This window comes from Saimiri boliviensis, chromosome 15 (genome assembly GCF_048565385.1).
Source record: "Saimiri boliviensis isolate mSaiBol1 chromosome 15, mSaiBol1.pri, whole genome shotgun sequence".
Taxonomy (NCBI): Eukaryota; Metazoa; Chordata; class Mammalia; order Primates; family Cebidae; genus Saimiri; species Saimiri boliviensis.
In genome coordinates, this window is record NC_133463.1 from 51021679 (window position 1) to 51093767 (window position 72089).

General features: G+C 40.5%; 1 protein-coding gene and 2 pseudogenes across 1 annotated transcript; 1 reads left to right on the plus strand and 2 right to left on the minus strand.

Annotated features, from left to right (window-relative positions):
• Window positions 1–3588: 3588 nt before the first annotated feature.
• On the minus strand, window positions 3589–38089 carry YWHAZ (tyrosine 3-monooxygenase/tryptophan 5-monooxygenase activation protein zeta). Its single transcript, XM_039464346.2, has 6 exons — window positions 37891–38089; window positions 34523–34827; window positions 10136–10259; window positions 9052–9215; window positions 8872–8967; window positions 3589–6034 (listed from the first exon to the last, which is right to left on the minus strand). The coding sequence occupies exons 2-6, from the start codon at window positions 34814–34816 to the stop codon at window positions 5975–5977; spliced, it is 738 nt and encodes a 245-aa protein (XP_039320280.1). The 5' UTR covers window positions 34817–34827; window positions 37891–38089; the 3' UTR covers window positions 3589–5974.
• Window positions 23162–23508, plus strand: LOC101048713 (protein S100-A11 pseudogene; annotated as a pseudogene).
• LOC141581467 (elongin-C pseudogene) lies at window positions 26181–34508 on the minus strand (annotated as a pseudogene).
• Window positions 38090–72089: the final 34000 nt, after the last annotated feature.

Here is a 72089-nt window from a genome sequence, read left to right on the forward strand (position 1 = left end):
AAAAGTTTAAATTCTTCATGGTTAGTGTTTTGCTTTAAAGGCCCTTGAAAGAAAACAAACAAATCAAGCAGGGGGCGGAAATACGTTTTCTTAGTTTGAGCTGGGTTTTAGTTTTAAATTAAATTACCTGCCAGACTGTTTAATTACCTAGAGACATTATTCAGTATCCTATTTTTAAAAATTTGGTTTCTATTCTTTCTTTCATCTTCTTAATATTCATCAGCACATTTTGTTTAGTTTCAGATGGCTCTGTCGTTCATTTTGGTAAGCCAATGCTTCAGTTCCTTGTTTGCAGACCCACCTTGTCATTTCTTTCACTGTGAGCTGACTCTTAACGTGTGGGGATGAAAGTGTCTAGCCCTATGTATTAGTCACAAAGCAGTAATCCAAACCTCTAACTGTACCCATTAAAGTTCCTCTCCTCCCTTTTGTGGTCCAGGGGATAAAGGATTTGTGGTCAGATTCATCTCTACATCTTCAAGTAGTCCACTCCTCCCTCACCCACTGGCTGTGCTGGCTCCGACGGGGTTGCAGTGAGGTGGGGGCAGAAAAGGTCTCCTTTGTTTGGAACTGAAAAAAGTGTGCATTGGTTTCCTTTGACCCCGACAGGCATTTAAGCACCTCTCAAATTAGTCCCTTAGAGATTCTTTGAAGACCTGTTGCTGATGCTCTCCTGAGAGCCATCTCCACCAACTGCTGGTTGTCTGGTTTCTGCCAGTTCATCCACAGAGACTGCTTCAAAAGCCCAGCTCTTCTGAAGATAGCTATAGGCTGTCTTGATCCTGGCCTGCTGGGAACATGTCCACATCCTTGGTCTCCACAAACCTTGAGGGAATAGGCTATTTCTAATGGCAGTCACTTTTCCCTACTATACCATCAGCACAGCTGGCTAGCTAGTATCTCCTGACATAACACTTCCCCAGAGCCTGGCATCACCTGCTGGGCTGCACAGGTTACATTCCAGAAGAGTTTGTTAAGGGCTTCCCAGTGTAGAGGGGGCAGATGATGGGGAGAAATGCCTGGCACTTGAAACCTTTCTCCAAAGAAAATCTCTCATTTCCAATTATCTAGGTTCTTCAACTTTAACCCTTTAAATAAAGATGCTGTAACAAGGGACCAAAGTCTCCAACAATTACTTTCTGGACTCCTCTGTTGTAAATCCTGAGAAAGAAAAAAAAAAAAAAAAATAGGCAACAACTATATTTGATATATACTGTTTACATAAATAAAGAGCATAAGTAAATTCTGTACTTCCAATTCTGTTGTCAGTAGACTTTTCCTACAAAAAACCAATTCGGTTAAATACAAAACCTTTGAAGAATCCCAAAGGCACATGAGCAAAAGTACTGAAAATCTTAAGATTTGGCCATATGTTGAGTGTAATAGGAGAGAGCCTCACTGATACGGACAGAATCAGTATGGACTGAATACAACTCATTTCCTCTAAAGCAACAGTCACCAACATTTTTGACACCAGAGACCAGTTTGGTGGAAGACAATTTTTCCACGGACAGGGGTGGGGTTTTCTTTCAGGATGATTCAAGTACATTACATTTATTGTGCACTTTTCTATTATTACATTGAAATATGTAATGAAATAATTATACAACTGAGTAACTATCCACTTAAGTGGGAGCCCTGAGCTTGTTTTCCTGCAACTAGAGAGTCCCATCTGGGGGCGATGGGAGTGACAGAGACAGATCAGGCATTAGATTCTTAGAAGTGTGCAACCTAGATCCCTTGCATGCACAGTTCACAATAAGGTTCGCGCTCCTATGAGAATCTAATGTCGCTGCTGATCTGACAGGAGGTGGAGCTCAGGCAGTAATATGAACGATGGGGACTGGCTATAAATTGAGTAAGCTTCACTTGCTCACCCTCTGCTCATGGTACTATCTTTCGTTAGTCATGTTTGTCTTAGCTGTCTTTTCAATTTCTGTCAATTTTTAGTAAAACATGTAGTTCTCACTCAGAGTTTATATATTTCTTTTCTAGTTAGTGCTTTCTGTGTCCATTTTAAGACAGCTTTCCTTACACTTAATGGTCAGCAAGTTATCCACTCTATAGTTTGCTCATTCACTTCAAGTTGACTTCAATATATGGCCTAAGAAAAATACAAATGGCATTCACTAAAAAAATTGTGTATATGTGTGCGTTTCCCTCAACAGAGCAAAAGTTATGTTCCCAAACCGAACCAGTTATCAATGCGAAAATTTTTCCATAAATAACCTCTATAATTTCTTATTTGGGGTGGGGTGGGGGACATGATCTGCTAAGCAGATTCAAACTTTTTGTTTTACAAGTTTTTTTTGGCGGGGGGTGGGGGGGCAAGTGTGGTGACTCATCCCTGTAATCCCAGCTACTTGGGAGGCTGAGGCAGGACTTCATGAGGCCGAGTTCAAGATTAGCCTGGGCAACATAGTGAGACCCCTCTTAGGAAAAAAAAAAAACCTTTTTGGGGGGGCTTAAAATATAATCTTGCATTTTCCCCATCTGTGCTCTTCCCCTACAGACATGATCTGTATGGAAAACTGTGCATTATTAATAACCGTGGGAGTTTGGGCTAAGAAAATGGATATTCCTGGGCTCCAACCTAAAAAAAAAAAAATTACAATTTTTAAACTGAGTGCTGAGAATAGGCATTTAAAACAAGGTCCATGGCCAGACGCGGTGGCTCACGCCTGTAATCCTAGCACTTTGGGAGGCTGAGGTGGGTGGACCATGAGGTCAGGAGTTCAAGATCAACCTGGCCAACATAGTGAAACCCCATCTCTACTAAAAATACAAAAATTAGCCAGGCATGGTGGCATGCACCTGTAGTCTCAGCTACTCAGGAGGCTGAGGCAGGAGATTCACTTGAACCTGGGAGGCGGAGGTTGCAGTGAGCAGAGATAGAGCCACTGCACTCCAGCCTGGGTGACAGCAAGACTCTGTCTTGAAAAAAAAAAAAAAAAAAAAAAAAAAGCTAGAATCAATCAAGATTTTGAGTGCTACAAGTCACATAAAATTAATGTAGTTTCACATTTTAAAAAGAATCCAAACCTATTTTCCAAGTGCCCAGTCTCAGCCACCACTTTAATATTGCACAATTTCGTATTATTTCCTATAAATGACAGAATACAATTTTGTCAAATTTATTTCTTGATCTTTCCCTAGAGGAATGTGTGAGACCATCACTGAGCATACAGCACCAGATAGTTTTCAAAGTTTCACTCTCCGTTTAAAGTCTGACTACAAATAATCTAAGAGAGCAGCTTCCAAATTGGCCTTGACTCATTTTAAAATATCAATCAAGCCATGACAAGACTGGTGACTATTTTGCAGGAAAAACAAATTGAGCCCCTAAAATTAAGCCACTGGACATATATTCTTACTCCCCTCACCCCCTATTCTGACTTTTAGAGCATGAAATAACAGCTATTAACTGGAAAAACATTATTCAAATTCTAAGACTAAAAAATCTCAGGTTGGAAATTTTCCTTCATCTACTGGGAATACTATGTAGAAAATATTAAATAGTTAATACCAGTGTTCTTATTCCAGAATCAACCTCTTTTAGATGACTGATGCACAGTAAATATGCACATATGCAGTTTCAGGTTTTATTTACTTGAATAAGATAGCATCTCTTCAGTCTAATTTCCCTTAGATATAAAATATGATTAAATTATATATATATATATATATGAGAGACTATTTTACCTCCTTGGCTTAGGGGGTCAGGAGAAATCAGTAAGTGAAGTAACAGAGCTGTGAGGGAAGAAGGGAAGAGGATTGTTGCCCTAGATGTGGAAAGTATCTTTTCTCCTGGAAATAAAGACCCCAAGGTCTCCATTGCACTTTTATTTGAATGTAATATTTGGGACAATTATCCAAAAGGGCCAGTATTTCCCAATTTAATCTGAGGTCATAATAAAACAAGCAACAAAACAGTGTTTGGGATTTCAGTTTCTCACCCTTATCATCAAGACTCACTGCCTCCCATCATCAATATTTATTGAGCATTTACAGTGTACTAGGCACAATAGAACATACAGAAAACATTGTCCCTGCTCTTGAGGAGCTTACATTCTAAAAGAAAAAATACACCTCTTTTAAAATGGCATTTTTGTTTGGTGTTTTCTGCAAAGTACTAAGGAAATATTTTGTAAAGTGAGCTTTGGGTATAACTTAGCCCCATCATTATTTAGAGAATAGAGGAAGAGAAAAAGGAAGGATTTTAAAGGCAGACAATGACATTCGGGATAGGTAGAGTTTTACAGGGAGATAAACACAATCTCATCAACTAAGGAGAGATTTGCTGCAGTAAATAGGATGAGGGAAATAGTTTGTGGGATGCAAGCAAAGGAAGCAGGGTATCTTAGACATTGAGTGGAGCCAGAAAGATCATGCGGCCTTTTTCCAAGTACACGGCCACCAAATTGGAATGGTTGGTATCAAGACAGAAGGCTAAAAAAGGAAGGTAATCTTGTGACAAATAGAAAGAATAAAGGATCAAAGTCGAAGGCAGGCTAGAAGAGTATCAAGAAATTCTTAAACCAAAAAGTGATTTGGAAGCACAAAACTTAATAGTTAATGCTACCCGATGTCATGATGGGCCAAGAACATTGTGGCTTCCTAAGTTAGAAAATGCCATATACCAAAATCTTATATGGAACATATTACTTATGGAACATATTACTTTTTTTTCCAATCAATCTCCCCCTCTCCCAGAAAAAAATAGGAACTCATTTTTTTCAGGGTGGGGAGGAAGAGAGGGGATCATGGGACACAGATGGAAACAGTAGTTATAGTAGTAGCATTTTTGTTGTTGTTACGATAAACTTTGTGTTTAAACTTGGTAAAAGCCCATTAGCTGCCAAGAGGGAATAAGGAATAAATTTCAAAAAATGTACAATTTCCTTTAGAGAAGTTTCAGAACTGAAAGACTAATTTACATGAAAATCTGTAGAGAAAGTAGTTGAAAAGTCCATTCATAAAACTTTTATTCCACTTACATGAATTTAATACACATGTTCTTAACAATTATGCTTGGATTGTTCATGAAAATTTCATAAGACATTAAACAAAGCTAGCCATCATCTCAAGTTATTTCCCTGTTAACTATTTTTACAGCACATGCATGTTAGGCAAGTATCAAAAGAAAAAAAAAAATCACAAAAGCAAAAAACCTAAAAAAAAGTTAAATACATGGGTTTTTGTTTTACTGCTGTGCTTGATATACACAAAGTAATGAATACCAAGCAATTCATTTTTACTGCATCTTTACTTTTACATTTGTTCTTAGGTTGCCTAAAACATTTAAATACAAATAAAATGAGTGTAGCAAAAATAATGAAAGCTAACAGCAGGTAACTTTACAAATAATGGAATGTGAACCGTTTCTGCCCTTATCCAGAGTAAAATGGGTCACAACTTTGTCTAAAGGAACACTTCTGCAGCTGTAGTCAAAGGTGTGAACATTGAGACTGAGTATTCCACAGATAGACATGGTTTAACATGTGGTATCCATGGGATATCTGTTTCTACCACAGCTTTGTAAGTGCTCCAAACCTTAAAGTACCCACGATTACTATACCTGTGACTGGAACCAATGATCCCTTTTATCCCCCACCAGGACAAACCAATATGTAGGCAGTTTTCTTTGCTTAGACATGGAAGCAGTTTTAACACTGGCCCTTGTGAAGCCACAATGTACCAAAAGTACTATGCCAAACATTTATAACTTGTATAAAAATTCCACATCCCCATATTGGCCACCTCAAGATGAGAACAGATTAATTCCCTAAATGTTAACTGGCTCTACTCCCCTAATATTAAACATAAAAACCACACGGGAAATATAGAAATTCAAATAGAAGTAACATAAACCTGTCATAAATCGTAAACAAAAAACTATTTGTGGGACAGCATGGATGACAAATGGTCTACTGTGTAAATTTTAGAATGAGGCAGACAAAAGTTGGAAGGCCGGTTAATTTTCCCCTCCTTCTCCTGCTTCAGCTTCATCTCCTTGGGTATCCGATGTCCACAACTGGTAAAAGAAGGAAAGATTTTTCAGCATGTTTCGGTGGCGTGGGGTGGGGGACAGTTTTCATACATGTGCTAAGATACCAGAACTTTTTAGTTGGAAAGCATTCTTAAAAAGACAGCACCATCACTTAGCTTCAAGGTACAAAAACATCTCAATACACAAATTTACTTTCTTTGTAACCACTGTATAAGCAGGATAAGTACACCACAGAGTTGCCTTCAAGTAATGATCAGATACAGGAAACTTTTGGTTATCCTTAGAAGGTGAGGAGAAAGTAGAAGAAATCATAAAGTATTTTTTAAATACTAAGCATCGATAGGTATCAGAACCTAAAGAGCCCCAATACAAGAGATGGATGTCCAAGGTGAGTGCAGCTATACCAGAAGCATCTAATTTGGCCCATGCTGAAGGAGCTAGGGTTGCCTACTCTCCCCTGGTAGATCTTAGACTGACCCTCACTCCAAACAGAATCCTATACTCCATGAAATTCAAGGACAAGCCTCAGATCTGATCTAAACTACCAATCTAGCTTTTCTCAGCTTAGAAAAACATCTTTGTGTATTTATTAGGTTGGTACAAAAGTAGTCGCGGCTCTTGCCATTACTTTAAATGCAAAAACCTGCAATTACTTTTGCACTAACTTAATACATAGACTAAAACCAGAACCAAATCTTTTAAGAGGTAAAAATGAAAGTTGTCCCATAAATGGTAGGGTTGTGGACTCTAAATATTCCAACTGCCCCAATGTTAAAAATTTTTAAGTCTTGGCCACATGTGGTGACTCACACCTGTAATCCCAGCACTTTGGGAGGCTGAGACAGGTGGATCACCTGAGGTCGGGAGTTCGAGACCAGCCTGACCAACAAGGAGAAACCCCATGTCTACTAAAAAAACACAAAATTAGCTGGGCGTGTTGGCGCATGCCTGTAATCTCAGCTACTCGGGAAGCTGAAGCAGGAGGATCGCTTGAGCCTGGGAGGTAGAGGTCATGGTGAGCCATGATCGCGCCATTGCACTCCAGCCTGGGCAACAAGAGCAAACTTCTGTCTCAAAAAAAAAAAAAAAAAAAAAGTAAGTCTTAACCACTCTGTAGTGATTTTTCAGAGGCAATTATAAAAGAATTCAAGACAATCTTTAATATGACTCACACTAAAAACTAAATAACCCACCTAGTTATTATTTTTCTATTCCCCAAATTATCCATTAGCTTTATTTATCTGCTAAGCAAATGTATCTCTGGCCTGGAGACTAGTTCCAAAGACATACAGCTAACCAAATGACCTCTTGGAAACTGTGTGTTCCTGTTAAACAAGGGATTTTGTAAATGCAAAATAAAAGTGTTTCTAATGTCTCCTTCCTGTTCTAAACTTTCAAGGATTCTTGAATTTTCCATATAAACATGCAAAAATTTGATACAAAATATTTCTCTATTTCTAGAGTAATGTGTTGACAGTCTTGGTCAACCAAATTCAGACTGAAATATTAAGTTTTGGGATAATTTCTTTTCTTGACAGATAAATCAGCCAATCAACCTATAATGGTGATAGCTGACACTAACAAGGCTCAGAGAAGACACAGAAGTAGTGACAGAGTCAGAATGGAAACCCTTGTTTTCTTATTGCAAGATATGCTCTTCATGCTATACTGATACCAAAATTGAGTTGGAAGCACATAGTAGATCATGGCCTCTCACAAAGTGATGCAAACAAAACACAGTAACAAGGTCTCAGGTCATCACTTCAAACTAAAAAAGAAAAATCCTTAATACTAAAATTAGTAACAATTAAAGTGCTTCTTACGTTTGATATAAAGATTCTTTCATTCTTTACTATAGCTTATTATCTTGACTCAAGTAATCAGAAAAGTTTATTGATAGCCCCAAATTGTGCTAGTAAATAATTTTAGGTTTAAATGAGAATACAGTATTATTCAAAAAACTCTTCAAGCTTTTCAGCACTGTAATATAGAACTAACTGGTTTATAGAAAATGGCAGTGGAATAGAATAAAGTTGGAAGAGAAATGTATAAACTGAGGTTACACAGTCCCCAAGAGAAATGGCCCTAAAAGTCTAACAAGAAACAGTAATACTAGATTATGATCTGCAATTCCTACCTCTTTGCCTGACACGCAGCAAACACTTGATAATTTTTTCATCTAAGCCTCAAAATTTCAAATCTAATATTTATCTGAAGGAGAAGAATGAGAAGACCTAAGGAACTAACGAGACATATAAACCAATTGCATTGTGGACTGAATTTGAATTACAATTCAAATTTAAAAAAGAGAGACATTAGAATTCAAGTATTCTTTACATATTTAAACATTATTAGGGAATTCTTGTTGATGTTTTTGGGTGTGATGGTGATACTGTGTTTCTTTTTATATACATCTGCAGTATCCCAAGGACAATCATGACCCTTCATATTAAATCATTTTAAATCAGAAAGTAGGCAAAACAGACTTCCACTTGGATTCTGTAGATACCCAAAATTTTACAACTCAAGTTTATCTTTACAAGTATGTAGGCAACTTGATGGGCAAGAAAATAATTTTTAAAGGAATTAAAACAAGCTTTGATACTAACATTCAAATTTTAACAAGACAGGTAAACTCATCAATGTGTGTATTCTTCAGTTCTTGGTCTAATACTTCAGATTTTGTAGTTTTCCTTCATATGGTTTTAAAAGTAGCTAAGACATATTTATGTGAGCCTATGAATTATGTTAAGAAAAAATTTTAAAAAGATGTATTTAATTTTAAATATATATATATTCCTCAGAGTAAAACATAACCTCTTCAACCACATTCATCACTAATGATGCTGTTATGTACTTACTGTTAAGTTGTCTCTCAGTAATTGCATTATTAGCGTGCTGTCTTTGTATGACTCTTCACTTAATGTATCAAGTTCAGCAATGGCTTCATCAAAAGCCTATGATTTAAAAATAGTACATTATATTTCAGTGCTCAAATAATAAAGACTGCTAAATTTCTACATAACAGGTAAAATACATACTGTCTTTGCAAGAGAGCAGGCTTTCTCTGGGGAGTTCAGAATCTCATAATAGAACACAGAGAAGTTAAGGGCCAGACCCAGTCTGATAGGATGTGTTGGTTGCATTTCCTTTTTGCTGATTTCAAAAGCTTCTTGGTATGCTTGTTGTGACTGATCCACAATCCCTGGATAAGACATACCAAAACGTATTGAGACAAAGTATGTATTATATCTTCACCCTTCAAACCAAATCTTTTAATATCTCATGTATCCTCTGAAATACTAACCTGTAACAGCTTAATATTTGTTAATTTAACAAGGCCCTTAATTTTTCTTTTAAAGGGAGGTTTCTCCTAGTACACATTAGCCATTGGTCAATGTCAAGATACAACTTTATAATCTCACTGTTATATTTTAAAAAATTAACTAGTTTACACTGCTCCTCAGTTACAGTGTGACCTGTATTTCTTCTTTCTTGAGATAGGGTCTCTGTCACTCAGGCTGGAGTGCAGCGGCACAATCAGGGTTCACTGTAGCCTTGACCTCCCAGACCCAAGCGATCCTCCCACCTCAGCCTCCAAATTAGCTGAAACCAAAGGCTAGCACCATCATGCCCAGCTAATTTTCAAAATGTTTTTTGTAGAAAGAGATGTTGCTCAGGTTGGTCACTATTTCTTAAAATCTTGAGAAAACATCCCTGTACACAAAATTGGCTTTTCAGAAAGCAAGTATTTTAGAATGCCAGTATTAGGCAGTAGACATATATTCTCAGAATACAAAAAAAGAGCACTGCTACTTTTTATTCAACACTCTAAGCCAGGCGTCCCCAAACTTTTTACACAGGGGGCCAGTTCACTGTCCCTCAGACCGTTGGAGGGCGGCCACATACTGTGCTCCTCTCACTGACCACCAATGAAAGAGATGTCCCTTCCTGAAGTGCGGTGGGGGGCCAGATAAATGGCCTCAGGGAGCCACATGCGGCCCACAGGCCGTAGTTTGGGGATGCCTGCTCTAAGCAATTAAAAACAACAAGAAATTATTTACCCTCCAGAGACTCTTCCTCACTTTTACACAAGTTCAATCAACAGGTTTAAAAACAGCATACCTTTCTTGTCATCACCAGCGGCAACCTCAGCCAAATAACGGTAGTAATCTCCTTTCATTTTCAAATAGAAGACTTTGCTCTCTGCTTGTGAAGCATTGGGGATCAAGAACTTTTCCAAGAGAGACTTAGGAAGAAAAGAAACAGATACCGTAAGAATAAAATATTTATAAAACTGAAAGAACTTGCATTTCTTAAAGGACATACTACGGCCTAAGTTATAAAACTGTCAATAATACAACTGTGAATGCAGTGGGCACATGAATTTGTGGTTTAAAGCACAATGCTTCAGGCAGTAATACTTTTAAGTTTGAAGTTAATGTTGAGTGTATTATTTGAGGACAATACAATTGGGTATCAGTCCCTGACAATGCTATCTATCTACATACTGATTTCCATGAATGTGAAGCATGACCATTCATTTTTAGGAACATTAATGAGCTGGCAAACTTTCCATTAATGAGCTGGCAAACTTTCCATCTGAAGTTTCATGTGGTAATGACATTAAAACAGAAAGAACCTAAGTGATGAACTTTTTGAGACTCTGGAGAAATGACTAAAGCAGAAACCAATAATGTAACAAACACTAAAGGAGTCTATGCCAGACAAAGAGGAACAAAATAAACTTCATTTACAAGAACACAATTCAAGCAAACCTCAACAGATTAAAAAAAAAAACAACTGTTCCAAAGTTTCATTTTTCCTAACTAAATTAAGACAGTGGTAGAAGTGAGACTTTCAGATCTTAAAGAGCAGACCTTTAATCTCACTGAAGTCCTTTTTAGCTAGTAAGATACATGATTACAGATCATCCCAGACAACAGATAAAATTAAAATATCCTATAAAATTCTGTCTAAAACTATTACTACAATCTGAGTCATTTGATCAGGATTTTAAAAATTACGCTGTTTAAATGATTTTAAAGTAAAAAAAAATTAGATCACCATGTTGGGATGGGAAGAAGTCTCAATAAATGTGTAATTTTTTTTCAGTCAAGGGAGAGAAAAATAATTCCAACAGAATTAGGTAAATGTTAAACTGAAAAACTGCCAATGACCCATTCTCACTACCCCACTTTCTTTAAAGTTCAATTACAATCTGGGACTCAAAGTGAAGTCAATTTTCAGCTGGGCTAAATTCCAAATAAGTCCATTCTTACAAGAAAAAAGCTATCAGTTTATATACCACCTACTTATATGCAAAATGTAATTTGAAAAATACTTTTAAACAGTAAGTTTACCCATTATGTTCCAATGGTGGGTAAGTGAAGAGTTTTAACCCAACTTCTTCTCCGTATTTTTTTTAAACAACTTAAGCTACAGACAATTTAGATGAAGTGGCAGTAGGGCCAAATTATACTGTACTGTAAGAGGTTAAAGGTAAAAACCTGAAATGATGTTTCCTGTCACTATTAACTGGTATTCAAAAATACTGGCCTAAGGCTGGGCGCAGTTGCTCATGCCTATAATTCCAGCACTTTGGGAGGCTTAGGCAGCAGGATTACTTGAGGTGAGGAGTTTGAGACCGGATTCGTCAACATGGTAAAACCCTGTTGCTACTAAGAATTAGCCAGGCATGTTGGTGCATGCCTGTAATCCCAGCTACTTGGGAGGCTGAGGCAGGAGAATCACTTGCGCCCAAAAGGCAGAGGCTGCAGTGAGCTGAGGCTGCATCACTGCACTCCAGCCTGGATGACACAGCAAAACTCTTGTCTCAAAATAAATAAATAAAACTACTGGCCTGAAATCAGAAGAGCATTTTGGTTAGGATAGCAAACTCTGTATTATACACCACATCCATACTTTCACATTCAGAGTTATTAGCTGCAAAAGTGTTTTGTTGTCCCTTGAGCACAATGCTTTTTACCCTCTATGGTTGCTCTGTGGAGATCTGCCTCAAACAGTGGAAGATAGTTGCATTTAAAATAGTTAACTGAGTTTTTCCACTTAAAAACAATGGTCTTAAGAAATAAATAACCAGGGTTTTTTTTTTTTTTTTTTTTTTTTAAGTTTCACATTGTTATACAAAATGTATTATTCACTCAACTATGGGAGATGATACAAGCATAGTGGCTTTGGGATGAGTCTGGGTTTGAATTACAGCACTATACACCATGTGACCTACTTAATCTCAATGATTCAGTTATCTCACCTGTAAGGCAGAAACCTCTAAGATTGCTGAGAAAAAATACAGCACTTAGGAGTAAGCACAATATGCTGGTACTTCATAATCTAGCTGTAGAGATAAGACTATCATTCCTTCCATTACAGTACACTTTAAAACAAGTATTGCAGGGCACGGTGGCTCACTCCTATAATCCCAACACTTTGGGAGGCAGAGGCAGGAAGATCACTTCTTGAGACCAGGAGTTTGAGACGAGCTCAGTGAACATGAGATCCCTCCTCAAAAAAAATTAAAAGTTAGCGAAGTATGGTGGCATGCACCTACAGTCCCAGCTACTTGGGAGGCTGAGATGGGAGGATCATTTAAGTCCAGGAGTTTGATGCTGCTGTGAGCCATAGCTAAATTGTACCACTGTACTCTAGGATGGGTGCCAGTGAGACTGTCTCAAAAAAAGGTAACACTGCCTGATAATCACATTCTTCATTTTCAATAACTTTAAACCACTCTACGTATGTAGAAATGAAGGCCGTAAACAAATGCAATTACTTAAGAATGAATCACTCACGAGATGTAAAATTTTAAAGCTATACTAAAAACTTAAGTTTTTTAGGAAAGGTGTTGATAAATGCTACTAAAATTAGTAATCTATCTTTCGTAGGTAGTAACTTTGGAATCCCTACATGTTTTATTTTACAATGGGATGATACGCTGAACTAAGTAATTCCCTGGGAATTAAAATGGCAGTTAAGCACTTCTTTCCCCAAAGATAAACACTGAATTAACCACAAAACAACAACTTTAAAGCTATTTGTTAGAACTCACAAGTAACAAGAAGGCTGGGTAAACAGCAGTCAGGCTGCTTACTGCCCTAATGACAGACCAAAAGAACCAAGTAAGTGGCAAATGTTTCTGTTGAGATGCTGACTATAAGAGGTGAGAAAGGAATACATGGCGTACTTCTATTAAATCATCCGATGACATAAGCTAATTAAGATTTAAAACCCCAAAACCAGAAAGACTGGATTAAAGATTAAATTTAAAGGGGCTAACACTATAGTTCTCAAAAAAGCTAACCGTGAAAGAACAGAAATGTTGCAGACTTTCTTCAAAGAGAGCCTCCATCAATTCTCTGCCATCCTTGTTAATGTAATGTGTGTCATTCCTCCTCCTGTTAAGAAGTGGATTTAATTCCTTTCTCCTTGAGTCCAGGCTGGTTTTGTTGACTTGCTCTGACCAGCAGAATGCAGAAGAGATGGCTATTCCAGTTCTGGGCCTAACCGTTTAAAAGCTAGAGGCTTCTCCTTTTCTTCTCTTGGAGCTATGAGCCAGTGTGCAAGAAGTTAAAACTACCCAAAAGGCCAAGCCAGCCCCAACCCATTAGACATATATATAACTGAAGCCATCTTGTGTATTTCAGCCCCGGATGAACTTCCAGCTGGATGCTGAGAGAGTGACCCCAGCCAATACCACCTGGAAAAATTCAGGGTCCAACCAGGCCACAGACCGCAAGAATAAATCATTGCTTTAGGTCATTAAATGTTGAATGGTTTGTTATACGGCAATTGATACTTGAAACAAGGATGCTACAATTTTAATAATCATAATAACATTATTTCAAAAGTAACCACAGATAACATTTTTGACTGAGATTGTTTTCTACAGATTATGTAATTTGATCTTTTCCTAACCTTATCTATGAGGTATAAATTACAATTATCCCCATTTTATAGAAGACAGTGGGGACCCAACAGTGTAATGAAATGTGTTCAAAATCACTGCCAAGTTTGTGAGGGTGCAACTTCAACCAGGCAATCTAACTTGTACTCCTGTTTCTGGTGAGATGCTGACCTTGAGAGTTGAGAAAGGCATAAATGGTGTACTTGTACTAAATCAACCAATGACTTAGGCTAATTAAGATTTAGAAACCAAAAACCAAGACAGACTGGATTAAAGATTAAATTTAAAAGGGCTAACACTATAGTTCAAAAAAGCTAACTATAAAAGAACATTTTCCCAGCCTCAGTGGGGTGATAGGACTACTAAAAAGGATGTAATTCCACAATCAGGAATCAAAGTTACAGCGAGTATACTAGAAACTGTCAGCATAATGGAAAGAGGAGGACATGAATGGCTTCAAGAGACAAGACCAATTAAATTTAGCAAGAGGAAGATTTCTGTCCAATATGAGAAAACTTATGAGTGGTCCAATCTGGAATAGGTAACCTAGGCAGACAGTGAGTTCTCTCCTTTTATAAAGGAATAACAAGAAACTAAAGAGATAACTCAGTTATTTTTTAGAGGGGATCCATAAATCAGATGTCACGTTTCTTTAAAAAATTTTTTAAATTGACATAATAGTTATACATATTGTGGGGGTACATGTGATTTTGATGCATGAATACAATATATAATGATCAAATCAGAGTAACTGGAATATCCATCACCTTAAATATTGATTTTTTTTTTTTTTTTTGAGACGGAGTCTCACTCTGTCACCCAGGCTGGGGTACAGTTGCGCAATGCCAGCTCATTGCAACCTCTGCCTCCCCAATAGCTGGGATTACAGGCGTGTGTCACCACACCTGGCTAACTTTCGTATATTTAGTAGTGATGGGTTTCACCATGTTGGCCAGGCTGGTCTCGAACTCCTGACCTCAGGTGATCCACCTGCCTCAGCCTCCCAAAGTGCTGGGATTACAGTCGTAAGCCACTGCACCCAGCCTCAAACACTGATCTTTTGTGTTGGGAGCATTAAAATTTTTCTAGCTACTTTGGTAAAATTAAGAAATAAATGTTAGCTATAATTTTCCTACTGTGCTATCGAATACTAGAATTTATTTCTACTATCTAACTGGATTTTTGTACAAATGGTTTTTTTCAATTCTAAGGGAAGATACAGAGTTCACAGAATTAAGTTAAAGGTAACATAAAAGAGGCAATTAAGTATGCTGACTTCTAAAATTAGCCAAGTGTGGTGGTGGGCACCTATAATACCAGCTACTGGGAGGTTGAGGCAGAGAAGTGCTTGAACCCAGGAGGTAGAGGTTGCAGTGAGCCAAAATTGCACCACTGCACTCCAACCTAGGTGACAGAATGAGACTGTCTCCAAAAAAGAAAAAAAAAGAAAAAGAAAAAAGAAAAAAAAGAAAAAAAAAAAAACGTAGCTAGAATAGAAAAAATGAACAAAAGAACAAAGGAAAAAGGAAGCAGCACATACCAGAAAGCAGCAATAACAGCATAGCAGGGAAAAACATGGAGGTGAGCCAGGTAGAGAATGGGAGGGAGGAAAGGGCTGATAGTTACTTTTAAAATATGAAATAACTTCAGGTAATATCCTGCTCAACACAGAAATCAACCTCCTAAATTTCATACACCTACAATAGTACAATGAAAGCAATTTAAGGCCGGGCGCGGTGGCTCAAGCCTGTAATCCCAGTACTTTGGGAGGCCGAGGCGGGTGGATCACGAGGTCGAGAGATCGAGACCATCCAGGTCAACATGGTGAAACCCCGTCTCTACTAAAAATACAAAAAATTAGCTGGGCATGGTGGCGCGTGCCTGTAATCCCAGCTACTCAGGAGGCTGAGGCAGGAGAATTGCCTGAACCCAGGAGGCAGAGGTTGCGGTGAGCCGAGATCGCGCCATTGCACTCCAGCCTGGGTAACAAGAGCGAAACTCCGTCTCAAAAAAAAAAAAAAAGAAAAAGAAAAAGAAAAGAAAGCAATTTAAGAGTCTGAAGTAAAAAGGGGAGGTAGTGGGCACAGCATAATACAGTGTCACAATATCAACTGCAAAACAAGGACTAAGCTGACTGAGGTATTCAACTTGTAAAATTTTTCAATTAGCATAGTACGTTAAGTTTTTAAATCAAATCCAAAGGATCTTCAGGTCAAACGAAACTCAGTAACATCATACACTCAAGCAGGAAACCAAGGCTAATTGTTAATCTGTTGACTCTGAAATATAATCTCATTTCAGAATCCACAGTATTTCCTCTGTTTACTTCAAAATGTGTATGGTTTTACTTTTCTCCCTCCCATTAACTTTTTAAAAATTTTTATTTAGATATGGGATCTCGTTCTGTCACACCGGCTGGAATGCAGTGGCCCAATCATAGCTTACCTGGCTCCCATTAACTTTTTTCTTTTCTTTCTTAAGACAGTTTCGCTCTTATTGCCCAGACTGGAGTGCAATGGCGCAATCTTGGCTCACTGCAACCTCCGCCTCCCAGGTTCAAGCAATTCTGTCTCAGCTTCCTAAGTAGCTGGGATTACAGGTGCCCACCACTACACCCAGCTCATCTTTGGTATTTTTATCAAAAATACCTAAGAGTAAAGATGGAGTTTCACCATGTTGGCCAGGCTGGTCTTCAACTCCTGACCTCAGGTGATCCACCTGCCTCAGCCTCCCAAACCATTAACTTTTAAATATGTTTTTTCATAATAGCCACTGTCTTTTAAAGATATCATGGCCAACATTTAAAAAAATATCCAATTAATTTGCTGATTTAGAGTTAATGCAGTTATACAGCAGTCACCCTAATATTAACTGGGATAAGAAGTTATTTACTCAGCAGCGAGATGCCCTAAGAAGCCGGTATCTCATACTCCTTGGTAAATGACTCCTAATCCAGAGTTAAATATGTGATACGGGCTCTGAAGAGAGGACCCACTAATCCCTAACCTATTCAACAAGTAAATTACATGAAATTTGAGATTCTAGAGATAAAAGAGATTCTTCTCTCTACTGCACTTTGATATAATTAATTAACCTCTTAGATTGTGAAAACACTTCCAAGAGATGGGGTTCAAACAGCATTCTTCCTCCCAAGCCAGTCAGCTTACCCAGGCAGAATGTATTAACAAATTTATAACAGAAACCTTAGTCTAAAGAAAGTCTACATTCACACTGATGCTTTGTCTTTAAAATTAGGAAGTCTATAAAAATTAAGAAACCACATAAATTGATAGGTCATCTAGTTCTGATCCCTTCTTGGGATAGACTCAACCTGTTCCAACTAATACAAATTTTTAAAAACACTCACTCCTGACTGTGGTCAAATATTTTTTATGAAAAGTTAATGAACTGAGAATCCATCTCTATTCTAGAGATAGGCCTTTCTCATTGGTCTTTCAGTATGATTACCCTGAACCACCAAAACTGCTGCCTGAGCTGGTGGCAAGACTTTAATTTGGCATTCAACACTTCTTACTAAGAGCTTGGTGTAACGCAAATTGTATAAACTCTAAAACCAGGCGGACTTGGAATTCCGTATTAACCCATTAATTCTGAGAATTTACACAATAGCTAATTTTTATTTTCTCATCTATATGAAAATCTGTACCAAAAGGCTGTTATGAAGTCTAAATGAGCATATAAACAGGAAGGCACCAATCACAGCTACCAATCCAGAGCAGGCAATCTACTCACTGGTTGCTCAGTTACATGTAAAAAGTATAGAGAGTCTGAGATTCAAAAAACTGCTTTAGTGCTCCTGTACTCTTAAGTACATCATTTTGGCTTTGATAATCTAAAATTTGTATACCTAGGGAAAATGGTGAAATAAGATGCAAAAAAGCTTTCATTTAAAAACATAGGATTAAGACACATCAAAGAACAAAAGATTAAAAAACATTTTCTTTAGTATTTATTTTCTCTTTTTAAACAAGGGACTTGTTACGAGCACAAACTATGGAGACAGACTGCTTAATGTCTAAATTCAAACTTTGTGACCCTGACAAAGCTCTGAAATCTTCCTGGGCCTCAAGATTCTCACCTGTAAAAGCTGGACATTAGTAGTAGACATAATACACAAGGTTGTTGTAAGGATTAAATGAATTAATATAGTAAGCATTTAGCAGAGTCTCGGACACAGTAAACAACCAAGAAGTGCTGTCATCCTTTTGGAAGGTAAAAGCCTAATGTGAAAGACATTAGACTTTAAGTACTGTTTGCACTGAAGTAATTGATCTTAACCCACCCAGAAACCACCTTAGTTCTGAACTCCCTCTTACATGATTTAATTTCCTTATATTTAAATAATATTACCTTAAATTATGTCTCTAAAAACAGGCACATTTTCTAGAGAAAACAACAACAACAACAAAAACCTAAATGGTAGCAATAATTTGTGGCCTAAAAGTTTGTCTCAAGACCCCTTTACAGACATAAAAGAGTGGAAAACTAGTATCATGGTGGTGAATAATTATTTTCCAAAGTTCTCAATTTTGCTCCAAAGCTTCAATTTTCTTTGTCAAAAATCCCATTTTCCCTTAAAATAACAGGCTCGATTCATTTAACATGTATGTCAAATACCTAAGTCTGAGTAGTCACAGCTTATCAGCCTGTAGTTCTTTGAAGACAAAAGTGTTCATGAAAAAAAGAAACTAGCTTATTTCACAATGCAAATAACTGCAAGTGCTTTTCTTAGAGATAACCATTGTACTTCCCATTTTGCCTCACAGAAGGATGTCTATTTAAGGGCTATTAATAAAATAATGTTTCAGATTCAAGGACATTAAGAAAAACCAGTCTTTTTCTTTTGAAAAGAAACAGTGAGTGCATAATGGTGAAGAAATACAGTAACTACTAGTATAATATAGTACCACTGCGTTGATTAGTCGTAGTAGTTTGAACTATTCTTGCTTTTGCACCACTGCTAAATGTCAACACAGTAGTAAGAATCAGTAATAACAGTATTTGTCATGAAAATAGTTGTGACCTGGCTGGACGCAGTGGCTCAAGCCTGTAATCCCAAAACTTTGGGAGGCCGAGGTGGGTGGAACGCGAGATCAGGAGCTTAAGACCAGCCTGGCCAAGATAGTTAAATCCCATCTCTACTAAAAATACAAAAATTAGCTGGCTGTGATGGTGTGCACCTGTAATTTCTGCTACTAGGGAGGCTGAGGCAAGAGAATCTCTTGAACCTGGGAGACACAGAGGTTGCAGTGAGCCAAGATCATGCCACTGCACTCCAGCCTGGGTGACAAGCAAGACTCCATCTCAAAAGAAAAAAAGAAAACAGTTGTGACCTAACAGATACCTCCTCAATGGATTCCCAATGGTCGGTGTATCACTTTAAGAACTAGTAACCTCTGCTATGTTGTACACCTTACATATATTTGTTTTTTGCCAACCATGCCTCAATAAAGCTGGAAAAATAAAAAGAATCTGTGCTGAATACCTTTCCATTTCTAGCTCTAATGCAATGTTCTCCCTAAAGCGAATTCTTTAAAGAGATTTAGCTTCATCTACATTGTCTGTACAGCTAGTGTGTAGCATAGGGCTTTTTAATTTAAGGAGCAACAAAAGGTAAATATCCTAATTTCTGTTAATAAGGGACTAATGGCCAGGTGTGGTAGCTTATACCTTTAATCACAATCACTTTGGAAAGCTGAGCTGGGAGGACTGCTGGAGGCCAGGAGTTAGTGACCAGCCTAAGCAATATAGCAAGATCTCATGTCTCTACTAAAAATGATTAAAAAATTTAGCCTAGTGTGGTAGTAGGGTAGATTGCTACGCTTTTAGTCCTAGCTACTCCACAGGCTGAGGTGGGAGGATCACTTGAGCCCAGAACATCAAGGCTGCAGTGAGTGCACCACTGCACTGCAACCTGGGTGACAGAGGAAGACCCTACCTTTAAAAGAAAAAGAAAAAGAAAAAGAAAACAAATAGTGTTACATACCCAAATAATAGAATACTATACAGACATTAAGAATGAGGAGGTACTGGCAGGTTGCAGTGGCTCGTGCCTGTGATCCCAACACTACGGGAGGTCAAGGTGGGTGGATTACTTGAGGTCAGGAGTTCAAGATCTGCCTGACCAACATGGTGAAACCTTGTCTCTACTAAAAATACAAAAATTAGTTGGCTGTGGTAACAGACACCTATAATCCCCACTACCTGGGAGGCTGAGGCAGGAGAATCGCTTGAACCCAGGAGGTGGAGGTTGCAGTGGCCTGAAATCACACCATTTGCACTCCAGCCTGGGTGACAGAGCAAGACTCCACCTCAAAAAAAAAAAAAAAAAAAAAAAAAAAAAGAGTAAGGTGGCACCTGCCAACATGAAGCGTAAGACATACATCAAAGTATGTATGTGAGTACAATTTACAAAATTGAGTATATGATCCTTATTCTTTGAGAATATAATTGTTTGCTTTGCACATAAATTCCAGGGATACACAAAAGACTTAACAGAGATTACCTCTGAGAAGGCAGAATGAGGTCCCAGCAGCTTTATTTTTTCCCTCTACATGCTATGCTCTGTTAACACCTACATTCTTATTCAGAGCAAGTACAATTAAAAATAAAGATTACTAGCCTGGCCAACGTGGTGACACCCCATCTCTACCAGGAAAAAAAAATACAAAAATCAGTCGGGCATGGCAGTACACAGCTAAGTCCAATTATTCAGGACGCTGAGGCAAAAAACTACTTGAATGAACCCAGGAGGCAGAGGTTGCAGTGAGCCAAGATTGTACCATTGCACTCCAGCAAGCGAGCCTCCATCTCAAAATAAATAAAATAAACAATTATGGTTTTGCATCTTTAACTTTTCACACACATATATATTCTTAACCTACTTACATAGGCTCTATTAAAGGCATGTTCTACACATTTTAAGCACTCAAAAATATTAAATTCCCCACTGAATAATATGTGTAACTTTAATAGCTTCATATAAATAAAATAAATTTTAAAATGGTCTTGGAGGATATTTTACTAGCTCAAATCCTAAAATCTATTTTTCAGGGCCAGGCACAGTAGCTCATGCCTGTAATCCCAGCACTTTGGGAGGCTGAGGTGGGCGGATCACAAGATCAGGAGATGGAGACCATCCTAGCCAACATGGTGAAACCCCGCCTCTACTGAAAAAAAAAAAAAAAATTAGCTGGGAATGGTGGTGCACACCTGTGGTCCCAGCTACTTGGGATGCTGAGGCAGAATTGCTTGAACCCAGGAGGCGGAGACTGCAGTGAGTTGAGATCGTACCACTGCACTACAGCCTGGGTGACAGTGTGAGACTCTATCTCAAAAAACAAACAAAACTATTTTTCAGAAAGTCTTCATCATCAAAAGCGTATCACCTTACCAAAAAACCTGACAGAAATTATGGAGGTTGACACTATGTTCAATAACGAATATTCTGCTGTAAGAGACAAAACAATGTTCTACTTCTCTAAAAACCTCAGAAATTGCTCATTTAGTATAACAAGCGAGTGCTGAACTAAACATATATATTTAGAAACAGCAGCAAAGGGGCTGGTTAAGTACCTCCAAATATAGATAAGCTCCAGGTTTCTATGTAATGAACACAGAGTTACCTAAGAAATACCCTGTGGAGAGAGCTGGAAGAGTGTGAGGTTTTAAGGCAGAGTAAACTTTGTTTAGAAGTCAAGAATCCAGCCGGGCACGGTGGCTCAAGCCTGTAATCCCAGCACTTTGGGAGGCCAAGGCGGGCGGATCACAAGGTCAAGAGATCGAGACCATCCTGGTCAACATGGTGAAACCCCGTCTCTACTAAAATAAAAAAAAAAAAATTAGCTGGGCATGGTGGCGCGTGCCTGTAATCCCAGCTACTCAGGAGGCTGAGGCAGGAGAATTGCCTGAACCCAGGGGCCGGAGGTTGCGGTGAGCCGAGATAAAAGAAGTCAACAATCCTAGATTATGGTACTAATTCTGCAAACTCAGAGACAGGACAGGCATTTCAAATACAAAATTATGACCAGCTTCCTCTCTACCCCAATCTTCTTGTGTTTCACTATAGCATTAACTTAAAAATCTCCCTTCCAAAGCCAGGAAATCTCCTCTAATGTAATCAATTTCCCACCCCACCACTAACTATCCCTTTATATTTCTTTAAATTCAAGATTGGTTTTTTTCTTAAAAGGGAACGAGAGGATTTATAGACTAAAGGTCCTTAGACCAAACCCCAAAATTATGAGCAAGAACTCAATCATTAAGTATTTGCACATTTACCTCAGCTTTGAAGAATGGCCACCCTGCCACTGTACACTCAAACCACTGTGCTGTGTGCTTTGATTTGGGCTTGCCAACTAGAACAAGAAGGTAACTAATGAAAATAAATTTGAAAGGAAAATTAGAAATTACAGAGCTGGGATCATTTTTCCCCTTTGAAGAAGCAACCTATTCAGTATGAATGGACATAGCTTATTTAAAAAGCACTTTGGCAAAATAATTTCGTTTGTAACCTCTGACAAAGTAATCATAATTATAGGGCATATATCTTAAAAAAAAAATCGATGGGTACTTTGCACCATGGGGTGTGTTTTCAGAAGTCCTAACAGCTGTTTAAATTCAACATAATGCACCATTATATTAGGAGGCACACGGTGTTGTCCCGTTACTTAACCAACTAACGGGACAACACTGTGTGCCTCCTAATATAATACACAGAGGAGGACACCATATCACTTCCAGGAATTCTCACTAAAAACTCACAATCTAATCATGAAGAATCACCAGACAGGCCAGGCGCAGTGGCTCACACCTTGGGAGGCCAAGGCAGGCAGACCATTTGAGGTCAGGAGTTTGAGATCAGCCTGGCCAACATGGTGAAAACTCGTCTCTACTAAAAATACAAAAATTAGCCAGGCGTGGTGGCAGGCACCTATAATCCCAGCTACTCAGGAGGCTGAGGAAGGAGAATCGCTTGAACCTGGGAGTCGGAGGTTGCAAAGTGAGCTGAGATCATGCCACTACACTCCAGCCTGGGGGACAGAGTGAGACTCCACCTTAAAAACAAACAAACAAACAAACAACAACAACAAAAAACACCAGACAAATCGAAGCTAAGAGACATTCTACAAAATAACCAGCCAGTACTCTTGAAAAAGTGCCAAAATCGAGACCCGCATGCCGCGCACCCAGAGCTCCCAGCCACAGCCTCCTGTGCACCTCCCTTAGCTCCAACATGGCAAAAATCTTCAGACCTACAGAGACTGAGTGGTGCATCGAGTCCCTGGATTGCTGTTTTCCAAAAGTATGCCAGAAAGGATGGTTATAACTACACTCTCTCCAAGACGGAGCTCCTAAGCTTCATGAATACGGAACTGGCTGCCTTCAAAAAGAACCAAAGGACCCCGGTGTCCTTGACCGCATGAAGAAGAAACTGGACACCAAAAGTGATGGGCAGCTAGATTTCTCAGAATTTCTTAATGTGATTGGTGGCCTAGCTATGGCTTGCCACAACTCCTTCCTCAAGGCTGTCCCTTCCCAGAAGCAGATCTGAGGACCCCTTAGGCCTGGCCTTCAAATCCACCCCATTTCCTTCCAGCCTTTCCGTCATCATCTCCACAGCCCACACATTATCCCCTGAGCCCAGCACCCCAACCACCTCATGAAGGCCCCACCTGCAGATAGTAATAAAACAATGTCACTCTTTTAAAACATGAAAAAAATAGACAAAGTGCCAAAATCATTAAAGGCAAAGACTAAAAAACCTGATCCAGGTTAAAGGAGAGTAAGGAGACATGTAAGCAAAACGAAAAGTGTGATTCTGGATGGATTCTGGGGCAGAAATAGGGCATTACAGTAAAACAATTTGTTAAATTTAATTAAGGTTTATAGGTTATATAATAGTTTATCGTTTATTTTTATCAATTTCTTGATTTTAATAATTATACTGTGGTTATAACATTAACATTTGGATAAAATATATGAAAACTCTTCATACTATTTTCCAACTTCTAAATCTGGAATTATTGCAAAATGAAAAGTTAATAAATTTTTAAGAAGTCTCTTTTAATTGTCTTTATTTCTGAAAGATACTCTTTCTCATACCCTTTTTACACTCTTTTTTTTTTTCAAATTTCCTTATATGGCTGGTATTACTTTTTTATTTAGGAGAGAAATGGTACAAAAACAATGATACATTTGTAAACAAATATGAGTGGTAGAAAGTTTTCATCTTGTCTTGAGACAGTATTTCACCAACTGGTCATAATATTAAATTTAATTTGCGTAAAGATAATTAGACATTAAGTGTCATTGCAAATAGCAAATACCCCCAGAATATTAAAGCAAAAGAATCAACCTCTAATGAGACATTTATGAATTGAAATTTGTGAACACATGGGCTAACTTTGACATGATCGCACCAAATATATGAGTGGGAGAAAGATCAAGCCTCTATAACCCATTCCTCTATTTTAGATTGTACTGCCATGGTTCTCATCCACTACAACAAACAGAGAGATTGGGACACAAATATGCCTGCTTTCATACACAACATACACAACACCAGAAGTTAAAAGGTTGAAGTAGCAAGTAATTGATGCACAAGAGCCCTCAAAAGTGATTCTCATTAAGTACAGGACTCTAAAACAAAAACCACTGTTTTAAATAAATTTATTTATTTTGTTATTCTGATGACTCCTCATGCTCCACCCCCACAAACCAAGTATCTTGATAGCAGAGTAAATGTCACGTTTCAATCTACAATAAGGTGATACTACATTAAGGAATTACAAATAACTAATGCTTACTGTCTGACCTCATGTAAACAGCTGAACCTCTGAGGTGTAGTCTCTTGATCTGTTAAAATAAAAAGGCTAGACTAGATGTCCCTTCAACCCTAAAATTCAATGACTCTATGAAATTTTTGTATAAACACATTTCTATAAATTATAAAACTCCCAGCTTGTGTTATTCAATTTAAAAGCTCACAAAAATATCCCACAAATGTCATCAATAGGAAATTTAATTCCAACTCTCCAGCATAATGTAGTTCAAATTTCTAGTCCTGTACAATTCTCTTATGTCAAGATAATTTTCCTGTAATTGTTATTCTGTACAAACACTGGGCCTTTTATAATTCCTAGGTCTCTTAAAATTTTAAAAAGAAAGCATGCAAGAAGCCATTAATCTGTCACACATTAGGGGCCCACAGATTTGGAAATTAGTCTTTTACTCCCCCTTGTGGCCAGAGTGGCTTCCACTCTTCTCTGATTTGTAACTTCCTCCTTGCTTTCAATCAACCAATTAGAAAAGTGCTACACCAAAAACGCTAATAATCAGGTGGTGTCAAGAACTAATTTATTAAGTATTTGTAGACATTTTGACTTTAAATTCTTATCTTTCTATGCAATGTGGCCTAAGAGAGTAAGATTTTAAGCTATGAACAGATGTTCTATGAATAAGATCATATATTAAAAGGAACAGGGTTGTTTGTGCCCAATCACTTAACTGAATGCATTTTTCCATTAATAATAGATGGCAAATCTGCATTTTTTAATCAAAAAGAAATCTGACAAAGAAAAAGTATATTATCCCTGATGTTTAAGAACTGTTAGAGCCAGCCTGAAGTTCTATTATTAAATATAATTCCTGTTAAAAGAGTAGCTGTTCCCTGATTCTTACCCCAAAAGATGTCTGCACTAAGCAGCTGCTGATAGAAATTCCCGGACTGTTCTAAAATGTTCTATTTTTTGAAAAATCAATTGGGTGAAAGAGCTAGCAAGAAGCAGAAATACCCCGGACTGTTCTAAAATGTTCTGTTTTTTGAAAAATCAATTGGGTGAAAGAGCTAGCAAGAAGCAGAAATAAAAACTGCTACATTATATCAGTTTCAGAGAAGTGTCTCCCTTCAGATCATGAATGCTAGCAAAATAATCCTAGAAGGAGTCAGTTTTAAGAACATCTGAAAACAAATTTGAAATGTTACTCCTAAAGATCAAAAGTGAAATATTAACAAGTATCAAAAATAACTTAATGAGCATTTTTTTTAAATTGTACTTCTAGGGTACATGTGCAGATCATGTAAGATTGTTCCATAGGTACACACATGGCAAGGTGGGTTGCTGCCTCCATCCCCACCCCCTCCCCGACCCGCCACCACCCGTCACCTATATCTGGCATTTCTCCCCATGTTATCCCTTCCCAACCTCCCCATCCCCCTCATGAGCAGTCTTAAGTGTAAATTTAAAAATCACTGACACTCTCCTGAGCACTTTCCTCTTCTTCCCTCCCCTAGATCCTGGCCTGGGCTAAAGTTTTCCCACAAACCAAGGCCCAATTTACCAGTATTTCCAATCACAATGTTTTTTTTGGTGGTGGTGTTTAAAACACCTCATTTTTCAAAGGACTTTTTTAGCTTGTATGTATGTGCACTCTATGTATTAAGGATAAATTCCTTAAGAGGACTATATTTTATCAACCCCCTTTTTAAAAAGGCTAAAGCTTTTCCATGTTCAATGAATTTGCAGTATTCTTACCTCTTTATTATATGTGCACATGTCTATTTCCCTCTCCAGACTGAATAGCAGGGGCTTTTACATTTATTTTTGTAATGCACAGGGCTTATAAAATAGCAAGTCATCAAATATTAAATTTAAAAAATTTCAGCTTTTTAAAGTTCTCTTAAATTTAATCCAAACTTTATAAATCAAACCATAATAAAGTGATATCAGAGGTACAAAAGGTAAGCAGTGTATTTGCTATTTAAGACCACCACCAAGGGGTATATTAACTAAACAATATCCCGAAAACATCCTAGAGGTAGATAGTATTACTCCCATTTTGAAGATGTGGAAACAGAGTCACAGAGAAATTCAGTAAAACTTGCCCCAAATCACACAATGAATCCAAAATTCAAAAGGTCTGCATGGCCCGTGCTAAGTTGTATCACCTCTCTTACAGTAGGCAGTACACACTTTAGCATCCTTTACTTTTAGAAATGTTACACAGGAACATGCTTAAAGTTTTATCTCTACTCCAACTAAAGAAAAAGATCCTGATGACAGTCCTCCATTAGATGGCAACAATCAAAGGGAAACCGGCAAGAAAGTCATTACTCTTAGAAAAAGCAGATTATTTGCTATATGTTATTTCCAAACATCTTCCAAATAGTGCTAAAGGACTCATCAAATTGTTGAACTGAGAACTTGCTTGTTCTAGGCCAGAACTACAGCTTGCCTATAATACTACCCTCAACTGTCAATTCCACAGAATCACATTTTTAAATAGGTCTTTTGCATAATATTTTCATCAACTGTCTCTTGGTTGAATGTGGTCCAAGAATGTCATTCTAAACTCTGGGCAATGTTTATTATGTTTTAAGGAACAAAAAAATTATGAGCTGAATTGTCAGTCTTGGATCAACAATAGATCTTTCTGAGAAAAGCATTTGTAATTAATCACTTAGATGAGAAACATTCTGCTCACCACTGGGTTTCTTGGTAATAACACTAATTTTTTAAAACTCTAGATCTCAAAAATTGTTTGCAAGTTAGAAATTAAGTGCCACGAAAAAAATGTTTCAGGGCCAGGCATGGTGGCTCATGCCTATAAACCCAGCACTTTGGGAGGCCGAGGTGGGCGGATCACCTGAGGTCAGGAGTTCAAGACCAGCCTGGCCAACATGGTGAAACCCCATCTCCACTAAAAATAGAAAAATTAGCCAGGCATGGTGGTGGCCCCTGTAGTCTCAGCTACTTGGGAGGTTGGGGAGGGAGAATCACTTAAACCTGGGACTTGGAGGTTGCAGTGAGGTGAGATCTTGCCACTGAACGAGAGGGAGAGACTCCTGCCTCAGAAAAAAAACAAAAAAACAATGACGACAAAAAACAAAAAATGTTTCTAACTTCCCAACTCATTAGATGACCCAAATAAAATACGAATACAACAAAAATTGGGGACTCCCTGCAAATTTAATGCAATAATCTTTCTTAGATTTTAAAGTTCAACACATGCATACAGGCCAACCCATTAAGGAAATCTTTACATTGGTCTGCTTAACTTTATGGATTAATACTTCGCTGAAACTATCCTTGTATTCTTTTACCTGTTACCACTGTAAGCACATTTTTTATTTGTGGGAAAAAGGAAGGCTCACACATATTCTGTCAACAGAAATCCACAAGAGCTTACCTAACGAAACTTTTTAAATAACCTATCCAATATAAATAAAAGAGCAGGTGTTACACAAAATGATCTGACTGATACCAAGTCAGCTATATTCATCCACGTTGCTTTGGTGCCTAAAAATCCACATTATTGGAAAATAAAGAGAATGGCAATAGAAAAAAAATTAGTGAATCTGCCAATATGTAAAACTCCATCCTACGCTACCCTACTACTTCCATCTCATTATACCTTACCAGAAAACACAAAACTAAATCAATGACAATTGCTAACGCACAGTAACTTTTATCGATACAAGTTTTTCATAATTACAGGAATTAGTGAACAAGGAAATTAATAGAGAACAAGGAAATTACCTGTTACATAGAAACACACATAATAAAAAAGACGGAACTGCTGATACGGTGGCCAAGCACACCATTCTTCCCACACCAAAATTTAAATTTGTGCCATCTAAATATATCAAAGCATATATTCCTTCAGTGTACTTTACAAATAAACATTTTGAAGGAGAATGAAAGAACAGAGCCAATCCTCTGATGTTGGAAGACAGATAATCAAGATTAAAGTAGGTTCTACCTCAGAAAAATGAATCAGAAACCCTCAGGCCATAAAGATGGTAATTAGCAATGGTATTTATCAAGGACAGTGAGAAGACCAAACTAAAGCTAAAAGCATCTTGCAGGAATTTTGGCAAGGATCAAGCAAACAGATGGAATAAAACCAGCATTTTAGAAAGATTAGAATAAGAAATATATGCAACATAGTCCAAGTGAATGACCACGAGCAGCAGTAAAAAGATGTTTATTATTTAGCTTTTGTCCATTACAAGTACATCAAGTTATCCTTATAGTATCATTTTCTTATTTGGCAATGCGCACTTTTCTTAGTGTAATCCTGGGAACTATATAATTCAGCATCAATGTAAAAGACTGGGAACCAAAGATATGGGACATATCAACAGCTTGTAATCTGAAAATAAAGTCAAAGTTGAGCCGAACAAATGTCATGTGATTAAGTCTAGAAAAATGCTAAAATTGGATAGTTATAAAGGACAGGCAGTTTCAAAAGGAAGAGGAACTCTGGCTTTGAGTATATTGAAACTGACAGCAGTTCTAAGTCCCCTAAAACCTTGAGTAGTGTTTATTCTCAATGTAAAACCGTCAGAGTAAAGCAAAAGCTATGGAAACTAGGATGAAATCACAATAAGGAACCCAGGAATTCTACCAAAAAAAATTCTAAGATGTTTATTAGAATTTCAATAAACAATATGCTAAGTTTAAAAACTTACTTGATAACAGGACATCCGTCATTTTTGCTTAAAAATTCTCTCACACACGCACTTCAATATAAATATGCCAAGAGTAACTTACTTTGGAATCAAAGATTTGTGAAATTAATCCAAATAATCCATTGACATTTAATTCAGTATTATAAAGGCAGACCTAGTTTCCCTTCCTATCAAACAGCAAATGCCTCTACCTTGCCATTTCCCTGCCTTTATTTTCATAATTTCCACTTCATATACCTCAGACTTTATATATTTGTATAAAATGTCATTGGGTGTGGCACTTCACATTAAAAAAAATACTGAACTTTATAACCAAAGACACTGTCCAATTTTTTCCTTCCTGAGACCACGTGAATTCTTTATACTTTGAAACATACCAAAACCACGAAGACATTTAAATATACAGTATATCTTAATAAAATAGTAACAATAGATATAACACTAGAGAATTCTTTGGAGAAGCCCTTATTCCAATGAGCTGTCTAGTGATTTTCATCTTAAAAACTAACTCTACACAGCAGTTTTTAAAGCCCAAGGCATGTAATAATATATTCAAACCAAGAGAGACCCAAAAGCTGTTTGCCTTCTTATTTAATGGTAGTTCTGTGGGCTGGAGATACAAATCAGTGCCCCATAACCACACCTTAAAATTGCCCTGAGCAAATAAAAATGTAGAGCACAATAAAATAGAACTCAAATTAACAAAATCACTATTAAGATTACTCAACTGCAGTTGCCAACTGTTATATTAGACACACAATTTTACACTGCTTCCTCTCCTAGACCTCCACTAAAGTCATTCTTCGCAGATAGCAGATTTTAAATTTTAAAATAGAATTTTGAAAATCTGATGGTTGACATGGACCTTCTGCCCAGAAAAATATACAATTTTAAAGGCTTCTTAATCTTTTTTTAAAAAGTTTATTATAATTTATTTTATGTAACAATCTAGGAAGTTTGTAGCCATCAGCAGTTCAAGTGCAATTTCAGGTTCAATTGGGAATTTGGGAATCTCAGTGGAGCTGTTAGTGTAGTGAACCTTGTACATAAAATACATGCATACTTTTGATAACACATGTGAAGGTATCTCTCTGAAACTGACCTCTGCTTTCATTCTCAGCAAACTGACCTGGGCCACTCAACATGGCTTTTATCATGCCTGATGTTCATGCATGTTCTCTTTTTACAATAAATTCATGTCCATCAGATAATATCAATTTAACATACGGCATCAGGGCCTTCACAGCCACCATAGATAGGTTTTCTCCTCTCCATCCATTTTGTTCTTATGAAATTCTACTTTGCTTCCCCAGGAACTTTAGTAGTTTCCTGGAGCTCCATTTCCCCCCAGCCCGAGACTCACTCGTCACCCCCACAGTCAACGCAGCTGGGTCCCCTCAACTGCCACAGCCCCCATTCCAGGGCCGACCCCCACCCCCAGCTGCCTGTTCCTGTGGGTTCTGGGGCAGTCGGAAGAAACCTATCTTCTAAATCCCATTTATGGACTATGAGTTAATGAGACCCCTGCACTGCTATTACAGGCAGGCTCACACTTTTAAACAGAACAGAAAAGCTGAGATAAAAAGGACACAGAAGGCAGTCAACGTGCTTTACCTGACTCTCATTCCCTACAACCCTGTGGGATGAGTATTATTCCTATTTAATTGAGCTCAGTTTTCTCAGAGGGACTAAGTGATTTCCTCAGGCCATGCATCTATTAAACGGTAAAACTAGTTTGACTCAAAATCTTGAGCTCTATTATTCACCTCGACATACTTCTTTTGAGTTTGAAATAGGCCTCCAAGACTGTATTTCCTTGGTGTTCATTTCATCATATGTAAGTTAAAAACTACTCAATTTTTGGCTGCCATCTTTCAGGTTTAAAGAGATACCAGTGTTGAGTCCCTTCCCAACTACCAAGAGAGCTTTTGTCTAAGCATCTGGCAGGAAAGGCAGATTGCATTAGTTCACATTGCAGTTTCAAATTAACACATGGAAGACAAGAACCCCAAGTTCTTTTACATAATGAAAAGTCCACAATGTGAAGAACATGCCAGTGACCACTTCCCATGATAATACTCTACTAACTCTCATAAAAAGCAACACAGTCCCAGCTCTTTGCTCATTAAATGATTAAACAACTAATAAATACAGGTAACCAAAATGAGTTACCAAAGAGCTCTTCAGAAAAACTCAGAAGCTCTTCAGAAAAATTCAGAACTTTGGAGATTAGTTGCTTTTTGTAGGAAGAAAAAGTGTATTTTCGTAGCTATTATGAAATAGGTGCTCAATATAAAAAAGCTGGTTATCACTAATGCCACCAGCCAATACCATTAATCCTGCAAAGGAATAACCTCCTTATAGCCTGCTTATTTTTCTCAAATTAAAAAATATATGTATCAAAGCTCAGAAAAGGCTGGAGGAATAAAAAAATTAATTTTTTTATCATGTAAGATCTTAAAAATATAATTACAACATTTTTACTAATCATTAAGCACAATGGTTTGAAAACCTTTTCTAATAGAAACATCAGTTCTGCTACACTTTATTCTTCCACTTCACTAGAAAGGGGAAAAGGAATTTTATGCAAGATGTTGCCAGAGTCAACGTGACCTCTTTGAAAAAGATGGTAGGAAAAAGAAGCCTACTATCTGTAAATATAAAATTTTCCCAAGCAGAAAAATAAAAACCCAGGGAAATTTTGTAGTGCTGCTGACCTAATTCTATCCTTTTTCTCAAAAGAAGCCTTTTTGCTTAACAAATATTTGAGCATCTACTACACGTTATGAGTATGCAAAGATCACTAATATTCTTAACAAAAGACTAAGGCTGGAAGCAAATGCTTGCTTAGAATTCTCTTCGAAGCCATTTGAGTAGTAAAGGAATTAAACTCTCATTCATCTAAACTTTCAAAGTGTAAATGCCATTTAACCTTTTAGAGAAGCCAGTGCTATTCTGGAGGGTAACAACATGAGTAGGAACCAGAATCAACCTCCTTAATAATCCTAACAAAAAGAAGCTATTAATATTAAGAGATTATCTTGTCATTCTCACCTACTAGTTCTATCCAAAAAAAATTTCTTGACAAGGAAACCAAAGGGAAGCATAGTTAAAACTGCTACAAGTTGGACTGAGTGCGATAGCTCACGCCTGTAATCCCAGCACTTTGGGAGGCCAAGGTGGGTAGATCACCTGAGGTCAGGAGTTCGAGACCAGCCTGGCTGACATAGTGAAACCCGTCTCTACTAAAAATACAAAAAATTAGCTGGGCGTGGTTGCGTGTGTCTGTAACCCCAGCTACTCAGGAGGCAGAGGCAGGAGAACTGTTTGAAGTAGAACCTGGGAGGCAGAGGTTGCAGTGAGCCAAGATCATTCCACTGCACTCCAGTCTGGGCGACAAGTGCAAAACTGTCTCAAAAAAAAAACAACAAAAAAAAACCCCAAACCCTGCTGTAAGTCTTTTCCTAGGAAAAGACAATGAGAACGTTTATACTTTGCATATGGGAAGCATGCACATACCTACCTGGTATTGCAAATAAGCATGTTAGTAAAAAGTACATGTTACTTCATTCCTTTCTGCTCCTAAAATTAACTTTTGTCTTAAGGGAAATTTTAACTTGTAACACATCCTTTGAAGCCAAAATAAAAACTTTTTGATCAGGTGTAATTGGGGAAAACACACCAGACTGAACTGAGTTATAGGTACACAGATACTAGTCAGTAAGGAGAGCAGGAAAAAACCCAATACATTTTTTATTATAGAAAAAAAATCATAGTTTCAAATTTTAAATATTCTTCTTACCTCAGCAAAATCACAAGATAGGCATTTGTTACCTGGCCTCAATAAAAGCATGATACTCCGTTTTTCAACTTAGATATAAATAGCTATCATTGTAAAGGTTTCAATAAGCAAAAAACAAAAAGATACCCCCAAGACAGATGTCTCATGAGTTTGTGACTGGGAACTCAAATAAGCACTTTAAAAAAAAAAATCACTATTCTTTAAAGACAGTGTGAAGCAAATACCATTTGAGAAAAATACAATTTAGGAACTATGCTATTCCATTAGTAAACACAAATGTAAAGAAATGGTAGTATCATCACAATTTTAACAAAAACCTCAAACCCACAACCACATCAGATATTATCCCATTACTCATTATAGTAATTCTTCCATAAACAAGGTTCATATAGTAACAAACACATCTGGATTTCCATATTGAGTCCCAGATTCAGTAACCTGTCCAGAAAAATCGAAATGCTGTCCCTCTTTGTATATCAGAGCCCTGCCATACTGGTAAGGGTAACCACTTGGCAAAACCACTAAGTTTTTTATTCCAAAAACTGTCAGCTTGGTTGGATTTTCTACTAGTTTATCCTCAAATTTAAACTATTCTTGATCAAAAAGCCTTGCTTTTGTGTGACAGATTAAAATTAACCAAAATTTAGTTTGATTCTTTTAAGTACAGTGCTTCAACACAGTTAAGTACTGAATACTTAAAATACTTGATTGAAACTGGAAAGTCAAGCTTTGAGTTATCCATAAACTTTCATCATGGTTGTTGAGTATTCAAAATTTTCTTTCAACAATTCAATTCAGGAAGAGGCTTCATAGTTCTGAGGCCAGTTTTCTGCATGGCTGACTCATTACATTAACATTATAGCGGCTAATCCAAAGAGTACTATTTCTACAATGAGTATCCTATTACATCTCTCTTACATAAAATATGCAAAATCCCTTTATCCATAGATGTACATTTAAGATAATCAGCTACAGAGCTACTACAAATATTCTAACCATAAGAAAAACAGTAATACTATTAGTTTATCTTTTCAATTAATATAAAACAGAATACCAAAGTCTATTATTTTTAACAAAACTGTTTCATAATCATTGTTGCAATTATTCTACATAAACATATCTTTAATTGTATTAACATCTTTTTAGTCATGACACCATGAAGACTTCTAAATTTGCAACACACAATGTTAGAAGGAAAAGAAAAAACAAAGAAAAAGTTGAGAGTAACGTAACCGATACTCATAGGAACCCTACAGTATAATGAAGCCAGAATGAATGTGTAATTCTCACCAGTACATCATTGCAGATATCTCTTAGCTCCGTCTCAATTTTCTCTCTGTATTCTCGAGCCATCTGCTGTTTTTTCTCAGCACCTTCCGTCTTTTGTTCAATACTTGAGACGACCCTCCAAGATGACCTACGGGCTCCTACAACATTTTTATAAGCAACTGAGAGAAGATTCCTCTCCTCATTGGATAATTCAGCTCCTTGCTCAGTTACAGACTTCATGCAGGCTGCCATGTCATCATATCGCTCAGCCTGCTCGGCCAGTTTGGCCTTCTGAACCAGCTCATTTTTATCCATGACTGAATGTTCTGCAGGGGGGAAAAAAGGAGTATTTAAAATTTTTCCCATTGAAATAAACAGAGTCAAAATTATACCTGTGGTAAGTAAGCCTTATTAAAACTCGAAACATAATTGCCTGTGGAAGATTGTTCACATGATTAAAATGCAGCATCACAAAAGGACAGTCCAAAAAGAGAACAAAATTTTAGCTTACTCAGCATCAGAGGTAAACTTACAGCCATTAACAACATCAGTGTGGCAAAACTAAAATTTCATTATCTCACTTCAATTCAGAAGATCCACATTTCACATAAGGTCAAAAGCACTTCCAAATGCTGCCTTAAAAACTACCCCCCAATCTTACTTGACCAAGTCTCAACTCAATTCCAATACCACTAAGTGAGACAAAATTAAGCAGCTTTTCTTCCTTTTGTAAACGCACTGCTTACAGAACATCTGGATTTCTATCATACTTCCAGAATCGTAATTCATGTCAGTTTAATGTAATTCATGTGTTTTTAGTTTCCTAATAAGGAGTGATTAAATTTTAGTTTTACCCTCACTCCAAATCTACTAGTCTCTGCAACATTTGCCAGCCGAACATAGCATAACAATTTGGGGGAGGAATAGCCAAACTACTTGTTCTCAGATATTTTTAGTGTAATGCCACCACAAAGGACCAACATCTAACTAACCCTAATGCCTCAGCTCTTTATCGTGTTGTATGTCCACATGCTTTAAAAATACCCACGAGTCATGGCCCTTCAACTCTTACTGTGAGTACTAAAATGACATCACACTGGAAGTACTTAATTTACAAGTGTTTCCAACGTCATGGCTCCAGTTGCAATGTGTAAGTGCCGCATTTTGCTTCTAGCCGTCACCGTCACAATAATTGGATGCTATCACTCAAGCTGTCCTTTACCGTGACTACCCTCCTAATTCTCTTTCCCTCGCATTTTATAATTTCCTAGACCTTTTCAATTTACCTCAGCTACATTTTTCTGGAAAGACATCCTTTTCAAAGCTGTTAAACAGAACAAAGATACTAATCCACACAGTGAGACCACAGAATAAACGACTTGAGGAAAATATACACATGAATGAAGTGTGTATTTTAAATTAGAAGGTGAAAAGAAGAGCTATTATCACCCACCCACCTTGGGAGCTGACTCCCCAATATTAATTATCTTTTACCTTCCCAGGGAAATCCCACAATACTTTTCCAACCAAATGAGAGAACATGTCCTCACATTTTAAGCAAGTAACTAGCTAATTTGGATGCAAGGTATTGGCTCACACATAAACGATTTAACCTTTATGACGACATGCTTTTCCTCAGGTCTCTATATTATTAATTTTTCCCTTAGGAACTGAGAAACGCTCTCTGGTTAATTTGTCTTCTAACTAAAAATGATTTAAAACCAGTACAAAGGATTCTCTCCCCCACTACTTGGGTACAAGAGGAAGTGGATAAGGTTTCTCACACAGTAACGACTGCTCCAAGGCCTCGCCTCTACACTGCGGGCAGGACTCACCGCACCCATTTAACCCTTACCTGACTTGTGACGTCGGTTAGGGGGAAAGGAAAACCAGCAGACCCGGACTTTAAAGTGCAAATCCTCGGGTCCGCGTATCCGCAACCACCCCCCTCCAGGCTCCGCCCAAGCCCGAGCCTCCGCTCCAGTCCCCGACTCTCCTCCTTTGTCATGGCGGATCTCTGTTAGGGAGCCCAACCTACTGCTGAGTGTTAATTCCCCCCCCAACCGGAGCCAGGGGGAGGAGCAGCCCGCGCCCCCGCCCCCGCTCAAGCCGTAGAGGGAGCGAAGCCGCCCGACCCCGGGGCATAGACGCCAGAGACGCCCGCAAAAGCGGAACCACTACCAGCCCCGCCGCGGACACACCCCACTCTCCCACCCAGCGCTCTCCCCGCCGCCGATCAGCGCCGGTGCCTGCGTACACCATCTCTAAGGGCCCGACAGCTGCAGGTGGGGGAGGGGACCAGAGCCACACCCAGCCGAGCGGGCCACCAGCGGCCGCTCTGCTCAGGCTCACCCGCCCCCAAAGCAGGATGTGCGTCCCCAAAGCGGCGCAGGGACCCTCCAGTTCTAGTCCCTCCAGCACGAGAGCCTATCGCGGGATCCCCGCCCCGCTCTCTACCCCAACCTGGGCTCACAGCCCCAGTCCGCGCCTTCCCTGACTGTTCGTAAGGAGGAAAGAAAGTCAGCCCCATCCCCCACCCCCACCAAGAAAATTCAAGCCCTTCCCCCCACCGCGGAGCCCAGGAAATCAGCTCTAGGTCCCAGGCGAGCCCCACCCCAAAACCTCACCCTCCAGTGGGCTCCCCTCCCGCCGGCCAGCGGCCTCGCCCGGGTCTACTGGCGGGCGCCGCCGGGCCGGGCCTGGGCTCCGATCCGCGCTCCGCCAGGCCCTTCCCTCCCGCCTGTGTCCCGAGGCCCCCCGCCCCTCCCCGCCGCGCTGCCGCCTCCCGGGGTGGGGGAGGGCCGGGTCCCGCCACCGCAGCGCCCAGCGCGGAGGCTGCGCGAGGGCGAGGGAAAGCGGGGGAGGGGAAAGAAGGGGCGGCCGAGGGAGAGGGGAGGAGGCGGCCTCACCTGCGCCACCGCGATGCCCGCCGCCGCCGTCGCCGAGTCATTATCTCGGGCGGAAGCGAGAAGGGCGGCGAGGGAGGGGGTAGGAGCCCGCAGAAACGAGGGTGGGGACGAACCGCGGCCGGCGGCGCCCAGGCCATGCCTCGTCCACCTTCGGGAGCAGGCGACGGGGGATCCCCGGGGACCTCGCGTGTGGGCGCCCTCCCCACCCTCGGGAGCGGAACGGAGGAGCCAGCACCGATCGGGGCCGCGGCGTCGATGCGGAAACTAGGAGAGGGAGGCGGCCGCTAGCCGCCCGCCCGAGCCCAGCGGAAGAGGAGCCGCCGCCCGTGTCTGCTGAGGAGACTCCGCCTCAGCCTCAGCCCGGCGCCGCCACCGTGGGGCGAGCGGGGATGAGGGGACAGGGCGAAGACGGCTCCCGCGCGTTCGGAAGGCTGGCCTGGGACAGGAGGAGCGGGGAGCGGCGGCGGCCGGGTTCCTCACCTGTGTCCGGAGTGGGTGGTGGCGGCGGACGGACAGGGGCTCAGCAGTCTCTGGGCGGCGGCGGCAGCAGCGGCGAGGCTGAGACTCTGTCCCTGGATCTCGCTGCTCACAGGCTACAGCCGCTCCGCAGACACGGGGTTTCCTCCAATCACCAGCCCCGGCAGCAGGGGCACCACACGCACGATGACGTCAAACGCTGCTATGGCAACCGTTGATTAGTGCCCACAGCGATCCGGGCCCCGCGCAACCGCCGCTCCCCGGCGCGCGTCCTGCCCGCCCGCGCTGGAGGGCGAGCGGAGGAGCGCGCGTCCTCGCCCGCTACCGCCACTCCCCCACCCGGCTCGGCTCCCAGCTCCTCTACGCTTGTCCGGAGTGCACCTAGGCGGGAAGCTGCTTTTTTTCTTTTCCTCCCCAACGCAAATCCCCCCACTCCTCGCCTTCCCCTTAGGTCCCCGACGCCCTCTCGCCTGCAGCCTCCACCGGCCCACTCTACCTCTAAGCCTGCGGGAAAGCAGCTGTCTCCCTATCCCTACCCCTACCCCCACCTTAGCTTTCGCTCAGCCGGTCTGCGCTTGCGCCAGTCACTCCTCTGGAAGGGGCTCCCCGTTCAGCAACATCCGGGACCTTTCACATCCCCCCCACCCCCTCCCCGAGGCCCGGCCCGCCTCGCCCCGCCCCGCCCTCCGTGCTTCGCGGTGGTCACTGTCCCAGGGCCGTCCCGGGGCAGGATGACGAGGGTTGGTCGGCGGCTCCGGCATTGTGATCAGGACTTGCAGGGTGGGGGCCCTGGGGCGAGGGCAGGGCGCGGTCGCAAGGCAAGGGAGGGCTGTGTCTGGTGCGCTCTCCTTCCCCGGCGGGGTCGACCAGGGGGCGCGGCCGCTCCCGGCTTGCCATCCGCCGCCGCGGTTTTACCTGCTGGCTCGGGGGAAGCGGCCCTAGACCTTTTATGGCTCGGAAACGGGAGTGAGGCATCCAGCCCCAGGAGTGTGGCTGAGTGATGGGGAGGTGTTCCAATCGGGAGCTCGGGATCTGCGCTCGGTGACAGCACGAGGGGACAAAGGGTGGGCACCGAGATGGGGGCGAGGTGGGCCGGGCCGGGCGGAGCCGGCGGGAGGTCAGGCCTGGAAGGAGGCGCGGCCGCTTTAGGGAAGCCAGAGTTCGGAGGGGAAAGGACAGCCTTCTCCGGCGGGGGGCTGGAGCTGGTCCTGGCAGACCTGACCCGGAGACAGGCAGTCAGGCGTGACCGCACGGGCCCGTTTCTCGTAGGCTAGGTTTTCCTACCCAAATGAAGCTTTCAAGTGAAGACCTCACACTGCAGTGATTTAACACATGATGATCATTACCTTTTTGTCTTCTAAAAGCAAGGTTTGAGGGACGTCGTAGTCCCCAGGGCCCCAGCTGGCGGTGGGAGCGGGCCACAGGCCGGGTGATGAGCGGGGACGGAGCCCGGAAGAGGGGGAAGGAGAAGGGCGGAAATTGCAGGTGCCTGAACCGGTAGGGCCTCCGCCCAGTTGACTTAAGGAAGTTCAGAAACATTCACAGTGTGATCTCTGCCCCTTCCCTCTTTAAACGTGTTCGGGCTAAGAAAAGACTAGTGCTGGATGACCTGCAAAACCACTTGCAACAGCCATGGAAAGTGTATGGTTAGCAATGAGAGAGCTTGGAACTCTTCATTTTACCCTTATATAAACTCCCCATTGATGCTTCCAGCATATCTTTATTGAGCTGACCAAAGAGCCTCCGTTCAGCCTCAAGTTCTCTACATAATTTAGTTTCTCGGTATAGACATGAAATGATTGAGCCCTCGGCCTCACTCTTCCATTTCGCTGTCTTTCGTACATAATACAGTGGACCGCAAGACTGGTATACAAATTACTTTTTACTTGACATGACAGCTAGCATTTAGCTAGGATAGACCAGAAAGGGAGTTTCCAGTGACCAGTTCACTTTCAGTAGGTTTTGTGTTGTTGTTTTTCACAAGTTCCCAAATCAGTGCAGACTCATGGTAGGTTAAATGGATGAACAAATTGGACTTTTATTTCTGAGATGTTGGAGTCAACTAGCTTTGACTCCCAAGTAAATTCTTTTAGGGCTTGACTCACTTAAAATGACTAATATTTCAAAAGCTATTTTTTTACAGTTGTTTCCAGTTTTGTTGTAGGCACCAGAAATTTGACAAAGGATACTAAGTTGATTGTTTTCTAAAATGGAAATTCATGTTTCCTTAATGTCTCATATATGTCGAGTATATCCCTTTTGTTTTAGAGAAGTTAAGGGGTTTCTCTGTATAAATAAATTGTGGATTTACTTTAGGAAACAGCTAAGTTAGGCTTTAATAGCAAGGCTTTTCTTCTTTTCTTTGAGACAGTCTCACTCTGTTGCCCAAACTAGAATGCAGTGGCCTCATCTTGGCTCACTGCAACCTCTGCCTCCCTGGTTCAAGTGATTCTTCTGCCTCAGCCCTGCAAGTAGCTGGGATTACAGGCGGCCGCCACTACTCCCAGCTAATTTTTTGTATTTTTAGTAGAGACAGCGTTTCACTATGTTGGCCAGGCTGGTCTCGAACTCTTGACCTTCTGAGCCACCTGCCTCGACCTCCCAAAGTTGTGGGATTACAGGCATGAGCCACCATGCCCGACCAGCAAGGCATTTTTTTAGTGCAACAATAGGTACTGTTAGGTTTTACATACTTAAGTCAACGTGTCCACGCAATAAAGATACAATAAAGCTGCAAGAAAGGAACGTGATGTTATGAAAGCCCTGAGGAAAAGGTATTTTGAGAAATAAGGAATAACCTATGGCACACAGAATAGAATAAATAGAACCTATGAACTCTGGGAAAGTTGCTGGAGACTTTCACTAACACCCTGACCTGTTTTATTTTCTTCAGTGCACAACTCTTACCTCAGTCAAGTTGGTTAACCTCTCTGTGCTTTTATAGCCATGGCAATAAAATACTGGCAACAAAATCACTTACCTCATTAGGTCATACTGAGGAATAAACGAATATACACATATGTATATTTCTTACACAGAGTAACCTAGCTACTATTATTCATTTGTAAATGGATATATCTGACTGATATCTCTAGTGTTCAAAGAATTGTAAAGATAAAATCAAACCATTCTTTTTTATTTTTAGGAAACTTCAGTACCAGAAAGAAACCATATTTTAAAAGTATCTTCTAGAAGTAGAAATGCCTATTTGTACTTCTTAGTACTAATGAGACAGGAGTGATGAGAGTGAATATTGATTCCTCTATAGGGGACTGTGATTATCTCTTGAGAGCTATAGTGTATAATGCTATACATTAAAATGAGAAAGAGGCCAGGGACGGTGGTTCACTCTTGTAATCCCAGCACTTTGGGAGGCTGAGGCAGGCAGATGGCTTGAGCCCAGGAGTTCAAGACCAGCCTGGGCAACATGGCAAAACCCCTTCTCTACAAAAAACACAAAAAGTAGCTGCGCATGGTGGCATGTGCCTGCAGTCCCAGCTACTGGGGAAGCTGAGGTGGGACAATGATTTGAGCGGACTCTTATTGATGATGTGGCAGTTATATGATATTTTAAGTATAATCACAATTTAGTCAGGGTATAATTTCACTTCAACGTTGTGTTTTATTTGGAGAAATGCAGCATAGTGCAGAAGGTTTTGCACCAGAACAGAGACGAAATCTTGGTTTGTCATTCAGAAGAACTGCGTGACCTTAGGTTTCTGAATTGGACATACTAATTTCCAATCCTATTAGGTTGTTGCAGTGATTTTGTGAGAAAGTAAGGAAAGGGCTACCGACCTGTAGTGCACCAGATCATGGGTATCTGTTGTTGAAATAATCTGCAGTTACTGGCAGAGACAAGCTAGCTATTCACCAACCCCATTTTTCTCCTCTTGCTGCCACAGTTGGATTCCATTGCCCATCTCCTTTACAATTACATGTGGCCATGTTACTGAGTGCTAGCTAATGGGATGTGACGGCAGTCATGTGCTCAACTTGCAGGCCTGGTCCATCAAAACCTCCCTGTTTGAATGTTCATTCCATCCCTGTTTTGTTGGATGAATGGAGAGGATTCCCAGACCCTAGAGGAGGGTGAGATGTTAAAATGAAGACAGCCTGGGTCCCTGGAAACCTGTGAAAGCCTGCCTCAATCATCTTGGAGTTTGAAGGATAACTTCTATTTTTAGGCCACTGCAATTGAGATTTTATCTGTTAAAACAGCTAGCACTGTAATATCTGTGAAAGTCACTGGCAAATCTAAAATATGGGAAAGATTTTTTTTAAAGGAAAAAAATAAAAAGGGAGGAAAAATGAGAGTAAGAAGAGGGTAACTGATCTTTTGATAAAAGGCAATTGAAAGAAATACAGGCCAAGTGCAGTGGCTCATGCTTGTAATCCCAAATCTCTGGGAGGCTGAGACAGATGTATTGCTTGAGCCCATGAGTTGGAGACCAGCCTGGGCAACATGGTGAAACCCCGTCCATACAGAAAATACAGAAAATTAGCTGTGTGTGTGTGTGTGTGCCTGTAATACCAGCTACTTGGGAGGCTGAGGCAGGAGGATTGATCACTTGAGCCTGGGAGGTCGAGGCTGGAGTGAGCTGTGATAACATCACTGCATTCCAGCCTGGGTGACGGAGTGACACCTGGTCTCGGAAAAAGAAAAAAACAATATAAATATTCTCAACTATTCTGTTGACTTCTAGAATGACCTCAGAAAAGTAACGTTTCCTCACTTAATTTTTTTTTTTTTAATTTGAGACGGAGACTTGCTCTGTTGCCTAGGCTAAAGTACGGCGCCATGATTTCAGCTCACTGCAACTTCCGCCTCCTGGGTTCAAGCAATTCTCCTGGCTCAGCCTCCCAAGTAGTTGTGATTACAGGAGCCCGCCACCACACTGGGCTAATTTTTGTATTTTTAGTAGAGACAGGGTTTCACCATGTTGGCCAGGCTGGTCTTGAACTCCTGACCTTGTTCCACCTTCCTCAGCCTCCCAAAGTGCTAGGATTACAGGCATGAGCCACCGCGCCTGGCCAATTCTTAATCTATTTAATAGTGTTACTATACTTTTTATTTGATATCATCTTCTATGTTAACCTTATTTGTCTTAAAAAAAAAAAGTGTTTTAAACCCATACCTATTAACTTTATTCCTACATACAGACTCTAGCCCTCTGTTCTATGGTACTTTTGTGACAGACTGCTTTTAAAAAATAAGAAAGCCATGCTGTGGGAGGATCGCTTGAGCCCAGAAGTTCTGGACTGTAGTGTGCTTTAGTATCTGGGTGTCTGCACTACGTTTAGCATTAGCATGATGACCTCCTGGGAGTGGGGGACCACCAGGTTGCCTAAGGAGGCGTGAACTTGTGCAGGTCAGAAATGCAACAGATCCAAGCTCCTGTGCTAATCAGTAGTGGCATCGTGCCTATGAATAGCCACTGCACTCCAGCCTGGGCAACATAGTGAGACCTTGTCTCTTTCTAGAAAAAAGAAAAAGGAAAGCTATGCTGACTGTGAGATCTCATTTCATACATGTCATGATGCATTTAATGTGGACTCTCTGGTCAGAGATTATGCTAGTTGTTGGTGATAAGGTTGGATAAGTCATGGACCTTCCCTAAAGGAGCTCATAGTTTAGGGACAGGGACACACTAAATACAGTTACAGTACAGCACAGTGAGGTAAGGGATAATGGAAGTGAGCAAATTATGCTTTAAGAAATCTGAGCTCTGAGTACAAACTATCCATGGAGAGGTTGAAGTTTCCCTACAAAAACTCATTCATCTTACAAATTACTGATTTGTAATATTGACTGTGGTGTGTTATCACCACAATCAATTTTGCTTTCCTCATTGCATTTAAAATTTTGCAGTTAAATTTTTAGTTTCCTTACATCCTTAACTGTATAGGTTACTCTTTGATAGATACCACATGTCCTCCACCTTAAGATCACAAACAGACATTTTCTAAAGTTTTCTTATTTTCCTGTAATAATTTTCAAATACTGCTTTTCCTTAGACTCTTTAGATAGTGTTCGATTTCCTTGTACTCCAGAATTTTTAGTAGCTGTTATGTTGTAGCAATGATTGTTTTTCTGTTATATGTCAATGAGGGAAATTTCTTCCAGTCTCACTGTTGGCCCACCAACAGATAAAATTTCCTCTGCTTCTCTTTACTGTTCTCTTGAAAACCGATCTAAAGTTGTAGGAGGGTGCAAGTATATACTTTCTGGCCCCAATTCTGGAATCCAGCTGATGTTTACATGTATCGCCTCTTGAGTGGACACCGTGACAAGATCGTCCCCTGACCCAATTATCTAGTTGTCTGCAGTTAGGGGAATTTATGTTGTCAAGAATCAGAGGCTATCTGTGGTTCTTTAATCAGCTACGATTATAAATGGAAAAACTACAAACTTGAACACTGTCGGCTGTCAACGTGTTTCCGCATGCTCCCTTATCAGCAGCTCTTTATTCTAGGAGACTATCCATCACAGTTTTTTTTCTTTTCTTTCTTTCTTGGAGACAGAGTCTCACTCTGTCATCCAGGCTGGAGTATAGCGGCGCTCTCACTCACTGCTCACTGCGGTCACTGTGGTCTTGATCCCATGGGCTCAAGTGATCCTCCTGTCTCCTGTCTCCTGTCTCCTGGATAGCTGGGACTACAGGCACACCCTACCATGCCTGGCTAGTTTTTTAATTGTTGTTTAGAGATGGAGGTCTTGCTGTGTTGCCCAGACTGGTCTCAAACTCCTGGGCTCAAGTGATCCTTCCGCCTCTCAAAGTACTGGTATTACAGATGTGAGCCACTATGCCCAGCACATCACAGTTTTTAACTAGCCACTTACCAGTCCTTTATATTTCTGTTGTGCCTTCTCTGGGATTTGTAAATTCTGATTAAATAATAATTTGAAAGCTTAAATTCTTTCCTATCAACTTTACTTTTCTTTTCCAGAAGATAAAGTATCCATGGTAGAGTTTCTGGGTTTGGCCTCCTCTACACTGTAGTCAGTGGAAATTCCACGCTTATTTTTCTTTTTTCTTTTTTTGGGATGGAGTTTCTATCTTGTTGCCCAGGCTGGAGTACAATGGCATGATCTCAGCTCACTGCAACCTCTGCCTCCCAGGTTCAAGCTATTCTCCTACCTCAGCTTCCCAAGTAGCTGGGATTACAGTCATGCACCACTATGCCTGGCTAATTTTTTTGTATTTTTAGTAGAGATGGGGTTTCTTCATGTTGGTCATGCTGGCCTTGAATTCCCAACCTCAGGTGATCAGCCCAAAGTGCTGGAATTACAAACCTGAGCCACTGTGCCTGGCCCTCCACTCTTATTTTTCAAAAACTCATGATATTTTAATGGGAAGATGGGAAAGGTTATAGCAAGAACCTTAGTTTGACACCTTTTTAACATCTTAACCCTTAAGTCTTCAGTCAATTATATTTTGTACTGTGTTATATTTTTACATTTTGTAGGCAAAAGTAAATAATTTGGTGTTAAGCATTAGGACTAGCTTTTGGAAGTTACTGTTGAGATTAGTGGTACAGAAATAAAGGTGCTGGATTTTTTGTTTGTTTTTTTTTGTTTTTGAGACAGAGTCTCGCTCTGTTGCCTAGGCTGGAGTGCAGTGGTGCAGTGCAACCTCTGCCTCCTAGGTTCAAGCAATTCTCCTGCTTCAGCCTCCCGAGTAGCTGGGATTACAGGTGTGCACCATGACACCCAGCTAATTTTTGTATTTTTAGTAGAGATGGGGTTTCGCTATTTTGGCCAGGCTGGTCTCGAACTCTTGACCTCAGGTGATCTGCCTGTCTCAGCCTCCCAAACTGCTGAGATTACAGACGTGAGCCACCGTGCCCGGCAGTGCTGGTTCATATACTTATCAGAAATTCCGTTTCAATTCAGAAATCACTGCTGTGGAGAGGTACTCATACATTTTAAGAAAAATAAGATTGAGACAGGTAGATCACGAGGTCAGGAGTTCAAGACCAGCCTGGCCAACATGGTGAAACCCCATCTCTACTAAAAATACAAAGATTAGCCATGTGTGGTGGCAGACGCCTGTAATCCCAACTACTCAATAAACTGAAGCAGGAAAATCACTTGAACCCGGGAGGCAGAGTTTACAGTGAGCTGAGACCGTGCCATTGCACTGCAGCCTGGGCAACAGAGCAAGACTCTGTCTAATAAATAAATAAATAAGAAAAGGTACAGGTATTATGTGTCTATTCAACCAGTGAAGCTTGCCACCACGTGACAACACCCTGAGGCAGGTAGAGGCAGGGCAGCTCACACTTTCAAAAGTGCGCTTATTTACAGTTCAAAAGTTATGAGTTCACAATTCAAAAAGCCATCACTGCTGGAAAAGGTCAGAAGAATTTGTCCCTTTCTAGCCTGTTTCAGAATTAAGCACAGTGAACAGTGGAATTCATTAAGGGTTTAAAACACAGTAAGGATAGGTTAGTCGCGGTGGCTCACGCCTGTAATTCCAGCACTTTGGGAGGCCGAGGTGCGCAGATCACAAGGTCAAGAGATCGAGACCATCCTGACCAACATGGTGAAACCCTATCTCCACTCAAAATACAAAAATTAGCTGGGCATGGTGGCATGACGCCTGTGGTCCCAGCTACTGGGGAAGCTGAGGCAGGAAAATCACTTGAACCCGGGAGGCCAAGGTTGCAGTGAGCTGAGATCGAGCCACTGTACTCCAGCCTGGCGACAGAGTGAGACTCCATTTCAAACAACAACAACAAAAACAGTAAGGATGCATATATATCAGAAGAAAAAAATTGTTCCTCACCCTCCAACCCACAGCAAAACAAGCATCTGGAAAAGGAATAAAGGCAATGGAATTTTTGGCAGTTTTCTTGGGGCCTGATATATGATTTTTCCTGGACCTAAGAGCAGAATTTCTGTATTCTAGCTTCCTTGGTCCTTATTTGGGGCAACTGCTTTCAACTTGAAACTATTAGTGTTTTTGTTTGTTTGTTTTTAAAATCAATATGGAGTTACCCAGCCTGGTCTGGAACTACTGGGCTCAAGTGATACTTTACTCTTGGCCTCCCATAGTGCTGGGATTACAGGCATGAGCCACATTGCCTGGCCTAAAACTGTTTTTTAGAAAGACTCACCACGCTTATTTAGCTATGAAATCCTCGGGAATCCCTGATTTTAATATTTAATATTTTAATATTCTAGTCACTGATAAGAAACATAACCCAAATTCACTCTATAAGCAATGAGGTGGTTATTCTGGCTCCATGTTTTTGGCATGATTAATTTTCACACAGTTAATGCCTCACTTATTTGTTAAACATGGATTTTTTTTCAGTCAGGTTAATACATTTGGTAGATTTCAGGCTTGGACAATTAAAAACTGAATAAGTAAAAACCTAAGATCATCCTAATTGATAACTAACAGGAGAAGAACAGGATACATGTGTTGAACTTTCTTTAAATGAAGCACTATTTGTCAAAAACTCTAAGCAATCTACAAGGTGATGTCCCCTTTCTTTTGTGACTTTCCTGTCACAGCAGTAGCACCTAGCAATAGCTTATGCATGTAAGCAGCATAAATAAGTTAAAATATATCAGGTAGGCAGCATCTGTAGGTAAGAGAAAGTAGGGAATGGAAATAGTATGAAGGTCAAGCTTTAGAAAGAACAGTTAACCCTGAGCTGCTGACAAAGAAGGTTTGATTGTTTTATTACAGTTATTTGAGAGTCAGAGGTCAGGGAGAAGTAGCTGTTGAACTTGACCTGAGAATAAAGGGAATACCAAATCCAGGGAAAGCACCTAATAATACCTACTGGAAAGAAACAGAATAGAGAGCACATTTCATGATGCGGTCTTGGTTATGACATTCTGTTCTTTGCTGGAACATCTCATGGGGCTTTCTAGAAGAACCAATAAATAATATCAGGACCTGTGGATGCAGGAATGTGAGTAAAATGTTTGATGACACCTTGCAATATTATGTCTTTTAAAAAAACAACACCATCATTGGATTTGGGTTCAAACCACATACATTCTTTCATTCACATGGTCTTTGAATAGATGCTTATTGAATAGCTGCTTAAATGCCAGATATTACAGGTACTGAGTTTGAAAAGATGGAAGCAAAAGAAGAGACTTCTGGGCTAACTCAGAGTCACATTTGGGGTTAGGGAACATGTATACAGTCATCCCTCAGTATCCATGGGTATTGGTTTCAGGGCTCTTCTGGGTTACTAAAATCCATGGACACTTACATCCCCTATGTAAAATGGTATAGTATTTGTAAATAACCTATTCATATCTTCCTATGTATTTTAAATCATCTCTATATTATTGATAGTAATGAATACAATGTAAATACTATGTAAACAGTTGTTGTACTGTATTGTTTAGGGAATAAGGACAAGAAAGAAGTCTGTCCATATTCAGTAGAGATGCAATTTTGTTTCTGAATATTTTTGACTCTTGATTGATTGAATCTATGGATACAGAACTGGTGGATATAGGCCAACTTTATTAGCCATCTCTTTATACATAATTGGTAAAGATTGGTTGAATGGAAGAATAATCAGTAAGTAAACCGATTTTTTTTAAAGAAGAAAACAGCATTGTAGAAATTATTAATACTGCTACATATGAAAAGAACATGAATAAATGAAATTCATGAATAAACACATTCTAAATATTTAAACCCAAAAATTTCCAAGTATTTAAACTCAAGAAGTATTTATTTCTCTCAAAAAAAAAAAAAAAAAGTTTAAGACTATTTAAGTCCAGTAGTAAGAAAGGAGAAAGAGTTTGATTGGTAACTGACTGTGAACAATCAATTGAGATAATTCACTAACTTCAGACCAGCCAAGGAAATATTTCTTATTAAGAAAAACTGAGTAAATTTTCTTTTCCTTTTTACTTTTCTTTTTTGAGTTAGGGTCTCACTTTGTTGCCCAGGCTGGAGTGCAGTAGCGTGATCACTGCTCACTGCAACCTCAACCTCCTGAGCTCAGGTGATCCTCCCACCTCAGCCTATCAGGTAGCTGGGACCGCATGCATGTGCCAGTATATTTTCTTTATGTTCATTTCTCTACAAAGGACCCTGGATATTTGCTTAGGAATGAAATAAGATAGGGTATAAAAGGAGACTTGCATAATCAGTTATTTTATACTGAAAATAAATGAGACATTATTTTCTTTTGAAGTATTTACATGATTCAGGGCACAGACTTAAGACATACATTTTAAAAGGGTTATTAAAATTCAAATATTAACCAGACATGGTGGTTCATGCCTATAAACTCAACACTTTGGAGGGTGTGGCAGGATGACTGCTTGAGCCCAGGAGTTCAAGACCAGCCTGGGCAACATAGGGAGAACTCATCTCCACTAAAAATTAAAAAAAATTAGCCAGGCATGGTGGCACATGTCTGTAGTCCTAGCTACTTGGTAGGCTGAATTGGGAGGATTGCTTGAGCTCAGGAGATTAAGGCTGCAGTTAGCTATGATCTCACCACCGTACTCCAGAGTGGGTGACAGAGCAAGACCCTGTCTCAAAACAAAATAAAATAAAATTCAAATATCACTTTCAAGTGCATTTATGAAAAAATCCAAATAACCAAAAGTTTATATGTAATAATAAAACCTAGTATTCATATCAAAATTTTATCTCTTGCTGCACAGACTGTTTTTACAGAAGTTTAAAATTATAGATCAATGTAAGGGTTTTTTTTCCTTTCTCTTCTTTTTTCCACTATGAAGTATCTGTAGCATGGGGTATTTTTTATTTCTATTGATAATGAAGGGGTTTTTTCCCTCTACAATGTCCTCGTCTTAATAATATGTCACCTAGTACAGTTTCTTGCAAAAATAAAGTATTTATGTTTATTACATGAATGATGAATCAATTAGCACTGAGTATTTTAGACTTTTATAGAAAAGTCGTATTTCTTATTCAGAGTTTACACTGAGAAACTTTGAAGAAGAAAATATAAATATGGCCTGTGGAAGAGTCTACAAGTTTTTTTTCCTATATACTTTCTTCTTATTATTAATAGAATTTCTAATACTCAGCTGGGCACATAGCTACCTAAAATGAAGACCGTATTTCTCAGCCTCCTGCATGACTAGGAGGCACATACGATTAGGTGATGACCAAAGAGATGTAAGGAGATGTTCCATGTGAAACTTCCGGGAAGTGTCCTTAACGGGAAGCAAAGAACCCTGCTTTGTCCCTTCCCCTTCCTGCTGGCCAGAATGTGGACATGATAAAGAGCCTGGACAGCCAACCGGGGCCGAAGCAGCACAGGAAGGAGAGCAGAGCAGCAAAGTTGAAGTCTGGGGCTCTCACCACTTGGAAATGCTGGATTAGCCCTAAACGGTTGACCTCTGCGTAGTTATTGTTAATGAATAGAACCTTATGTAGTTAAGCTCTAGCTTACTTGGGATTTCTGTCATTGGCAGTCAAACCTAATCTTAACCAATAGTGGCCAAAGTAGCTCTAAAATTTTTACTTAATTTGTATACTTTTTGGGGAGTCTATTACTCTAGGGCATCGCCTAAGTGATCTGGTATAACACATCTTTTTTCAGTAGGCCAATGTATTAGTCCATTTTCACATTTCTATAAGGAAATACCCATGACTGGGTAATTTATAAAGGAACGAGGTTTAATTGACTCACAGTTCCATATGGTTGGGGAGGCCGAAGGAAACTTACAATCATGGTGGAAGGGGAAGCAGGCACCTTCTTCACAAGGCAGCAGGAGAAAAAGAAGTGCTGCTAAGGAGGGACTTCCAAACATTTATAAAACCATGAGATCTCATGAGAACTTCCTCACTATCACGGGAACAGTATGAGGAAAACCACCGCCATGATCCAATCACCTCCCTCCCTGGACATGTGGGGATTACAATTCAAGATGAGATTTGGGTGGGAACACACAGTAAAATCATATCAGCATGCTACCTTTTTGCATGGCTAACTGCTAAAGTGATATGTCATCAAATTTTATCATATTTATTGAGTATACCTACTATGTACAGTAATTCCCATGTCTTGTTTTCTAAATTTATTAAAATAAGAATTATGTTTATGAGAGTTGCTTTGTACTTTAGTTTTTTAAAAATTTATTCCTGATATGTGTGTGTGTGTGTGTGTGTGTGTGTGTGTGTGTGTGTGTGTGTATATATATATATATATATATTTTTTTTTTTTTTTTGAGTTGAAGTCTCGCTTTGTCACCCAGGCCTGGAGTGCAATGGTGTGCTCTTGGCTCACTGCAACCTCCGCCTCCTGGGTTCAAGTGATTCTCCTGCTTCAGCCTCCTGAGTAACTGGGATTACAGGCATACAGCGCCATGCCCGGCTAATTCTTGTATTTTTAGTAGAGATGTGGTTTCACCATGTTGGTCAGGCTGGTCTTGAACTCTTGACCTCGTGATCTGCCTGCCTATACCTCCCAAAGTGCTGGGATTACAGGTGTGAGCCACTGCACCCAGCCTATTCCTGATATTTATATTTCAGATCTAGGCCTGCAGATGCTTTGTACTTTCAAAAAATATGTAAACTATTTAATGAATGGTACATAAAGATTAAGGAACTTATGTTTTGCTTTATGTATTAAATATGTTTAATTTTTTTCTAATCGTATTTATTGAAACAGTTTATATATAAGAAAATTCACCAATTTTAAGTTTACGATATGAATTTTGACAAAACTCACTTATGTTACCTAGATGCATAACTATCACCAGAATCATGATAGGAAACATCCCGTCATTCCAAAAAATTTTCCTTATGGCCTTTTGCATTCAAATGCCTCTCCTTACCCCTGTCCCTGTCAATGACTGTTAATAGTTTTGCTTTTTCTATATAAATGGAATTTCATATAAATTAAATCATAAGGCCAGACACAGTGGCTCGAGCCTGTAATCTCAGGACTTTGGGAGGCCAAGGTGGGTGGATCACCTGAGGTCGGGAGTTTGAGACCAGCCTGACCAATACAGTGAAACCCTGTCTCTACTAAAAATACAAAAATTAGCCGGGTGTTGTGGCACATACCTGTGTGGGAGCCTCAGGAGGCTAAGGCAGAAGAATCACCTAAATGTGGGACGTGGAGATTGCAGTGAGCCAAGATCGCCCCACTGCACTCTAGCCTGGGCAACAGAGCGAGACTCCCTCTCAAAAAAATAAAAAAAAACAATTAAATCATACAGTATGTAGTATTCTGTATAATTTTTTAAAATCAAGCTTCTTGTAAAGTTAAACATACAGTTACCATATAATCCCTCAATCTCACTCCTAGGTTTTGACCCAAGAGAAATAAAAACATGTGTTTGCACAATAGCTGGCATGAATGTTCATAGTAGTTTTATTCATAATGACCCAAAGCTAGAAACAATCAGATGTTCAAGAATGGATGAAGATATAAACACATTGTAGTAGAGCCATACAATGATATACTACAGTATGTCTCACTATTTTCACTTAGCACCATAATACAGAGAAATCCCACACACACTCTTCCCAGTTTACGCCAATGGCAACGTCTTGCAAAACTATAGTATAAAATCACAGCTAGTATACTGACACTGATACTAAGTCAATTGACCTTGACACTTAAGATACAGAATGTTTCCATCATCATGGGGATTTCTCATATTGCCCTTTTTAAGCTACAGCCGTTCCCTCCCACCCTTATTCACTCTATAATCCCTGGTAACCACTAATCTGATCTCCATTCCTATGATTTTGTCATTTTAAGAATGTTGTATGAGGCTGGGCTCGGTGGCTCACACCTGTGATCCCAGCACTTTGGGAGGCCGAGGAGGCCGGATTACCTAAGGTCAGGAGTCCAAGACCAGCCTGGCCAACATGGTAAAACCCTGACTATTAAAAAAAAAAAAAAAAAAAGATTAAAAAAAAATTTTTTTTAAAAGAATGTTATATGAATGGAATCACAGTATGTAGCCTGTTGGGATTGGCTTTTTTCACTCTGAGCAATTCTGCAGAGATTCATCCAGGTTTCTGCAAGTGTCAGTAGTTGGTTCCTTTGTATTCTGAATAGTATTTCAGAGCATGGATATAACTAAGTCTATTTAACCATTCACTGATTGAAGGACACTGGAGTCATTTCCAGGTATGGGCTATTACAAATAAAGCTGCTATCAACGTTTTTTTTTTTTTTTTTTTTTTTTTTTTTTTTTTTTTTTTTTTTTTTTGTGTGTGTGTGTGTGTGTGTGTGTGTGAACATAGGTTTTTGCATGAACATAGGTTTTATTTCTTTGGGATAAATGTCCAGGAGTAAAATTGATGAGTTATATGGTAATTAGATGTTTTGTTTTGTGTTTTGCTTTTTTATGGAGTTTTGCTCTTGTTGCCCAGGCTGGAGTGCAAGGGCTCGATCTCGGCTCACCACAACCTTTGCCTCCCTGGTTCAAGCGATTCTCCAGCCTGAGTCTCCCAAGTAGCTGTAATTAATTACACGCATGCACCACCACGCCCAGCTAATTTTTGTATTTTTAGTAGAGACAAGGTTTCACTATGTTGGCCAGGCTAATATGGAACTTCTGGCCTCAAGTGATCCGCCAGCCTCAGCCTCCCAAATTGCTGGGATTACAGGGGTGAGCCACGGTGCCTGGCCTGTGACACTTAGTTTTGTAAGAATTTGTCAAACTGTTTTCCAGAGTGGCTGTATCATTTTACATCCTCACCAGCAATGTATGAGTGATCCGGTTTCTCTGCATCCTCACTAGCATTACATTTTGTCATTATTTTTATTTTAGCCAATCTGATAGTTGTGAAGTGATAGCTCATTGTGGTTTTAATTTGCATTTCGTGCTGGTTAACGATGTTAAGTATCTTTTCAGTGCTTATTCACCATCTGCTAATCTTGTCTGGTGAAATGTCTGTTTGTATCTTTTTGCCTATTTCTAACTGGATTTTTTTTTTACACTGTTGAGTTTTGAGAATCCTTTGTGTATTATAGATACTAAATCTTTGTCAGATATATGTTCTGCAAATATTTTATTCCAGTCTCTAGCTTGTCTTTTTATCATCTTCACAGGGTCTTGAACACAGCAAAAGTTTTTAATTTTGATTATATCCAATTTGTCAGTCTTCCATTTTGTGAATTGAGCTTTTGGTATCAAGTCTAAGAACTCTGTCTGCCCATACATCCTAAAGATTTTTCTCTCATGTGTCTTTTAAGTTTTGTAGTTTTACATTTAAGTTTACAATTCATTTTGAGTAAATTTTTATGTAAGATGTAAGATTTAGGTTGAGGCTCATTTTTGTTTTCTTTTTCTTTCTTTCTTTTTTTTTTTTTGCTAATAGGCATCCAATTGCTCTAGCACCATTTGTTGAAAAAGCAATCCTTCCTTTATTGGATTGTCTTTGCACCTTTTTCAGAAATAAGTGGGGCAAGGTAAGCAAGGTGGGGCTCGCCTAAGTCCCAGTTACTCAAGAGGCTGAGGTGGGAGGAGTTTGCTTGAGCCCAGGAGTTTGAGGATATATTTTGCTATTATTCTGACTGTGAATAGCCATTGCACTCTAGCCTGGGCAATATAGCAAGATCCCATCGCTAAAAAGAAAATAAACTAAAAAATTAAGACCAAAAAATCTCTGAAAAGGCTCTGGTTGAATTTTTAAAAAATCAGTGTGCCGTATTAGTGTTGGTCTATTTAATTAATTCTTTTTTGTTACTGAGTAGTATTCCATTGTGTGGCTATACCACAATGTGTTTATACCTTCACCCATTCTTGAACATCTGGTTGTTTCTAGCTTTGGGTTATTATGAATAAAACTGCTATGAACATTTATGCCAACTATTGTGTAGACACATGCTTTTATTTCTCTTGGGTCAAAACCTAGGAGTGAGATTGAGGGATTATATGGTAACTGTATGTTTAACTTTATAAGAAACTTGATAATTAACTGCCAAACTGGTTGTTTTGCATTCTTACCAGCAGTAACTAAGAGCTGCAGTTTTTCTACAACTTTGTCAACACTTTTTATTGGCAGACTCATTCTAGCCACTAGTGAGTGTGCTGTTATCTCATTTTGATTTTAAAATACATTTTCCTAATCACTAATGATATATTGGGCATTTCTTCATGTTCTTACTTGCCATTTGCATATCTTCTCATCTTTTCCTCATTTTTCATTGGGTTCTTTTTCTCATTAGTTGTGTGTTTTTAAAATACCAAGTAAGTATTTTGAGGGAGCTTATCTCAAAGGATCCCTGAAGTGGTTTTTCTCAGCCTCAAGGAATCTTAGGTCTTTAAGAAAATAAAAGTCACTCCTCATTTTTAAAAAAGAGGGAGAGAAAATAATTTCCCTAATTTATTTGGTCTATCTGTTTGAATGTCCATGTATAGCACGAAGTTGTTTTAAGAAGATATATGACAAAGTGGCTAAAAAACATGGGTGGACATGGCAGCTCACACCTGTAATCCCAGCACTTTGGGAAGTTGAGGTGGATGGATTGCTTGAACTCAGGAGTTTAAGACCAGCCTTGGCAACATGGTGAGACCCCACCTCAAAAATAAATAAATAAATAAATAAAGCAAAATTATTGTTATTCATCATTTGGTGAATTAAAGTGAACGCAATATTTTGAGGATTCATTTTGCTGATCCAATGTGAATGACAACTCTTTCAAGCCAGCATGTTACCATTTTACGGAATAACTCTTCTTAATAACTTTTCCGACCCCTCTCAAAGGTAATAGTTCATTTCTCTACCTTTGAAAAGCCTTTCTGTGTCTTGTAGTATGCCTCCTCCAGAAATGGCGGGAAGTGCCGCAAATCCAGAAAGATAGTAGCCCTAGAGAGGGATGGAGAGCCGTGGAGTCCTCCACTTGCATGTCATTCAATCAAGTAGGTGCCTAAAGGACCAGGCTCTCCAAGTTACTCCAAGACCCATGCAGACAGCCCATGAGAACAAGTAAATCATGCTATGAAAGGTGTTAAAATCCTACTGAAACAGAAGGTAGTTCCTCTTCTCTCACCATTGTAAATCAACCATTAAAGCACATTTTGGCTGTGTGTGGTGACTCATACCCATAATCCCAGAACTTTGGGATGCCAAGGCAGGAGGGTCACTTGAGCTCAGGAGTTTGAGACCAGCCTAGTCTCTTTCTCTACAAAATATTTAAAAATTAGCTGTGCATGGTGGTGTACACCTGTAGTCCGAGATACTCGGGAGGCTTAAGTGCAAGGATCACATGAGCCCAGGAGTTAGAGGATGCAGTGAGCCATAATTATGCCACTGCACTCCAGCCTGGGCAACAGAGTGAGACCAAAAAATCAGTTTTATTTATAGCTTAATGTGATTGAATCACAACTCTTTTTTTTTTTTTTTTTTTTTTTTTTTTTTTTTTTTTTTTTTTGAGACAGAGTCTCACTCTGTCACTAGGCTGGAGTGCAGTGGTATGATCTTGACTCATTCAACCTCTCTGTCCTGGGTTCAAGTGATTCTCCTGCTTCAATCTCCTGAGTAGCTGGGACTACAGGTGTGTGCCACCACACCCAGCTTATTTTTGTATTTTTAGTAGAGATGGGGTTTCACCGTGTTGTCCAGGATGGTCTTGATCCCTTGACCTTGTGATCCACCCACCTTGGCCTCTGAAAGCCTTGGGATTACAGGCGTGAACCACCATGCCCCACCTGTATCATAACTCTTTAGAGGCAATGTGGCATAATGATCAGGGAGGGGGTTTTAGAATCACTTGCAACCTCTCTGACCTGATCCTCAGTTTCTACATCTATAAAATAGAGATTATGATACTAGATGTAATGTGAAAATTAGGACTAGGTAAACAAAGTGCCTGGTATTATGTTTGGCTCAATAATAGTAACTAGTATTCTCATGTTTTGGTCTTCCTAGTTGACAACCACTTAAAAATTAGAAATTGTGCTTAACAAGTCTGACAAAAGAGCAATTCCTTTACAAGGAAGGTAAAGATACTCAATCTCTGTCTCTAAATACATACATGCAGACACATGCAGTTGACCCTTGAACAACATGGGTTTGAACTGCACAGGTCCACTTATATGTGGATTGTTTCCAACCAAACATGAGTTGAAAAATACAGTATTTGTGGATGCGAAATCCACATGTATGGAGGACCCATTTTTCATACACATTGATTCTACGGGACTGACTATGGAACTCGATTACATATCAATTTTGGTACATGTGTAGGTGTTATAAACAATTCTCTTCAAGGAATGACTGTATATAAATAGCGCTTTCAAGAAGGCTTTGTAGCTTTTTTTTCATGATTACAAGACAAATTTGTTTTATTATACATAATTTGGAAAATGTACCTACATTTATTTGGGAATTTAAAGTATAAGTTTAGACTACAGACCACATTTAAGAATCTCCAAGGCCTCTTAATAGCTGTAGTATTAATCTTTGTAATTAAATGTGGTAAATCCAGTAAAATTTTTGCAAATTTACTTATAAATCATTATTATTCAATGTTTACTGATATTTTCCTGTACATATTCTTATTTGCAAAAAAAAAAAACCAAAAACTTCAGCTGCTCCTACCTCAATAAATTTCCCTCTCTGGATTCCCCTCCCACCATAATAGCATGGGAGCTTATCTCTCTCTCTCTCTCTCTCTCTCTCTCTGTCTCTCTGTAAAAAAATAAAAAATAAAAAATAAATAAATAAATACAAAAGAAATTGTGATAAGACTTTTTTTTTTTTTTTTTTTTTTTTTTTTTTCCGAGACAGAGTTTCACTCTTGTTGCCCAGGCTGGAATGGAATGGCATGATCTTGGTTCACCACTAACTCTGTATCCTGGATTCAAGCAATTCTCCTGCCTCAGCCTCCTGAATAGTTAGGATTACAGGAGCGTGCCACCACACCCAGCTAATTTTGTATTTTTAGTGTAGATGAGGTTTTACCATATTGGCCAGGCTAGTCTTGAACTCCCGACTTCAGGTGATCCACCTGCCTCGGCCTCCCAAACTGCTGGGATTACAGGCGTGAGCCACCAAGCGCCAGCCAGAAATTGTGATAAGATTTTACCTTAAAAGTTATGTTTTGTTGCAGATCATTTTCTGTAATTGGACATTTACTATGTGTCAACTATAACTGGAAATTTACTTGTGCCAAGTGCTTTACATATGAAATCTCACAAGGCAGGTAGGTTCCCTTATTCTTATTTTACAGACAACAGAGACACACAAGGATGAAGTAACTTGCTCTATTTTCTCAGGATTTGTCAGGAAGAGGCAAAGTTTGAATTCAAACTGAAGCCAGACTCTGACCCTGGCATTTTAGCCACTATGGTCTCCTGCTTCCCACTTTTGTTTTTATTTGTATTCTAAGCTTCACCTAATCTAAAACTCATGTTACTTTAAATCTAGCCTCATCTACGTTTGCATGTATCATTGCAGGTATTATTCACCTACATTACTGGAATTGTTATGTGGATAAACTTGAACAATATGTGATCTGTTTAACGCATCCAAGTTTTCTCCCCTACAAGATCTAAGATTTAGAAACTGACTTTGTCAAATTCCATCCCATTTCATTCTATTTATTTTAATTTAAAAATACCAAAAAATTCCCAAGGATGGTGTATTAGCCATGGTCAAAGAAAAAAAAATTCCTAAGGATTAGTGTAGAGAATGAATATTTGTATTGGTTACTATAACTCTGATTTTTAATTAACATAATAAAAAGAAATGAACAAGTTTGAATATTATCCTTATAACTTTTTATTTATTTTCTTTTGTTCACCTTTAAGCCCTTTACAATTTTAATTTCCAAATGACAATTTTGATTACTGTTTCAAAAATTAAAATCTCCTACAACACAACCTCTAATGATTCCCATTTTCCTTTTTAATCTGGCCTGGACCCGGGTAAGAGCCCAAGGAAATAGATGATTTTTATTTCCATGACCTGAAGGTCAAAGAACTCCAGTCATTCCAAACCTGTAGCAAAAGGGAGCGGATTACCCGAACAAGAGACCTCCTGCTTCTAAATCACACGCATACATGTTTAGCTCAATTCTAGTTTTTAGGTATGTTTTAAAGAATTCACACATTGAGAAAGTACATAGACATTTGATATTGGTAAAGTATTGAGATAATATTATAAACAGTTTATTTATTTTTTGAGATACAGTTTTGCTTTTGTTGCCCAGGCTGGAGTGCAATGGCATGATCTCGGCTCACCACAAGCTCCGCCTCCCAGGTTTAAGTGATTTTCCTGCCTCAGCCTCCTGAGTAGCTGGGATTACAGGCATGCACCACCATGCTCAGCTAATTTTGTATTTTTAGTAGAGATGGGGTTTCTCCATGATGATCAGGCTGATCTCGAGCTTCCAACCTCAAGTGATCCACCCGCCTCGGCCTCCCAAAGTGCTGGGATTATAGGCATGAGCCACTGCACCCGGCCTAACAGTTTTATGTGTAATATGACTTTAAATCAGCTCTGCTTGAGACAGGATCTTTCAAACTAGATTGTGAACTACTAAAATCAAAGACAGTTTTCTTCTTTGTGTTACCCACAGCAAGTAAAGAATGTGGAATTCTCTCTTGGTGGAATCGTAGAACCTGGGCTTTACCAGTCATGTGCTCTCATTGGGCATTTCAAATAGCCCAGTGACAAGAGTTCCCAATATAGGCAGCAACTGTTTCTGTTGAATACTTCTAATTGTTTTTTTTAAAAAGAATGTGCATCTGCATCGAGTTTAATTTTTAAAAAATGAAAGAAATGACAGAAGAAAGAAAATTTAAAAATTACAAATTTGAACCCAAATCTGGTAATTTGCACACATTTTTCATTGTAGTCAAAAGATGGTTAGTCAAGTTCTGAACACATCATTTGTGTTTCCCTTTAGACCTCTCCTCTCCAGGTGAAAAGTCAGGGCACTTTCCATTGTTCCTCAAGGACGGAGGAGTATGTCAGCATCAGTGGGATGGGTGCAGGGTCTTGGGAAACTTTTTCAAACTACACAACTCTCTTGAACAGTGGAAGCTGACATACCCTCAGGGTTAGGGCAAGGGAGCCCCAGTTACAGGTCGGGTTCTCCCAGAAGCAGGTGCTAAGAAGGAGTTGGAACAACAAAAAGTTTATTATGTCCTTTTAAGGGAAAGAGAGGAGAAGAATAGGGCAAGTTGGAGCCATCAGAGGTGCTGCAGACCTGACAGAGTCCGCCAGCCTCATGAGGAGCCTCAGTGCAGAGACTGCCTATTTCAGGAGTCTGGCAGCCAGCAAAAATGGCTAGGCCTTTGCACCATCCTGTTCAGTCATTGGCTGGGGTCCCCCCAGGAAGAGCGAACTCTTGGCCTGAAGCTTGATGCAGATTCCGAAGGAGCTGACAGCTGGAGGCTGTGGGGAAACCACAATCCCTGTAGCTGTCCAGCAAGTCATTTCTTTTATTTATTTATTTATTTTAGAGATGGGTTTCCACCATGTTGGCCAAGATAGTCTCAATCTCCTGACCTTGTGATCCACCCACCTTGGTCTCCCAAAGTGCTGGGATTATAGGCCTGAGCCACTGTGCCCTCCCGAGTCATTTCTTTCTTTTTTGGTAAAGATGAGATCTCACCATGTTGCCCAAGATGGTCTCAAATTCCCGGCTTCAAGCAAGCCTCTGACCTCGGTCTCCTAAATGCTGGGTTTACAGGTGAGAGCCACTGCACCTGGCCACGAATTATTTCTCTAAGAGGGCTCTGAGCACCACACATTTCTGTATTAACCTAAGAGGGCAGGAAGGGAAGACTGAGAGATATTTCAGGGAAGTCTTGACAAGTGTTGGTGATTGGTTAGATATTTAGAGGGAAAGGTCAAAGGTAACCCTGCTAACTAGGATAGCATTGCCTACAGCAAGTGTGGTTTGGCTGGGATATAACTTCTTCCCACCATGCCTACAGCTGCCTTTTATTGAATAGGTTGCATAGGTTGCCATGGCTTGTGCCATCTGTGTTGAGTGACCAACCACATTCCTTACCTGCAATTGATCGTACTGGCCAGGGTACTGATCTGCAGACAAAGGCAGCCATACGCAAGCTGGAGGTGGCTTGATGTGAAACTCTTCCCATTTTGAATGGGGACAAACCAACTCAATACTCTTTTTGGAAGACTCAAGTGGTAAGCAAACAAGGAGAGATGGAAGCGCGCACTCAGGCGGTGTCCTAAAGAACACTGAGCTATTGTTCTTTCTCTTCTGCTGCACTGAGCTGTCTAGACAGCAGTGAGGCCTAGAAGCCCTGTTATTACTTAAAGAGGCAATATATCCTTTGCTGCCTGATATATCCTTGCAGTAAACCCCAGTAATCATAGGTGATCTGGCCATGTTGTTTCCTTAAGGAGAATTTGAAAGTGTTAATGCTAATGATTATTATTTCTTTGTATATTAAGTGGATAAAAGATGAGGATTGACCCTGAACCTCTAAGAACTGTCCCTTGAATCTCAGTTTTGGTAACTTGTATAAATCTTGAACATGTAGGCTTGCCTCTGCACCTCCGTGATTCTTTTTCCCAGGGCAGGAGCTGTCACATCTCTCTCTCTCTCTCTTTTTTTTTTTTTTTTGAAATGGAGACTGGCTCTTGTTGGCCAGGCTGGAGTGCAATGAATGGTACAATCTTGGCTCACTGCAACCTCTGCCTCCCAGGTTCAAGTGCTTCTCCTGCCTCAGCCTCCTGAGTAGCTAAGATTACAGGCACCTGCCACCATGCCTGGCTAACTTTTGTATCTTTAGTAGAAATGGGGTTTTACCGTGTTGGCCAGGCTGGTCTCGAACTCCTGACATCAAGTGATTCGCTTGCCTCAGCCTCCCAAAGTGCTGGGTGTAAGCCAATGCATCCAGCCACATCTCTCACTGTTGAATGCCAGGCTGATCTGTCTGCTGCACTTCCATGATCTTCCAAAAAACTATCAGGCTAATCAAAGTAGCCTGAAGTGATTATTGTCTGCATAATATTTTTCTGCATCATTTTGCTCCCTTTGAACTCAGTTCCAAAAAGATGGAGCGATTCGTGAAGTGAATTTCTACTTTTGCTTTGCCATAAAGTAGTCCTGCTATCTGTTCTTTCATTCATTCATTCATTTACTCATCCAGTTTCCTCCCCCTCTCCACTCCCATCTCCACTGCATAGATCCTGCCCAACACAGCTCAAATGTAGTGAGAAGGTGGGTGCATTTTAGGACTTTGTGATTCAGCCTGCCCTTTACTGCTAATTATGACTTTGTATTTTTAATCATGTCACTCAAGAAACCAGATGTGATACTTGAATGTAACTTGGATAGGATAAGGATAAGACAGGATAGAATAAGGGATAATTTCTTGCTTTGCAGAGGACTCTCTTTAATTTTTAATTTTTTAAAAAATAAAATGATTGGCCATGTCTGGTGGCTCATGTCTGTAATCCCAGCACTTTAAGAGGCCAAGGTGGGCAGATTGCTTGGGCCCAGGAGTTCAAGACCAGCCTGGGCAATGTGGTAAAACAACTTCTTTATGAAAAATACAAAAAATTATCCAGTTGTGGTGGCCCATGCCTGTAGTCCCAGCTACTGTGGGGCACTGAGGTGAGAAGACCACCTGAGCCTGGGAGATCGAGGCTGCAGTGAGCTATAATTGCACCACTGCCCTCCAGCCTGGGTGATGGAGTGAGATCCTGTCTCAAAAAAATGAATAAAATTAAATAAAATTAAAACCATTCACGACAGGATCATCATAGAATATCTTCATAATGCATTTAAACTCTGATTTATAATACTTAAATTAATACTTTATTTTCTCAAAAAGTAGCTATCAAGTTAAGTAGACATATGTCCTGAAATAATTGTTATTCATAATTATAGATTACACATCGTGATAGCTTTACTTTTTTCATATCTATGGCTGAAAATACATTAAAAAAAGAAGAAACACTGAAGTACATTTTAAAAGAAGACAAAAAACTCTCAAAATAAGGAATGATTATCAAAAACAATCTGCCACTTTACTTTGCACAAACAGTAACAACGGAATTCAATTTTATCCTAAGGGTAAATAAGATGTAGTGAAAATGCCTTTTGAGCATGATACTCATGTGAAGTAATGGTGGAGCAGACATTATTTGTCCCCATTTGGGGGAAGGAGGGAATTGGCCATTTCTTTCCTCTCTCTCTCTCTCTCTCTCTCTCTCTTTCTCTCTTTCTTTCTTCTTTCTAGACAGGGTCTCAATCTGTTCCCCTGGCTGAGTGTAGTGGCAAGATCATGGCTCCCTGCAGCCTCAACCTCCCAGGCTCGTGTGATCCTTCCACCTCAGCCTCCTGAGTAACTGGGACTACAGGTGCAAGTCACCATGCCCAGCTAACTTTTTATTTTTTGTAGAGATGGAGTCTCACTATAGTGTCCAGGTTTGTCTCAAACTCCTAGACCCACGCAATTCTCCCACCTCAGCCTTCCAAAGTGCTGGGATTACAGGCATGAGCCACTGCACTTGGCCAATTTTTAAATGTCTTAAGTAGCTATTTTTTTAACATAATTCAAAATACAAAAGATACAATACAATATGCAGTTAAAAGTCTCCCTCTCAGAAATAGACTCACATAAAAACAGTCAACTAATCTTTTTTTTTTTTTTTTTTTTGAGATGTAGTCTTGCTCTGTCACCCAGGCTGGAGTGCAGTGGTGCGATCTTGGCTCACTGTAACCTCTGCCTCCTGGGTTCAAGCAATTTTCCTGCCTCAGCCTCCTGAGTAGCTGGGATTACACGTGCTCACCAACATGCAAGGCTAATTTTCGTACTTTTAGTAGAAACCGGGTTTGGCCAAGTTGACCAGGCTGGTCTGGAACTCCTGATCTCAAGTGATCCACCTTCTTCGGCCTCCCAAACTTCTGGGATTATAGGTTTGAGCTTCTGCACTGGGCAAGTCAACTAATTTTTAACAAAGGAGTAAAAGCAATACAGTGGAGAAAAAAAGAGAGAGTCTTTTCTTCCTTTCTTTCTTTTTTTTTTTTTGAAATGGAGTGTTGCTCTGTCTCCCAGACTGGAGGGCAGTGGTGTGATCTCGGCTCACTGCAACCTCCACCTCCCTGATTCAAGTGATTCTCTTGCCTCAGCCTCTGGAATAGCTGTGACTACAGGTGCGCACCACCACACCAAGCTAATTTTTGTATTTTTAGTAGAGATGGGGTTTCACCATGTTGGCCAGGATGGTCTTGATCTCTTGACCTCATGATCCACCCACCTCAGCCTCCGAAAGTGCTGGGATTACAGGCGTGAGCCACCTCCCCTGGCCAAGTCTTTTGAATAAGGGTGTTGGAAGAACTTGGCATCCATGTGCAAAATAAAATAAAATAAAAAGAATCTAAACACAGACTTTATACCTTTTACAAAAATTAGCTCGAAGTGAATCACACATCTAAATGTAAACCTAAAATGTATAAAACTCCTAGAAGGTAACATAGGAGAAAATCTAAATGACCTTAGGTTTGGCAACGACCTTTTAGATATGACATCAAAGGCATGATCCATGAAGAAAAAATTGGTAAGCTGGAGGCTATTAAAAATTTCTGCTCTGTGAAAAGCACTGTCAAGAGAATAAAAAGCCACAGACTGGGAAAAAGTTGCAAAAGCTATACCTGATGAAGAACTGTTATCCAAAAGGTACTCTTAAAGCTCAACAATAAATAACCAACCTGATTATAAAAGGGAGTAAAGACCTTAACAGACACTTCGACAAAGAAGATTTACAGATGGCAAATAAGCATTATGAAAAGACGCTCCAGATCATTATGTTATCAGCGAAATGCCAGTTAAAATAACAGTGAAATCTTACTATATACCTATTAGAATGGCCCAAGTCCAGAACCTTGACAAAACTAAAGGACCAAGATGTCCTTCGATAGGTGAATTGACTGACAGATAAACTGTGGTCCATTGACACAGTGGAATATTATATAGTATTAAAGAGAAATGAGCCGGGCACAGTGGCTCACGCCTGTAATCCCAGCACTTTAGGAGGCTCAGGCGGGAAGATCACAAGGTCAGGGGATCAAGACTATCCTGCCAACAAGGTGAAACCCCTTCTCTACTAAAAATACAAAAATTAGCCAGGTGTGGTAGCAAGTGCCTGTACTCCCAGCTACTCAGGAGGCTGAGGCAAGAGAATTGCTTGAACCCAGGAGGCGGAGGTTGCAGTGAGCCAAGATCATGCCACTGCACTCCAGCCTGGGTGACAAGAACCAAACTCTGTCTCAAGAGAAAAAAAAAAAGAGAAAAGAGCTATCAGCCATGAAGAAAAATGAAAGAAACTTAAATGTGTATTTCTCTTTAGGGCAGACATTTCATTTTATTCTCCCCTGTATCCTTGCACCTGGGAATGGTGCCTAGTGCTAGGCAGGTGCTTAATAAATATTTGTCAAGCAGGGCATGCTGGCTCATGCCTATAATCTAAGCACTTTGGGAGGACAAGGTGGGAGAATTGCTGAAGCCCAGGAGTTCTATACCAGCCTGGGCAACATAGGGAGACATCTGTTTACAGGTTGTTGTGTAAACAGATAAATGTCCAACTCTAAAATAAATGTCCAACTCTTTTGGGTAAATACCAAGGAGTGTGATTGCTGGATTGTATGATAAGAGTGTGTTTAGTGTTTAGCTGGATATGGTGGCACGTGCCTGTAGTCCTTGGGACTTGGGAGGCTGGGGCTGGAGGATTATTTGAGCCCAAGGGGTTTCCTGAACAAAGTAGAAACCATATGGCTGTCTTGAGAAAGCTTTCAGGCCAGAGGGAACAGGAAATGTAAAGGCATATTCTAGGAAGTGTTGCTTCTTTGACTGATTGACTGTCAGGGTAACTTCTGTTCCTTTTCCAAAGAAAGACTCAAGGGAGAAATCAGCTTCTCGGCGTTCTATTTATTAAGAGGTTAACCATGAGCTGGTCACAATGCCATCTTTTTTCCTACCTAGCAACAATCTATATTAATTGGACCATTGGCTTTTAGGAAACGATGATTTTGGCCAGGTGCATTGGCTCACGCCTGTAACCCAGCACTTCGGGAGGCTGAGGCAGGTGGATCATGAGGTCAAGAGATTGAGACCATCCTGGCCACCATGGTGAAACCCTGTCTCTACTAAAAATACAAAAATTAGCTGCACGTGGTGGCACGCACCTGTAGTCCCAGCTGCTCATGAGGCTGAGGCAGGAGAATTGCTTGAATCCTGGAGGCAGAGGTTGCAGTGAGCTGAGATCGCGTCACTGCACTCCAGCCTGGTGCCTGGCAACAGAGCAAGACTCTGCCTCAAAAAAAAAAAAAAAAAAAAAAGAAACTATTATTTTATGTATAAATATATTTTGCTTAACTAGGTACTTTTTTGAAAAAATAATTTACGGCCAGGCATGGTAGCTCACACCTGTCATCCCAGCACTTTGAGAGGCTGAGGTGGGCAGATCACCTGAGGTCAGGAGTTCGAGACCAGCCTGACCAATAGAGTGAAACCCTGTCTCTACTAAAAATATAAAAATTAGCCAGGCGTGGTGGCTTGCGACTGTAATCTTAGCTACTCGGGTGGCTGAGGCAGGAGAATCGCTTGAACCCTGGAGGTGGAGGTTGCAGTGAGCCGAGATCATGCCACTAACACTCAAGCCTGGGTGACAGAGTGAGACTCTATTTCAAAAAAAAAAAAAAAAAAAAAAGAAGAAGAAAAAAATAACTCACATGTTGACTGGATTTTTGTAAACCAGATATTTTGAAAACATTGCATCATTTTATACCATCTCTAGACCCAGCCAGTACTGTGAGTACTTCCACTCTCTCTTCAATGATAACCTCGGAGCAGTGGCTCTGAAATGGGGCAATACTGTAGCCCAGGTGACATTTGGCAATATTTGGTGACATTTTTGGTTGTGACACCTTTGTTGGAGGAAGGGGTTGCTCCTGGCACCTAGTGATTAGAGACCAGGAATGCTGCTAAAAATCCTTACACAATAAACGGGTATTGTGTGACTTCAAAGAAAATAGTGCTGAGGTGGAGAAACATTGCTCTAGAATCTAACACTTCCAGAACAGAGGAAAGGACTGTGGCACATGCATTCTATCAGGTTAAAACAGAGGGTGGCAGCCAGGCGTGGTGACTCAGGTTGGGCATAATGGTGAGCACCTGTAGTCCCAGCTACTCAGGAGGCTGACATGGGAAGATCACTTGAGCCCAGAAGTCTGAAGCTACAGTAAGCTATGATCATGCACTACACCAGTCCAGCCTGGTCAACAGAGCAAGACCCTGTCTCAAACAAACATACAAACAAACAAGCAAAACGCCATGCGCGGTGGCTCACACCTGTAATCCCAGCACTTTGGGAGGCCGAGGCAAGTGGATGATGAGGTCAGGAGTTTGAGACCAGCCTGGCCAACATGGTGAAACCCTGTCTCTACTACAGATACAAAAAATTAGCCAGGCACGGTGGCACATGCCTGTATTCCCAGCTACTCAGGAGGCTGAGGCAGAGAATTGCTTGAACCCGGGAGGTGGAGGTTGCAGTGAGCCAAGATTGTACCACTGCATGCTAGCCTGGCAACAGAGTAAGATTCCATCTCAAAAAAGGAAAAAAAAAAAAAAAAGAGAACTTGAGGCCATGTCTTCTGTTTGCTTTTAGTATAATTCATTCAATCATTTATTCATTCATTTGTTCAATAAATATTTACTGAGTGTTGAGTATTTAAAAAATATTTCTGTGTAAAAATTACTTCAGAACTTAGCAATTTAAAACCATAAAAATCAGGAGCTTTTTCACAGCTCTGTGGGTCAGGAATTTGGAAGAGATTTGGCTGGGTGTTTTCATTCAGAGTCTCCCATGAAGTTGTAGTCCAAATGCCAGCCAAGATGCAATCATCTGAAGGCTGGGCTGGGGCTGGAGCCTGCTTCCCGGGTGCTCACGCACAGGGCTGGAGAATGGATGCAGGCTGCTAGCCAAAGGTCTCAGTTCCTTGCCACACGGAGCTTTCCAAGCCTGCTTGAATGTCCCTACCACATGATTTCCCTCACAGCTGGTGATCCGACAGAGAGCAGAGCTGAAGCCACACATGTGATTAGCGAATCTTGACTGTCACACACTGTCATGTCTACAGTGTTGTTCAGGTTTTACAGAACAGCTCTAATCCGTTGGGAGGGGACTGCACAAGGGTATGAATACCAGAAGGTGCCAATCATTGGAAGCCATATTTCAAGCTGGCTACGGCAGTGCCCAGACATTACGGGACTATGGGCCAGGCTGTGATCTGGGGCTATAGACCAGGCTTCATTTTTGGTGAGGAGAGATAAGCCATTCATAAACTAATGAATGAATGGGCTAAGTGCTGGAAAGGAAAGAAAGCAGAAAGGTGCAATAGAGAGCAAAGGGCTAGGCAGGCAGGAGGGCTGACAGAGATGGGGTGGTTGGGAAAGGCCCCACTAAGACCTGAATGACAAGGAACTGGCCCTGGGAATACCCAGTCACAGAGAGTTCCAGGGAGAGGGACCAACGCCTACAAACTATTATGAATAGTCGCTGGTAGAGGCCAGGTCCAGTGGCTCACACCTGTAACCCCAGCACTTTGGAAGGCTGAATTGGGAGGATTGGTCAAGAGGTTGAGACCAGCCTGGGCAACATAGTGAGACTTCACCTCTATAGAAGATTAAAAAATTAGCTGAGCATGGTGGCACATGCTTGTAGTCCCAACCTGGGGAGGATCACTTGAGCCTGGGAGGTCGAGGCTGGAGTGAGCTGTGATTGTACCACTGCACTCCAGCCTGAGTGACAGAGCAACACCCTGTCTCAAAAAGAATAAAGAAAATAATTAATGGAACCTTGATTTGTACATGAGGGCTGAGAATATAGGCTGACCAAAAGAATGCGTTTTGTTTCACACCTGTAAGTTATGCCTTGCCCACTGAAGGCAGCAAGTAGTGTGAGGTAGTGACATGAGTATAAAATGGTACGAACACCTCGAAAAAGTGTCCAGTGCTTTCTACTAGAAGCTGAATGCATGTCTCTATTATGAGCAAGGGGTTCTTATCCTGAGAGAAATGAATGTGTAAATTCACCTAAAGACATTTGGATACATGTTCAAAGCAGCTTTAGTCATCACAGCCCCAGACTGAAAACAACCCAAATGTCAACCACTGAGAATAAACTGCGATGCATTCCCACCGTGGAATATTCCACACTAACTTTTACAAGCCATACTACTGCTCTATGCAGAAATTTGCATGAATCTCACAGACATAATGTTGAGTGAAACAGCCAGGCACAAGTGAGTACCTACTGTGTGATTCATTTAAACAACGTTCAAAAATAGGCAAATCTAATAATGGTGACAAAAGTCAGAACAATCGTTTTCTGATGTGGGGTAGAGTATTTCGACTTGGGAGGGCTGGAAGGAGACTTTCTGGGGAATTAAAAGTGTTCTGTATCTTGATCTGAGTTGGTTATGGCTGTATCCTACATGTAAAAATTCCTAAACCCAAGTGACAAGGCACATACGTAATTCTTATTAAAATCGGAAACAACCAGGTCAAGGTTTATATAGGAGGATGTCAAGGACTCAAATGAAACAAAGTACCTGGGTAGAGTCCCAGGTTTGCCCTAAGGGTCCAAAGTTCCATCTAATGCTCAAATTGACCTAGCAAGGACACTAATCACTAATGACCCAGAGGCTACATCTGGCCTTGGAAACTTGTAACCTCTTCCTCCCTCCCTCCCTCCCTCCCCCTCCCTCCCTCCCTTCCCCTCCCTCCCCCTCCCTCCCTCCCTCTTCCTCCCTCCCTCCCTCCCTCCCCCTCCCTCCCTCCTCCTCCCTTCCCTCCCTCCTCCTCCCTCCCTCCCTCCTCCTCCCTTCCTCCCTCCTCCTCCCTTTCTTCCTGTCTCTTTCTTTCCTTCTTCCTCTTTCTTTCTTTTTCTTTCTTTCTCTTTTTCTGTTTGGTTGTTGAGGTTCTTTCTCTCTCTCTTTCTCCCTACCTCCCTTCTTTCCTTCCTTCCCTTCTCCCCTTCCTTCCTTCCTTCCTTTTCTTTTTCCTTCCTTCCTTTTTTCTCCCAAGAGGCTGGAGTGCAGTGATGCTATCACAGCTCACTGTGCCTCAACCTCCAGGCTCAAGCTATCCTCCCACTTCAGCCTCCCAAATAGCTGGGACCACCAGCATCTGCCACCATGCCCAGCTAATTTTTTGTATTTTTTATAGAGACGGGTTTTCACTATGTTGCCCCAGGTTGGTCTTGAACTCCTGAGATCAAGTGATCCTGCCATCTTGGCCTTCCAAAATTCTGGCATTACAGGGATGAGCCACCGTGCCAGCCTGAAACCCATTTCTTTCTTTCTTTCTTTCTTTCTTTTTTTTTTTTTTTTGAGATGGAGTCTCGCTCTGTCACCAATCTGGAGTGCAGTGGCGCTGTCTCAGCTCATTGCAACCTCCGCCTCCCAGGTTCAAGAGATTCTTCTTCCTCAGCCTCCTGAGTAGCTGGGACTACAGGGGTGTGCCACCACACCTAGTTAATTTTTGTATTTTTAGTAGAGATGGGGTTTCACCATGTTGACCAGGATGGTCTCTCTTGACCTCATGATCTGCTGCCTTGGCCCCCAAAGTGCTGGGATTAAGGCGTGAGTCACTGTGCCCAGCCTGGAACCCATTTCTTTCAGAGGTCAGTCCTCATGCTTACGAAGCACCCAATTCCCAAGAAACTCAAACCTCAGGAAGTTCAGCAAAGCCCAGTGAATCCTGCTGACTTCTCTAATTCCTAGCTTCTTCCTCCTTTCCCTTTTATTTTGTGCCTTTTTATTCCCTTCCTTTGCTCCAGAGAAGAGTGTTCTTTTCATATATTTAAAAATATGTCTGTATGCATTCAGAAAAGAAGAAAATGCTTTAAGTAGATGGCTAGAGCAGCTTGTAAAACTGTAGATTAAGTTGTTCTGCGAAAAGCTTTTTCAGCCTTAGTAATGGGGGGTGAGAAAGGAGTGAATATGGAGAAGAGGGAGAACAGGCTAATGAGTCAGTCACCCAGGTAACCGCACACTAGTGGTAGAAAATCATCATGGCTCCTGGGTAGCAGGAGGTAGAGGAGAGGCACGTGAGAGCTCCTGCTCAGCACCCCAGTAGGTTTAGGACAGCTAGGAATAGTCCTATTTCTTGGCACCTCATCTGTGTTCAATGCAGTGCCACTTTGTATAGGAATAAAAAGCTGGGGAAAAACTGGTTTGGGGCAGTACCTGGAACTACACATATCCTCTTACCGGTGTGGTGTCCCCACGCATTAGCAATATGGACGCTTAAGGGTATGAACTCTGTTTTTTGCTGTTGTGACCTGACTTCCTTAAGAATGGTTACCTTTTGGTCAGGTGCGGTGGCTCACACTTGTAATCCCAGCACTTTGGGAGGTCGAGGCGGTTGGATCACCTGAGGTCAGGAGTTTGAGAGCAGCCTGGCCAACATGGTAAAACCCCTTGTCTACTAAAAATACAAAAATTAGCTGGGCATGGTGGCAGGTGCCTTTCTCAGCTACTGGGGAGGCTGAGGCAGAAGAACTGCTGAAACCTGGGAGGCAGAGGTTGCCGTGAGCCGAGATGGTGCCATTGCACTCCAGCCTGGGTGACAGAACAAGACTACGTTTCAAAAAAAAAAAAAAAAAAAAGAACAGCTACTTTTTTTTTTTTTTTTAATTGCAGGCTTAAGAGGCAGGTGTGATGTTAAACATCCTACATTTATTTTCTCATTAATCCTTGGACACCTCTACAAGGTCGGTATTATTATAGACCTCCAAGGAAGGATGGCCAGGAGTGGGAATGTGCACTGTTCAGAGTGATAAAGTCACGTCACAGTAAAGCCAGGAAAGAAACCTGGAGCCAACTCCCCAGCTCTGAGTTCTTCAGCACTTCCTGCCTGTCTCTGGCCACTAGAATACAGGATTCCTTTCATGTTCTTTCTTTTTTGAGATAGAATCTCACTCTGTCGCCAGGCTGAAGTGCAGTGATGCAATCTTGGCTCACTGCAACTTTCGCCTCCCGGGTTCAAGCAATTCTCCTGCCTCAGTCTCCCAAGTAGCTGGGACTACAGGCACGCACCACCACGCCCAGTTAATTTTTGTATTTTTTGTAGAGATGAGGTTTCACCATGTTAGCCAGGATGGTCTCAATCTCTTGACCTCGTGATTCCTCCGCCTCGACCTCCCAAAGTGCTGGGATTATAGGCGTGAGCCACAGCGCCTAGCCAAGGATTTCTTTCATGTTCTAAGGAG

Excerpts from the sequence above, each read along its gene's own strand:
- YWHAZ (XM_039464346.2), bottom strand. The coding sequence starts at position 34,816 with ATGGATAAAAATGAGCTGGTTCAGAAGGCCAAACTGGCCGAGCAGGCT. Across the intron at positions 9,216-10,135 it reads CGCTGGTGATGACAAGAAAG|GGATTGTGGATCAGTCACAA; the intron begins GTATGCTGTTTT and ends TGTCTTATCCAG. Across the intron at positions 6,035-8,871 it reads TACTGAGAGACAACTTAACA|TTGTGGACATCGGATACCCA; the intron begins GTAAGTACATAA and ends TTCTTTTACCAG.